The sequence below is a fragment of the Tauraco erythrolophus genome, chromosome 2 (assembly GCF_009769465.1).
Source record: "Tauraco erythrolophus isolate bTauEry1 chromosome 2, bTauEry1.pri, whole genome shotgun sequence".
Classification (NCBI taxonomy): domain Eukaryota; kingdom Metazoa; phylum Chordata; class Aves; order Musophagiformes; family Musophagidae; genus Tauraco; species Tauraco erythrolophus.
Window position 1 is genome coordinate 113,405,571 of NC_141466.1, and position 60,948 is coordinate 113,466,518.

Genomic DNA, 60,948 nt, shown 5'->3' on the forward strand with positions numbered 1-60,948 from the left:
CTCCTGAGCAATACAATAAACATGGGATGTTTTGACAGCATCTACTCTGAACTCTTTGGAAACAGTGTGCTGGAAACACCTTAAATAGCAAGTCAGAAATCTGAGTTTATAGAAGGGATTCTTACTCAGTTTATCTATTCTACGTGTTCTTGTAAATCTTATCTTTACTAACGAAACAGCAAGCACGGAGGAATGAGCTGAATTCTGTCCTGTCTCTGGCACTACCAGTAGAACTGTCAGCTCAGCGCTATTTGTAGATTTTCTCTTGCTTGGGTGATGCGAGAGACAGAACATATTTCTCAGGAAGGGGATGAGTCTATGGGTCAGATTCTCTGCTGTAATACAGACTTAGTGATTTCAAAGTAAGCATTATGGCACAGTCATACTCCAAAAAGTCATGATGAGCTTCCGTACTCCTTCCACTCAACGTTTTTCAGATTAAGCCCTCAATTTTTCAAGCTTAAAAGACAAATGTCAGGACTACGGAGCCAAATTTTTCACTAATGTAGTTTGAAGTGGCATCAATTTATTATAAATGACAGGACATCAATTTCTTTTTAAGAGATCTGCTGATTTTTCTGTCTTATTTTCTTTTAGGCTTTTTACGGAGTTATTTTTAGTTAGCATTTCAAACAATTTTCCTGCTTCCTGGAGGAAAAGCCAGCCTGGTGTAGGGCCCTCAGGATCACACCTAGCGCGTTTCAGTATGGGGATCAAACTAGCTGCTTTTTAAACGTAGTTACTGATTTAAATAAGAGAGCATATACGGTCCTAGTAGGTCTGCCAATTGACTACGTGCTTCTGGAATTTTTTGACAAATACAGTTTGATTTTTACTTCCTTCACCTTTACCAGCTTTTTCCAGTACTTTCATGTATGTATATCCTTTCTCTCCTTTTCAGTACATTCATTTTCCTTAATGTCTTCTTTTTCTGCCCGATGGGCTAGTGGCACCAGCTCTGTGTTTGCTACCTCTCACTGTCTGATTCACAGCATAGGCAGACATGTCAGCAACTGAACACAGGACAATCTAAATCCAACATCGGAACAGATATTACAGTGGCTTACACTGTAAGAACCATAGAAGACTTATCACCTGCAGCTATTATGCAGGCCAATATATGTAGGTACACACCATGAAGTTAACAGTTCGTTTGCTAGGGATAGTCTAAATTAGAGGTGCCAATAATCAATCATCTTCACAATTCAGCCCCATTTACCCCCAGTTCCATCTAGAATCAGTGGTAGTTGTAGATATACTGTACCTATGTAATACTCTCTCCCAAGAGAAATCAGATATGGGAGACAGTCCATCAGATCATCTGCTGCCACCCTTGCTGCAAGCAATGAAGAATTTTCCCTTATAGTATAATACCAGTCATCTTAAAAGTATCTATTTCAGACATATTTTGGAAGGGGAGTGGAGGCAGATACACCTTCTGCAGTTCTAAGTAAAAGTCAACACGTTGAACAGGAAATTTGTAGTGGTGAGCTATGTCAAAGTGTTCAGAGGTAGATCTGGATTCATTTTGGAAGAGAATTCAGGGCCTGTGTTTGTAGAGAAGCTGAGGTCCAACTATACCAGCCAGTGCTGAGACAGCCAGTCTAGAACTACAGCTCTGACTTCATGATCTAGTTTTGACATATGGAATACTTTGCATGTCATCATTCCCAATGGCATTACCAGCTGCAAAGACAAGGTTTAAAATAAAAACGAGAATATTTTTTTTTCTTTGTCTGGTTTATGTGCTAATGTGGCATTAGAAGAAAAGGAAAGTTATGAAGGTAAGGAAGAAATAATACTTCCATTTTGAAGGCACTTCAATTCAGTATTGACCTGGCAGCTACAAAAAAGAGGCTCCTTGGAAGCTACAGTTATGCTGCTTCCATGCCATCACCACATAGAATGTTTCATAATGGCTCTAACACAATGCCTCTTCAGGTATAAAGAAGCAAATGGCACAGTACCAGAGAAAAGAATGCACTGGTGTTTTTTCAGTAGGAGGAAGAAAGTTAAGCAGAACATTTTAACTTGTGTCCCATCCTCCTTTCTTCACCTTTCCTTTCCCATTATGATTGAGACTTACATATTTTATCTACAAAAAAGCTATTTACCTGAAGGAAAAAACACAGCCTACCTGCTAGATAGCAAACATAAGCCGTATTTCAGAAAAGTAATACTGTGGGAAATGACTTAACGTGTGTGATACAGTATATGTTCTAATATACCTGTGTTCTGACATAACCTTGGCATTACTAAGGTCACTGCTACAGTTGACATGGTTAGCATAGAGGATCACGTACTTGGCTGCAACACGCAGCTTCTAGGTGCCTTGTTGTGTACTAAACTCTCCAGGCCCAAGAAATGTATGGGGAGAGACCCTCAGAAACCAACTGAGCAAGAGGTTGTAATGCAGAGGAAAGACTTATGGCTCAGGCACCTGAGTGGCTGATGTACTGAAGTTCAGCATCTGCCTCTGGTCTTGCAGGAACAGTCTTCCACTCCACTGTGATATAGCAACAGGATAGCGTGAAGAGGAGATCTTAGTCAGGGCTTACACTTACTGTTCTGCAGACAAGGCACAGGTGAGCCAGGCAATGTTTCTGGGGTCAGGTAAGGACAGCAGGTGAGCTGCCTGGCTCAGATACTAATTAACCATATCTACTCATGTCAAAAGCCCTGGTTGGGATCGTTAACGGGAAGGGATACAAATGATGCCCAAGGTTGCATCATAGAACATTCTAGAATCATAGAATGGTTATGGTTGGAAGGGACCTTAAAGATCATCTAGACCCAATCCCCCTGCCATGGGCAGGGACACCGTCCACTACACCAGGTTGCCCAAAGCCTCATCCAACCTGGTCTTGAACACTTCCAGGGATGGGGCAGCCACATCTTCTCCCGGCAACCTGTTCCAGTGCCTCACCACCCTCATTGTAAAAAATTTCTTCCCCGTATCTTACCGAAATCCTCCCTCTTTCAGTTTAAAGCCATTGCCCCTTGTCCTATCACTACATGCCCTTGTAAAAGTCCCTCTCCAGCTTTCCTGTAGACCCCCTTTAGGTACTGGAAGACTGCTATAAGATCACCCCAGAGCCTTCTCTTCTCCAGGCTGAACAACCTCAACTCTCTCAGCCTGTCTTCACAGAAGAGGTGCTCCAGCCCTCGGATCATTTTTCTGACATACCTTTTTCCCACTGGCATCCCACTGCTACTCAAAGAATAACCTGTTTGTTGATGGTTGTGTATCAAGTGAGTCATCTTTGTAATTTCCCTCTCAGTGTGATATGGTTCATGCTCCTACTGACTCTTCCTCCCCTCTTTTCCCATTTGGTCTGTGCTAAATCTTTTCTGCTCTTCTTCATCTGACAAAGGGGGCTGCACATGCCCAACAACCAGTGCCATACCCATTGGGCCTGCTGTTGCTAAGAGACTGTGTGAAGAGAGGAGGGAGAGACCCTACCCACACAGTTTCCCCTACAGATCCCAATATTCCTCCTATTGCTACTCTCCCATTCCTACTGAGATACAGTTGATGCAACCTTGGTATCAACAGATCCATTGGGTTGCTATAGGATGTCTTCTCCTCAGCACTACTGAGAAAGTTCTGAAATACAAAAAGTGCTACAGTAGACGGCATGTCGTTAGGGAATTAGTATTGATAGCGGATGCAAACTACTCTTTGTGAGACACCACTAAGGCCAGGATAGGTAGGAGATCTTGCCACAGACTAGAAGGCACATGTAGACCAAGAGTGAGGTTCACACAAACACCCTTGGAAAGTGAAGCTAAAAGCGGCCGAATAGAGGTCACAGCAACTGGCAGAGTGCTGGACTGGATGGATTCCTGCTCTACTGCAGGAAGCCCCTCCAAATCTTAATAATTATGATTTTACTTCGGCGTTCAGATTGCTTGCCCTTTCTGTTCAGAAAGCAGAAGAGTTCACTCTGACAAGATTACTGGCAGAAGTCTTTCTCATGCCTATAGAAAGGATAGCAAGCTCCGAATGATAACAAATCTATTGACATGGGTAAAATATGGGGGAACTTTTTAAAACTCTCCTGAAGTATTGTCATGTTGCTAGGCTGACAGTTATCAAATCACTTCTGTCCCTGACAGTAGTGACAGACTTCTGCAGAATCGTAATAGCTCACAATTGTGAAGTCTGTTTGCTGCCTGTATCTTTCAGGCACACAGCCTGCAACTTGCTAGATTTTCAGTTCTCCATTAAATTGGGGTCAGTGATGAATATGTGTGGAGAGAATTCAGTGGTCATACCAGAACCATGCAATATGTGAGTGGGTAATATCATGGTATGTTTCTATGTGCACAGAAATAGCTAGGTTGGAAAGCTTTCGTGCTGAACAAAAGGTATATGGACAATAGATTACAGAGACAGAGAGAAGACTATCTCCATATCTCAAAAAAGATTAAAGGTTAGAAACTGGCCAGTGAAGAGCTCCAGGACTATGAATTCATTTCATAGAGTGAGTGGAGCATGGAGCACCACAGCAAACAACTTCAGAAGTACCCTTGAGAATTCTATTAATTAACAAAAGAGAGCAAAGAGATTTGGGACCTGCCAGTCAGAACATGGAATTTCTGTTCTGCCTTGACAAGTCTAATATTCTGCTCATGAGCAAGACAGACAGACACCAAACAGGTCATCCTGAGAAAGGCACAACTAGATAGCACACTAGCCATCTAGTTGTGCCTTTGTTGGCGAGGCTGAAAAGCCTTACCCACACTCGGATCACATCTCTTTGCATAAATATCTATATGAAGTAATCACGTCTTCTGTTGATGTTTCCATGAAGGCCTGTTTTCTAATCTTAGATCATTTGAAAGTGATTTTAAGGATTTTTAGGATTAGATCTATCTGTCTTGGAAAAATAAAGGACTAATTTCATTGTGTTTCAGCTGGAATATTACGTGGCATCTGCAACCTACTGCAAAATTTATAATCGCAATGTTCTAGAAAGCAATTTGGGATTAAAATCCCAGGCAGACTACGTGAGGCGAGTAGAAACACAGTAATGAGACACAAAGAAATCAGAAGTGCATGGGAAACTGATGAGCAAAGCGTCAAGTGGAGACTGATGAAACTATTGCACAAATGCTTCCTTTGACAAAGAAGAATTATAGATAGCTGGAGAACATGGCATGTTTGAAGGGACAGCTCTTCAGAAGGGTGGAAGGGTAAATTATATACAGAAACAGACACAGATAAAACAAATTTTCTGTGCAACGTTTATAAGGAATTGAGAATGTGGAGAAGATGCCAAGAACAGCCATACATTTTCTAGGGAAGAAAGCAGAAATACTGTCAGAAGTTGAGATCGTGCCAAAAATAGTTAAAAAATTTTTTAGAATGTCACAAGGCTGACAAAACATCAGGGCCAGATGGGATTTGTCTCAGAAAAACCAAGCAATTAACTAAAAAAAAATAATACAGCAGCATATAAATCAAAGGAGTGAGGTCCATCATGCTTCACCCTGCCAGTATCATATGGGCAACTAGAGTGAAATAAGCTCTGTCCCACTTCAGTAAAAGGCCATGCTGAATGTGCCACAGGAAGGTAAAACTCAGAAGGATCCAGCTTCTCACAAGGAAGAACTTCACACAGTTGCAGCCATTTCAATCCTTCATGTGCAAGTTGGCCACCTCAAAAGGCAGCACCTTCTATTGGTAATTGAGCAAGAGGGATGGAGACCCTATCTCTGGGACAAGAGACCACAGGAGAAAAGGACCTGGTGGGCTGGAGAGGTGCTAGTGCATATTGAGATTTATGAAGGATCCAAGAACCAGGAAGAAACCCACAGCTTGACTTCCACATTGAGGGGGTGGATACAGAACAGAGGCGCTAATTAAGGACACACAAGAACAACTCAGGAAGTTACGACTTCTTTAATGATGATGACTAGATGGAGAATCACACTTAACAAATCTGTTGAGAATGGATTTTCCTGTTTAATTGGACATTAGAAATGCTCTTTTAAATGCAGTAAAATCTAATATAGAAGTCTGTTCAACAAGTAAGCACACAAGGGCAAAGGTTCTCAAGTAACTGGAGCACGGGTTTCATAACAGGGAATAGAAACTTTGGATGTGTGCTGCTCTTGCAGATAAAGTACTGGGATGCTTAGTGGTGAGATCATGCGATTCAATCTCCCAGTCTCTGGTGGCATGACTGGGCAGTTCCCTACAACCATGTCACTGATAAGTATTCCAGCTGGCTCAGCCAGCATTCCTATAGAGCCCTGGAGAATCGTGTGCTGGAGTGAGATTTTTGCCAGCTATTTGTGACACAGAGCCCAATGCATGCGTCCTCAGTGTAGACCCCTAGGCCTCCTTTAGCACAGAAAATCGCTTTGGGATGGAAAGAGCCAACAACAACTACAATTTCTCCGGAAAAAAAAAAAAATCAGATTAAATTAGGCAGTTTTATTCAAGGGTGGAAAACTGCAGGCTGCCCTCTCTCCCTCAGCCTTTGAAAACCAAATGCAGCTATGCTGTTTTCTTTCCCTGAGCTCACCGCAGTCCTCTGTTCAGAATCTACCTGCTACTACTCTTTGCCTGGGAAATTCAGCAATGTAACAATCTCCACTGTAAACACTCCTTTCAGAGCTTAGAGAATACTTCCTACCTAGTCCCCACTGCACTTGACTCATCTCTCTAAATTAATGCACCAGGTATACCCTTCCTGTGGGCGAGAATAACTCACAAGGAGATCAGCAAATGCAACATTAATTTCACTCTAGATTAAAAGGAATTTAAGCAGGTGTTTTTCCATGCCAAGAAATAATTTAAAGTACTAGAAAGATAGGAAAGAAATGGACAGATCTCAGGAAGAAAACAAATACATCTCAGCAACCAGTGGTTGAGACTGATAGTGCGTTGACAGTACAAGAACTCTTTTACAGTCAGATAAATTGCTAAAATAAATGAGGAACCAGCTTCCTTCCCCACACGTCCTTCCTTGAGTCCACTTACAACAGGACATTCAGTTCCTCTGCATGCTACTAGTATCAGCTTCCACTGCCTGAGAAGCAGTTTCTGTCATTATGGCCTTCTTGGTGATGATAATCTTCACTTTTACATTCCCAACTCTTGCCAACATTAGTTGGGTGCATTATGCTTCGAGCGAAGCTTTGCAATTTCTTCTTTTGCTGAACAAGTTTAAACATACCATTTTTCTCCTATTTTAATTTCTAATAGCCATGCAACATTGCTACAATTTGTAGCAGTCTGTTGCATGTCAATGTAGTATTTACAAAATGAGCGGGTACAGTCTCAGAAAATTAAGTCCCCTACTTGCTCATAAGAGAAAGATTTAGCAGCATCAGAGAATGTTCATGCTGCTGTAAGTGCTTGACAGAGTATAGATAAAAATTCTCCCTCCTCAACATAACAAAAGACTTGCTGAAGCACTTTTGAACAGGCCAGTCTCTAGTGAGAGGCAGCAAAGGACATGATTTTTACACATCAAAGAGAGGTTCCCCTGCAGCTCACAGGATGACCACTCACCGTGTCCCATCCCTGATGGAAAGCTTGAAGTCCACTGGGTTATATAATAAAAAACTCCCAAGATCCTTACATTTCGCAGCCCACCAGTGATCTTGAGAAGACGTTCCTCAGGCAAAACCCTTCATCTCTTCTCAGCAGGTTTGGTGGAAACTGCTAAACTCCAGGGGAGGATGTCTATGCCTTGGAACAGACCAGAGACCTACCTCTGTCCCACAAAGTGCTGGACAAAAGCTTTCAACATGGACCAGAGCCTAGGCAGCCACGCTCAAGAGAATATAAAACTTCTTATACCATGCGTCAGACTCCCCATCCCACTCAAAATCCCTGAGCTAACCAGCAGTGCTTCTGGATTACACCTGTTCAGATGTGACCTATGTCACAGAAGCTGCCGATTTCCACCCACCTGAGATTACAAAGCTATGGGCAACTGCAGCAGAGAAATGAGGACTGAACAGCTCATACTTTTTGGACTTCTAACTCATTTTTAAAATTGGTCCCTCCAGATAAGGGGTAGAACAGCATTTCCACTGTTCTTGTGTTGGTAAATAGAGGATTTCATTCCTCACAGCTGTCAAATAGATGTGTACCTTTCTCCAGGATCAAAATTTATGTATGCTGGCAAATCAGCCTCTGTCGGCATCACGATTCAAGAAAGTCTCAAGAAAGGGGAGGAGCATATGTTTTTCTATTTCACAGCTTTCTGAAAAGACTGTCTTACAATACATAACATTTAAACTTGTCTGAACCAGCTTTTATTAAGAAATAAAAAGTATTATATTACTGGAAAGAAATTTGATCTGAGCAGTAATTTCATTTAAGGCAGAGCGTAACGGCTTTGCAGTTTACCTGATAGACTGATGTTGTTCTCAAGTCACAGATCATAATTTGACTCCTTCAGACATAATCTGAGAGAAACAGTCTGTACGCAAAAGGCTCCTGTCTCACCTCACACTCATACTAGAAAAACATGTCCAAGAATAATGACCTTGAGGGAGTCAATCCAAGCATACAAAGAAGGGAATCAGATCTGTCCAAAAGCAGCTTCAAGTTGTAACCCAGATACCCTAAACTCGCTAAGATCTGCACAGTAATCCATTCCCGCTTACCTTTTATGATTGCTTAGTATTTCAGACACCTACATTTAGAGGTGCTTCACTACAGACAGGATATTTCCTTATTACATATTTTCAGTTGCCTGTTGCTGCTCATCAGTGCTCCTCTATGGAGACTGGTATATCTCTCCAACCTGCAGTTCTGCTGTAGTCTATTTTAGGTGTCTAAACTCTGTCCAGGTCCCTCAGAGAAGCCATGATCAAAGCATAGCAAATTTCATCTTACACAGTGGTAACAGTAGTCAGCTTTTAAATAATAGTCTCTGGCAAAATATACTCACCCAGGAAACTGAACACACTGATATCTGGTTCTACTTTGCCTGAAAGGCACTAAACTGTTGATGTTTGTCCTCCAAAAGGGAGAAGCAGAAAGGATGACAAATGGATGAAAATCCCTATATATCCCAAATAGGAGGAACCTATTTGTTCCTCCCAGTCTCAACCAAAGAAATAGGTGCTCAACTTGATAATTCCTGGAAAATCTGAGGATCTGCCTCTCCATCGACTGCAACAGGGAACTTACATGGCTATGTTAGGTAAAACGGATTGTCTTGGGTGAAGTGTCTTAAATGCAATGGGCTGGACTTGTGGCAGTTCTGGACTACTATATATGGATCAAAATACGGCAAAAGAGATGACAAAATTGTGCCTGTCTGTTGTGTGTCCTCCTTCTGCAAACTCTCACACTGCGAGGAGGATAAAAGTTTTTTGAAGGGGAAAAGGAACAGGATCTTGTCTTGGCAGACAGCAAGAACCTGGCAGTGTTTGAGTAAGGCTGGGACTGAAAGCTGTGAGGTAAGGTAGAAGAGACAAATGGATCATCAGCTGGAGACATTGGGACTGGCTGGACAAGATTGTGACAAGTGGGAAGGAGGGAAAAAAGGAGACTGTATTTGTGAGGTGTAAGAATGGGCCTGGAAAATGCAGTTTAAAACAGCAAGTCCTGAGCATTTCCAAGCACAGTAACCAATCTACTGAACCATGGATTAAGAGGACTGAGTGATCCAGGATACTAAGTGTCACAAGAATTAACTCCTAGAAACTTCATTCTGCCCACACTCACAAAAAGCGAACCCTTAGGAGCACCATATAATGCCTGTGATTAATAATTAGTTCATGCTGGAAAGGAGAAGACTGTTTAAATCAAAGAACAAAATGGAAGTGCACAGGAATGCTAGATGAATAATAAAGTGGTCTATGCTATGTTGCAAGGCAAAGAGTTTCACAGAAGAAAGGGGCCATAAAGGGCAGAAATGAGGTTACATTAAAAGAAAGAAGAAAAAGGAACTTTTCAACAGTTAAAGAGAATCTCCATAAGCTCAAATGGAGATAGAGATGTTCGAGACTGTTAAAAAACAATCTGTGGCAAAGCAAATGGCCAGTGCCACAAGATCATCGCATGTGACATTGTCAGCTGCTAGTGTAATAGTAGAAATCTATAGCATTCCTGATGTTTTCCATAACTATGTTTGTTTCAATGACAGAAAAGAAATGAGAAAAAAAATACAGATATTATGAAACGAACAGAGCAGGGACCAAACCAAGTCACTCCTTTTCTTTCCTACGGATTTTGGGACGTGTTTGGAGATGAATTGATATCTGCCTTTAAATTTTGTCATTCAGGTCCATTCCCACCTAAAGACTTCATGACAGGAAAAAAGGAAAGAGGAAAAAATAAAAAACCAAACATTATTTCAGTGGCAGAGAATTTTCCACAGGATATGGTTCAGAGTAAAGGGCTCCCATTTGACAAGAAATTGGTGTTAGTGGACAACCAGGGTAGAAATTGATTCTAGCCAGGTTGCTTTCTGTATCTTACATGATGCAGCTGCCTGACATTATTGCAGGTTTCACTGTGGGTTAATATCTTTGTTAACCTGTAACAGTCACAGGTGAATTCTAGAATGAATCTCTGAACTTCTAGAGATTGTGCTAGAGGTGCTGCCAAATCATTTAGACAGGTGCAGACTGACAATAAGCTTAAACCACACCAGTCTAAGACAGCAACAAGCAACTGAACTGGAGACTGACTGCATCCCAACTTTAGGTTTGAGTCTTCGAGGGATTGAGCTCCAGATTTCCATTCATCTCTCGTGTTTCTTGGAAAACCTGTAACGTGGGGAGACCGAGACTAGAGAATTTTAAGTACAAACACTAAGCTAGCTGCTCTAGCTGAAGGCCATCTCTCTTCTCAAACCCCAAGACCACTGACATTTAACTTGCTGCTAGAAGGCATTTTCTGTAACGAGACGATGCTAGACAAGTCTGACGTGTTTATGTGGGAGAAGTCCTTGTGGCTGGCGCTGGACTTCAAAAGCGAAACAGCAGGGAAGAACCTCATGTCTTTCAATATCATTATGTATTTAATGAATGCTGTTTTGTCTGGGCTCCTTACACAGGGAGTTACAGCCATTGTGACTAGGGTATCTGCTCTATTTTCAGGGCAAGTATGCACAATAGAAGAGGAAAAAATCATACAATCATAGAATGGTTAGGGTTGGAAGGGACCTCAAAGTTCCAACCCCAGTGCCATGGGCAGGGAAACCCTCCACTACACCAGGTTGCTCAAAGCCTCATCCAACCTGGCCTTGAACACTTCCAGGGATGGGGCATCTACAACTTCTCTGGGCAACCTGTTCCAGTGCCTCACCACTCTCAGAGTGAAAAATTTCTTCCATCTATCTAATCTAAATCTCCCCTCTTTCAGTTTAAATCCATTGCCCCTTGTCCTTTGTGCTTGCAGAATTGCTCTGAGCCACCTCAGCATGTCTGCTATGTTTATCTAGTGCCTGCCCTCTTTCCTCACCTATTCTGTCATTTCTATGATAGGGACAGATTTTTCCCACTATTTTTTCCCAGTTTCTGTACTGGGAGGATTTACTTACTGTGGATTTTCTGTCTCTGAGCTCTACAGTTCACATGGGGTGAGGTTAGGGGAGGTTACAGGCACAGGTTAGGGGAGCCTGGCACAGGCAAGCGGGCCGATAAATAACAATTCAAAGCTGTTTGGAGGAAGAATGACTGCATGGGCACTATGAGCTATGAAGAAAGGCAAACAGTTACACGCGTTGAGACACGAAGCTTGTCAGTGACGAGATCCTCATGCTTCCTGGAAACAACAGCAACTGGTTGCGCACAGTGTCTAAAGATGAAGGGATGCTTTAACCGAAGCCCAGAAAGGCAGGCAGGAGCCAGAGGTACAGATTTGTGCTGGAGTGCAAAGCATTTCTTGGTGATCTTGTTAGCATCACATAGTCTCAAGACATAGCAGGACACAGCTGCAAACACCACCATTAAAAGCCCTGGGCTAACAGAAATTGATAGAAAGAATAAGACTTCCTGTTATTTTAGTAAACTCATGTAACAGAAGATGAATTAATAAATATGAGGCTACTATTGCTCCCACTGGAATCAGTGCAGGATTTCCACCAGATGAAGAATCCCTTTAATTTTTTAATTTTTTTTTTTTAATATCCCTCTGAAGTCTGTAACAAAACTAGTTTGAAGTCTTGTGTGTGCAGGATATACCCACGTACTACGCCAGCAGTAAGCGTAGCTCTCATTTGCACCAGGAAAAGACAACTGAGTTGAATGCAACCTCATGTCACTGACATCTGTCAGATGGAAACAATTTATGAGGTCTCAGTGCCATAACAGTCCCATCGGAACAGAGTCTACATGGGCCACAAGTGGGACTTAATGAATAAACCACTCCTCTGCACAGAGGTATGTTTGCCTCTGAAGAAACAGTGTTCCCCAGCCCCAATTTCAGCTGATACAATGGATTTGTTAATAATAATCACATCTACGATTCAATACACACTAACATCTTACACATGAATGGAATTAATTGATCTTTTCTGTTAGGAGGAAGCTGCACTCCTAGAGTCAAACCCTACTTTCAGTCACAGCACGTGGAGCAATGCTGGATTTACAGTGGAGTACCGGACTGCAGACTGCAGGGCTCCTCCTGCCCCCAGGGGACTGTTAATGAGCAGTCGCTCTGCTTGGCTCCTTATTGTCTTTGTTAATAACACTTCTAATTTGATTTGTGTTCGGGTCTATTTTTGTATCTCTCTTAACATACTTGTACGATGGTTTAGAAGACTGTTTTGGAAAGGATCCAGTCTCAGGAATGGGATGTATTTCAAAGAGATGGACCCTTGGTTGCTGTGGGTATGTCACTGCTATTCAGTTTGCAGGTTTTCTCTCCTTCCAAAGCCAGAGGCAAGCTGTGGTGTGCCCAGTCCTCACAACACTGTAACAGAAAAGCACCATCCTTTCATTTTGCAGGATCTCTAATTCTCCATTGACTGCATAAGAACAACTTAAATACTAGTACGAGCAGAGAAAGAAGAAAAAGTTATTCTACTATAGCAGGGCAAAGTCTGGAGAAGGCTTGGACAGGATGCGTCCCGTCCCCAGTCCTGTCTGCCAATGCACTGATGCTACAGGGGGGTGCCAGGGGAGTTCTGCAGTCTGAAACACCACTTTGAATTCAGGTTTGTTTTGGTTTGAGTTTTTTTGGGGTTTTTTTTAACAGTTTTTTGTCTCAACTGCAGACAAATAATGTTCTGCATATTGGTTCTGTGAGCTGTTTTCATGCTGAGCAGCAACTAAGCATCAGGCAGCAGCTGGCTCCCACTCCCACCTTCCCATCAGGTGGGGAGGAGAAAAATGTAACAAAAGGTCTGAAGGTCAAGATAAGAACAGGGAGGGATCACCCACTGACCATGGCCCCGGGCAAAACAGACTCAGTTTGGGGACAAATCAATTTAATTCATTACCAAGCACAGAGAGGAATGAGAAACAAAAGTCAAGTCTTAAAAAACACCTTCCCCCACCCCTCTCTTCTTCCTGGCTCTTACCTCCTCCTCTCACTAGGGTAGGGGGACCAGGTACAAGGGTTGCAGTCAGTTGGTCACACCTTGTTTCTGCCGCTCCTTCCTCCTTGGGGAGGACTCCTTACACTCTTCCCCTGCTCCAATGTGAGTCCTTCCCACAGAATCCAGTCCTTACCCATCAGACTGTTCCAGCACAGTTTTTTACCATGGAGTCACGGCTTCTTAGAGTGCAGCCACCTGCCCCAGCATGGAGTCCTCCACAGACTGCAGATGCCTTCACTGTTAATCCCCAGAAGCGTGGGGTTCTTTGCGACAGGAGACAGTCCTCTACAAACTCCTTTGGGTGCAGGCATCTCTGCTCCAGCATGAGGTCCTCTCCCATGGACCACAGGTGGATCTCTGCTCCGCCGTACATCTCCATGGGGGCAGAGGGGCCGCCTGCCATCTCACCATGAGCTGCAGCAGAATCTCAGCTCCAGCACACCTCCTCCTGCTCCATCTTCACTGACCTTGGTGTCTGTGTAGCCGTTTCAGGTCTCAGTCCTCTCTGCTGCAGCCATGCTGGGCCTGATTAACCTCGGCAGTCCTGGCAGGAGCTAACTTCACCCAGCGGGCGCCCCAGGAGCGCAGCACTTTGGGGCTCTCCAAGCTGTGCCACCGCAGATAGCTCCAGTCGAGAGGCAGCGGCCCGGTGTGGGTAGACGCCCTCACAGCCAGGGAAGCTTCTCGCATCTCCTTGCGGAGACTATCCCTACAGCCCCTTCCCTGCTACAAAAACTGCAGCACATAAACTCAACACAGAAGTGAAATGAATATTGAAAAGATCGAATCTGAAGAAATTTTAGTATTCTTAATACTCATAAACATTACTGCTTTTTATAAATGATAACCTTATTTTCCTCAAAAGAAATTCAGCCCTGGGTCACTTTTTTTTACCTAGGTCCCAGCATACTTTTTCGTTAACTACTGTCTTTCCTCACTTAAGCTCTCCAGCACACAGAATCTTGTCTCTTGAGAAATGGTAAAGCACGCAGCACACGGGTGCTCTATACAAGATAGTTTGCATGGTTATCATACACCACTTGAGGAGAGTGGAACAATCACAGCAGAGTAACGTTGCCACCAATTCGCTTGTTTAGAGAAGCTTGGAAATGTCACAACTTGTTACACGATGGTATCTTTAGTACACTCTGAGTCAGTCATAACTTCTGCCTTAGGCGCCTGAGAACTTCCACGAGCACTGGCAGCGCAGATTTAACGATGCAGTTCAGTCTAGAAGCAGCTGCATTTTAATAGCGGGTAGAGTAAGCCTTACATATTGCCAGCTAATCTTGAAAGAAGTAAACGAATTAACTCACATTTGTCAAATGCTTTGAGTTCTTCCAAGGAAATGTTCCATAAAAGCACAACCTGTTATTAAGTATTTCTGAAAAAAATGGCATTTTAATTAATTTTAGTCTTTGATTTTCTATTTGTGCTATTCTCAGAATGGCCTTTTGCTTGCTTTTAGTGTAGGTAACATGGGCTCACCCACATGTGATTTCTAGAACCTTTATCACTTCATTATCTGGCTGATATAAAGAATTATATCACTGCAAGTGATAGCGTTCCAACTGTGGATTGTGCTTTATACAGGCTCTAATTAGCCAATATTAATATCATAAAGATTTCTCATCTGACTGTAGATCGATCAACCAGCAGAGAAAGACAGAATTCGTGTCAGTTACATCAGGTCTTCCAAAAGAAAGATGCAGCCCTCCAACAGCTTTGTGTCTAGGGGATATAATAGGCTGTCATTAACTATTTTGATAGAAATAAATGTCACCATGAAAAAAAAAAAATAGCCAAGCCAGGTTGGCTAACATGCTCCAGAATTTATCTAAACTCTGTGTTTAATCATGAACAAGTCAGAAGATTTTATTTTTGGATGAAAGGCACTCAGAAAACAATCAAAGAAAACCTACCATTAAAAATGAGAGGGATGTCTATGTATTTATGTTTCACAACCTAGTTATCAGAAAAATTTAAAAATACAATCTGGAAACTGCATTTTGCACCTGTGTCACTTTGTTTACCTAAGTTTTTCATTGCTAACTTCATTATATTAATTGTTACTGAACTCAATTAACTGTTGAATCCTGTATTTGTCAGGTGGCATTCCACTGGCATGTATAAAGTACTTTAAGATTTTCTGTTGGGGTCTAAATTCCTAGCACGAATTCCTCAGAAAAAATACAGCTTCGAAACACACAGCAAGACACAGGCTACTCTCTTATGCAAAAATCCTGTATGTGTGTCAAACCTACATTTTATATCAGGATTAATGCCTTTAATATTTTTCCTGTTTTCTCTGCTGAACCCTATGCGCAATAACCAGACTCGTCACAATTTTCAAATATAGAAACGTTCAAGTTCTATTACCATTTCATCCATTAAAAACCGTGTACTGAACGTTAATTACCAGCCCTACAAAAGCATTATTTCATCTTAGTGGTACTGATATGAATTAAGATACATTTTCACACTGTCCCAAATGGCGATTAGCTTTTCAGAGGTACGTTTTTTCTTTTCTCTTCCTTCTAATTCTCGCGGCTTTCCTCTCTTTTCTTCCTCTTCCCCCTTACAGCAGCGTTTTTCAAACAATAAATGAGTGTGGGTTTAATTTACACCTTTTCTTACACCTTCGGAGCACAGATATTTTTTAAAACCGCACAGGGCATTATTTTTCACTGCTTTTACGCTCTCTCCCATTGAAATGGCTTCTCCCCTTCCCAAAGATTAAACCGAACAGCTCCTTTTCCTCTCCTCACGGAATTCCAAGGTGGCTCTGGGTGCGGGGTGCGCACCTCAGCGCGCCCGCGATGGAGCCGCACCGGGGAAGCGGCTGGCCCGGCAGCCCGGCGGCTACAGCCGTCCGCTTTCCCCGCCGCGGACCACCGTCACCCCACCGATTTCGGACGAGTTGGCTAAATTCGGCGCCGCCACACGGCCCGGCGCGGAGCGGGGGCTGTGCGAGGGGCCGGGCACCCCCGACTGAAGGGGTGCGAGGCGGCGGCGGGGGCCGGTGGGCAGCGCGGCCGTTCGTTCAAGCCGCCTCAGGCGCGCGGGGGGGCATGTCTGACCGACGCCGCTGGTGACGGTCCCGCCGGTCGCCCGAGGACCGACTGAAGCGCGGCCGACGGGGCGGGAACGGCGGCGGGAGCCGGCGAGGGGCGGGAGGAGGGGAGGGGTCGGCGCGGGGGGCACCCAGGCGCGCGCGCGAGCAGGCGGGCCCGCGCGGCGGCGGCGGCGGGAGCGCGCGCGGCGGCGGCAGCCGGGAGCCCGCCGGGGCGCCGCTATCCTCGGCCGTGCCGGCCATGGATCCCTTCCCCAAAGACGGCGAGAGCGCGGCGGCCGGGGAGCCCAGCCGGGGCGCTGCCCCCTCCAGCGGAGTGGTGGTGCAGGTCCGGGAGAAGAAGGGTCCCCTGCGCGCCGCCATCCCCTACATGCCGTTCCCCGTGGCCGTCATCTGCCTCTTCCTCAACACCTTCGTGCCGGGGCTGGGTAAGGAGCTCCGCAGCCCCGGGCGCGGCGGGAGGGCGGCCGCCGCCGTGCAGCCGGGACGGGCGTTCCGAGCGCGGGGCGAGCGTCTGCCGGCGGCGGGACGCGTTCTCCCCACCTGCCGCTGCGTTACCCGGGCCGGCGCGCCTCTGCGCGGGGCTGCCCCGGGAGCCGGACGCCGCCGCGGCGGCAACTTTCCCCGACGGCGCGGCAAGAAGGGAGGCGGGGAAGGAGGGAGCCTGCCTCTCCGCCCCGGCGGAAAGTTTTGCGGCGAGAGCGGGGAGCGGTCACCGCCGGCGGGGGCCAGGGCGGTGTCTGCGCCGCGGGGCGCCCCGGGGGAGCGGGCTGGCGGAGAGGCGTTGGGCCCACGGCCGCCCGTCCCTCCGGGCAGCGCCCGTGTTCCGCGGAGGAGGCGCGGGCGGTGCGGGCTCCGCCGCGGCCGTCGTGCTTTTTTGGGGAAGCAGCGAGGGGCGCGCCGCGGCCGGACGGCGTGTTTTCCTCGGACAGCAGGCAGGGACCGGTGACCGGGGCGAGGGGCGCCCTCCCGTCCCCCCTGCGCGCCCGGCGGGGCTTCGCTGTGTGACTCAGCGAGGCAGAGGCCGGTGTCCGGCCTCGGGGGCTAGGCATCCCTGCGCTTCCTGAGCCTTCGTTCTCTTCAGGCGGGGGCATGGCCTGATGGCGGGAATCCCGTGGTTTAGGGGGAGGGCTTGAGCTGTTAGAGCTCTTGGGAAACGTTATTTTAGTCAGAGGACCAAGGCATGGAGTGAGCGACCACATCACTCACCAGCAAAGGCGAGCTTACAGAGCCCATCTTCCCGAGTTTCCTAAGGAGTCCCCTGAAAAATGTTGGTCCTGTACTGCTACTCTAGGGAACTAATGTCCAAAGAAACTGTGGGGATTTGCTGTTTCTGGATATGCAGTCTCTAGTGAATGACTCAGGTAACACATCCCTAACATGTAGCTGTAATCCCTTATCTCCCTTTCCTTCTTTTTAGTTAGGAAATACTTGCTTAGGGCAACCGGAGCCTGGAGTTTGAACACTACAAAGGCACCTGGAACACAAGGAAGGCTAAATACAAACTTTCTAGATGCAAGCAAAACAATCACATTTAAAAAACCCCAAACAAACAAAAACCATTAGTCCATACCTTAAGTATCTCACAGTTCATTCCTGGCTACCATTTCTGCCACTACAGCCACTGCAGAAGCCTTCCTTGTGGTATGGGAGTATCTCCTAGCTTGCCCTGCTTTTAAAGAGCTACTGCCCTGCCCTCAACTGCTTTATGTGTTTCAGGTGACTTAATTCTTTAATGAATCTGAAATTCTTAAAAGTTCTTCTAATTAAAGTATTACTTAAGTCTGAGTGGTATACTGTGTGCAACACGTACAAGCCATTGCTGTTCCAGTGTGTTTGCTCTGAACCTGCGGATGTATTCCAGAGGAAGACTTTCACCTTTTGAAATACCTCAGAATTTTCCTGTGGAAAGAATGGCATTGGTATATGTGCTTCCAGATGTAATGCTGCCTGCTCAGGTGTGGTGTTTTCACATCCCTTGTGTGCAGCCACCTGAAGAACCTGGAGTGATGAATTAAACAGAAACTCTCCAGTTGAGTGCTTTCATGCGCTTTTAGGTTATTGTTATTTAGCACTTAATTTCCCACCATCTTCAGAGAGAGGTGTTCAAAGCCAGAGCTTTCAAAGTGAATGTAGTTTTCCATTGATGTTGAAGACACTACATCTTCACTGTAGACATACGAGAAAAAACTGACTTACCATACCCTTTTCCTCATTTGAATGATCATACTTCATTGTGATACTTCATCCTCATTGATGATTATACTTCATAGTGTGCTGTTTTTCAGAGCACACTAGAAAATCCTTGGTGTTCTTCCATCATCCTGGGAGGGTAGATTCCCCATAAGCTGTCCTTATGCCAGAATTGGCTTGAGGTGTGATTATCTGCTTGGAGCTCTCTTCTGGCTGTGACTGCAGGACTGCTGGAGGTAGCCAGCGTTGTGCCTTCCCTCGCACGGACGGTGTCAGTAAAGAATGACAGCAGATAGCGCCTCCGTTCTAAAGGCAGGTGTATAGGGCTCCCAGTCCGTGCTAGCTTGAAAGCTTGAGAGTTAAATCTGGACTTTGCAGCCATGTTGGTTGCATTATCACTGACTGGCTGAACCAGCTCAAAAAGGTTTTAATTCTACTTTTGTTATTTAACAGGTGGAGATTTTTTTTTTTAAAAACTTGTTTTCCATTTGATGCGCTGATTTCAGCGGTACTTTCTGTCTGTCTGTACCACTGCTACTCTTGATCTTCTGTTGCAAAAGTAGCAAAACAAACACACTACAAATTAAAATAAATCCTTCCATGTGGCATTCTTACAGACTGGCATGAAGAATTGTTTTGGAGATGTATTGCCCAAACTCTGTATGCAAACCATAGCACTTAGTCTGTACATAAATGAACCTTTCTCTTAATGAAGCTGCTAATATCCTGTGCGTTTTGATAAAAAATTTGCTCTGAGATAATACGCCCGACTGGAATATAGCTACTTACAATCTCAGCCATATCCTGTCGTATATCACATAGCCCACACAGAAGGGGAAACAGGAGGAACACAAATCTACTGGCAGGAATAGTCAGGGTAAAAAGAGATCTCATGTCATTGTCGCACTTCAGCCATCTCAATGAACTGAGCAACGCTTGTAAAATAGTAATATTTGCAGTGGTGTGAAGTATTCACATCTAGGATGTGAGCCTGTTCCCAGTGAAGTGGCAGAATTCCCATCAATCCTGTAGTCCAGATTTATAACATGTTAAAATGATGTTTCACAGGCTTGCTGTATATTTTGCCTGCTTAGGTGGAGAGTGTGACTGTGTTTAGGCGATAAGGGAAGTTCTCTATTTTTCAGTCCCTGAATTCAGTCCTCATCTGTTTTGCACATAATTGTCATTCATGTGCAGACTCTGCAGTACAATTGCAATAAAGGGGCAGAAGCCAACGGAATAAACAAGAAAATGGGCAACACGAAATAAACCAAACGTTCCACTTCTTGGGCACCAGTACATTTGACATGTTCATTAATGCCTGGTACCTCAAACCAGTGATATCCAAATAGAACTGATGCAGGCTACCAAATATTCAGTCTCTCAGCATCTGAAAGCTACTTTTTTTTAGCAAAACTGTCTTTCCTATGTTATGGAAGTCATCTAAGAGGGTGAAATCTGAGCATTTTAAACATCCAGTTTATTTTTCCTTTATGCTATTTATGTTTTGCAGTCGTATGCTATTTGGACAGGAGAAGTAACACTTTCTCTTTGTTTATAGTCAGTTTATTTTTTTCAGTTCATTAATTTTAAGGTTTTATGTAGTAACCCAGAACTGCAGATTTTAAGATGCATTGTAAACTCAGTTTTAATTACTCTTTGCATATATGCTATGAAAGACTCATAGGAAATTTTTCATACCCGGGGGATATGTTAACTTTTGCTTTGCCAAAACTTAAAATTCCGACCAAATACAACCTAAAAAAGCTTGATTAGCCCATCTACTTGTAATCTGTTTTGCATTGAAATTAAACACTCCTTCCATCCACTGTGATAGGCACAACCACTTGGAGACATCCCGGATCAGAATTTTCCATGGTCTGATGCAGTCTCCTTCATCTGCAGGGCTGAGCTGTAATGAATGTAATGAATGTGTCCCTAACTCAGGTTCATGAAAGGAGCAGATAGTATGAAAGGGAGAAGAGGGAGCTGGTGTTCTCAGTGAGTGCTGTAGCAAAAGCCATCATGCTGTTGGCTACCAGCATTCCAGCTCTGCCACAGACACTGTAACCTCTAGTTTGGCATGGGACTTCTGGAGCAGGCTCTGAGACCTTGGGGCCAAATTATGCCGTGACGAGCTCTGGGGAACGAAAGATGATGACACCAGCAGCGATAAATGGTGGTGTGTCCTCTCTTTTTCAATTCCCACAGGATTGAGCAGTGTGCACCTCCAGCCGGTATGTACTGCAGATGGCAATTGAGAGAAGGGGCTGGCCATGCCCTTTAGCTGGCAGACTGTGTTCTCTTGGAGGTGCCGTGTGCCAGTCAGCGTGGGAGAAGATCTGGCTCCCTATCATTCCCTGAGCTGATACATGGGAATCTTGCCCTCCTTCCTACTCGTTTTTCCTTCCCTCGACATCACGTGTGTGGGAGGGGGAAATGAAGGGGGAGAACTTGAGGGAAATGTGAGAAGTGAGTGGAATTATCTGAAAGTATGAGGTATTCTCCAAGATTAATCCCTCCTGTCAGGAAGAGGGTGGATTTTTGGATCACAGCCTGAATTATACATGTATACTATTTTTATACAGGGAGTAATTGAAATATGTAGCATAAAATTATGTTAGTGCAAGATAGGAGAGCAGCCACCCATAAGCCATGAAGATATCGTGAGTGACAGCCTCTCACAGACAGCTAGAGAAAGAAGGGATGATTCCCAACCTCCTGAACTTTTTTCTTCCGCAGTGTACTGCTCTCCTGTTCCTGGGTGTGTCAGCTCTGTATCATGAGTCTTCTGCCATCTGTTTATTCCACTTCAGTCTTGATAGAGTTCAAGGGCTAGACCTTCAGCTATGTAAATACGGCTTTAATGCTTAATTTATAGAAGCCAAGCATCTGCAGAAGGCGCTTATTAGAAGCCACAGCTCTCTTCAGCAGAACGAGCTCTCCAAAGAGCTGAATAGAAGTGCAGAACACAACACTCGGGACAGTTGCAGGGATGAGCTCTGCATAAAATTATCAATACCCATTTTATTTTTGTTGTTGGAATGGTAAATAGATGCCTCAAGCAAACATCCGTAGCCTTCATTATTGAAACAAAGAATTTAAAGGAAAAAACACATTTTCTTATCTACAGTTGGACAAATATTGCAGAAAATAAATTGGGGCTTTCAAACATCTGTGCATTAAAATCTCAAACTTGCCTTGGCATTTATGAGCCTTTTTAATTTTTTTTTTTCCCTGTGGACATGCAAATCAATGAATCTGGGTGATTTACAAGCCCATTTGTGGAAAACAAAGGTTTTTCAAGTGTTTGTGTGAATTTGTGTTTGTGCTAATGTTGCCTTTCAGCCTGTGATGCATAGACCACTAGTAGTCTGCAGAAACAAGCTGTTTGTTCATGAGAGCATAATTAGACAAAGCAAACCTATTGTCAGTACACTTCAATCTATTGGGTTTTGTATTTTCCACTGAGAAGACTCAGAAGTTCTTTACGGCAATTTCTTCATCTGCTTGTGCAAAGTGAGAAGGGAGACATGAGATAAAATGTGTGCAACCAGGTTACTACTCCATTGCTGGTAGCAGTGGTATCAGCTCTGCTGTATACGTTCCTCATGATGAAGTAAAGTTGGGCGCAAGAACAACTGAATCTGCAGGTTTCTACTGCTGAAGGTCCTGTTCTTGTCAGTATGGAGAAGGCCATCGATTTCCTCCTTTTTTTTTTTTTATTTTAAACAGAGATTTAAGTGAGAAATAGAAGTGTCTTATGTAACTTACTTGGCTGATCATATTGAACAGTCACTCAACAATCTTGCCAGCACAGGGTAGTCTGGAATATTTTTGTGCCATGAAATGTCTGGACCATCTAGAATGACAAACAAGCTTGGAAAACTCAAAACAGGCTCACAGATAATTTGTGATCAGAATAAATGCCAAATTATTTCAAGTTTGTAGCTCCTCTGTCAAGACAACTCTTGCACATGCATCCGATCAGAAAGAAAACAATAGGGCTTGATGTTTGCTGAGGGGTCTGGCGTGGCCCCTCAGTTTTAATCCAGTGTCCGATAGCACGCCCTGCTGTATTTTAGGAACAAAGCTGCTTTCCGGTTTGCATCTGTATTTTATTAGCCCATACTTGCCTGAATATTTAATATATTATTCTTCTTTCTCCCTTTCCCATGTTTTATACTGGATCCCTTCCTTGAGTTTACCCGCTTAGCTATAACAGTCACATATGTACATGCCTTCTTACTCATCATCCTCCTGTGGCACTTACTTTACACACACAGTTGTGGGCATACACTGCAAAAGCACAGCACCACCTTGTTCTTGACTACAGTCTCTGTCATGGTCCAAATATTTAGTGCTGTTTATGTCCTTTGGTCAGTTTTTGGCCTCTACTCCCTGTAGTTGGTAAAAGTCAGCTGTTGAGCTCTACTTGTGTTTGTAGTGACTTTTTGGTTCATTTCACTGTCGAGCTGTGCACCAACCTAGCGCTGCTGCTTTTGAATTGCTGTCAGCTTCAGACCAACTTAAACGCAAACAAGTTTCTCTCCCCTCCCTCATGCCTTCTGTTTTTATCAAAATAGAAGACAAAAGAAATGGCCAGTGACGTTTTTGTTCACTGCTGTCATTGAAGCAGTTCTGTGGAGGTATTCATTACTTAACAAACACATAAGGAGACAGGGTTTGCTCAGCATCTTGCAGCCTTGTTTGTCATTTAATGCAATTTGCACAGATGTACTTGAAGATTAAGAGTGAAGGTGGGAGCAGACAGCAGAGAAGAGCTGTTAAATGGCCAAGTAAACCAACTGAATTTTAAGGAGTCTGTAAAGCTGTTCCAGACGAAGACTGTGATGTGGAGAAAAATAGAGAATTGAGCCCAGAAGCAGAAAAGTACACTCAGAGAAATCTGGTGAGAAGGTCAAAGAACTGGAACTTCTTGCAGCAAGAGAGGCAAGAAGTGAAAGGATTTGAAGACAGAAGTAACTTGGATGAGGAGAGTGCTTTTGACGAGTGAATTTTGGCTACTCTGGATTGCAGGATGGAGATGAATTGTTCTCCTGCTCTGAGTCAGTGGGTATCAGAGATTTACAAACTCTTAGAAAGCACCATTGCCTGCAGCAGTTCACTGCCATTTTATCTCTGTTCCACCATGAAAAGAGCATTGAGAGTTTGTGGAGCTGTTGGGGATAGTCAAGGGAGGAGCAGGAAGCAGTTCCTTGGACTCTTCCTTACCCATGAAATCGCATGCAGCACCCTGAAGACAAGCACACCCGTAGGTGGCAGCAACTGGCATAAAGCACGAAGGTGAATTTTAGGATCTGTATATGATTTTGAATTTTGTGGAAAAACGGGTGGTTGGATGGTAAATGGATTCTAAAATAGTCCCTAAGTTTGTAAAAGGGACTGGAGTTTGCAATGGATATATGAAAGCTTTAATTCGAAAGTAACCTGGAAAGGAAAAAGGGAAGAGAGCTTTCTCCTTGTCTTGTTTTCTCTGAGATACAAAGTCAATCATACATATAACATTCTTTCTTCTACCTTTGGGCTTGTCTTAATTTTAGAGTCTCACAACTTTAAATTTAGTTACACAGTTGCAGAACTATAGTGGATGTGTATGGACTTGGTTGTGGTGGCACTGTGCGAAGATGCTTGTCAATAAATGTAGAACAGAACATTTAAGTTGGAGGGGACCTACAACAATCACCTAGTCCAACTGCCTGACTGCTTCAGGGCTGACCAAAAGTTAAAGCACGTTGTTAAGGGCATTGTCCCAATGACTCTTAAACACTGACAGGCTTGGGGCATCAACCACCTCTCTAGGAAGCCTATTCCAGCGTTTGACCACCATCTTGGTAAAGAAATGCTTCCTAATGTCCAGTCTGAACCTCCCCTGATGCAGCTTTGAACCATTCCCATGTGTCCTATCACTAGATACAGGGAGAAGAGACCAGCACCTCCCTCTCTGCTTCCCCTCCTGAGGAATCTGCAGAGAGCAATGAGGTCACCCCTCAGCCTCTTTTTCTCCGAACTAGACAAACGCAGAGTCCTCAGCTGCTCCTCATAGGACATTCCTTCCCACGCATATCTGGAAAAAGGTAAACCAGTGTGGAGTGTTGTACCTATGTCTACTACTTGGGATTTTGCTAGTATAAAGTTTCTGACATCTGGCAAACCTTACTGGCAATTAAAAACATTATCTGTGCCTTGCACAACTTCTGCTGGAAGTTACTGCTCCAGCAGCAAGGGAAGCAGAAGAGAATGCCAACCTCTGCTGCATCTACTCTGGTTCACAGTCCAACATCTTGTTTGAAACTGCACTTAGAGCTCATTTGCCTTTCAGATTCTGGTCTGTGAACTGGAGCAGTTGTGGTGTAATGCACACGTAAGGAAGCCAGTGTGGCAGCAGCATTCCTTAGCAGAGAGCTGGAGCCAGCATTGCACAGCAACCTTAGACATCATTGAATATAAGCCAGACCCAGGACATGACATCAGCACATGCCCAGCCTCACATGAGAAAGAAAAGTTTTTGCATTAGAGATCCCGGGAGCATGAAAGCTGGGCTTCTCTGGCTCTGCTGAAGATTTGGAGCTTTTTCATTAAGTGAAGGAGTTAATCGCTCTTTCTCTTCCCACTCTTCCCAGTGTTTTTAAGTGTTTATGTTAACTAGGAGCCCCAAAATTAAAATATTGTAAGAGCTTGAGAAAAATCACATCCCATTCTACCTAGTTATATTTCACTTGTTGATTTCTGATGCTGTAAGTTTCTTAGGTTTCATTATGTGTAGAGTCAAGGAAAAAATGAACAAATGAAACTTGAATATTTGATTTAAAATACTCATTTCCACAGATTGTTTTCTCTCCGTTTTACTGCTGAGAAGCTGCTCTCGCCCTCCTTCCTCCAGCAATGTAGTCCTTATTATAAAGGCAGTTTAAAGCTCAGATTTTCCATTCCAAGGGAGTTACAGGCCAAACAATTTCTAACTACTTGACAGCCCCTCAAAAGGCCTAGTAATGCAATCCTGACTCTCACAATATTTGGTGTTTCCTTAGAACCCTGTCCCCTGAGGCTCTTGATTAGATGAGAATATCTGCTTTCAAGAAAAAGAAAAAAAAAAAGTAACTCTCATGGCTTTGGAGCAGGATTTAAAGATATGATCCTGTCTCAAAAAATAAAAAAAAAAAAAAAGGAGGATGGGGAGGGGAAGGGGAATTACATTTTTTAAAAATCTCAGTTTTGGAGAACTCAGTTCATGATTTTTCAGCACTGAAGGATGGCAATGTTACACTTAGCTTTTAAATTGGAAAAGTAGATACGCTGCTAACTAATTCACAACTCTGCCAGACTAGACAAAACCATGGACACTCCTGTCTTTGAGCATATCATCATGAAATATCCAGACTAGTAAATATAAGCAAGATGGTTGATGAAAGTTGATTGGTAATACACTAAATTAAATTAAAAGCTCCAGTATAAGCATACGCAAAGGATGTGCCCAGAGTGCATCATGGTCAAGTCTTGCTAGAATGTCGTGGGTTAGGCCGATCTGGCAACTAAATTCCACGCAGCTGATGGGCAGCTTCTGCCACCCAGACCGCCCCCTCCACATCAAACCATGACATAGAGGAAAGAGGAACTGCTAGAGGATCAATAGAGGAACTCTTGGAAACATAATTGTGTTCACTGCAGGGATTCGACCTGTACTGCATTTCTAACTTCAGTAATACTGCTTATACGAGGAAGAGTGCAGGGAACTAAGGCTGCTGTCTTTGGGAATATGAATTTAAACATATCACAGATAATTATGCAGCATCTCACCAGCTTGTCAGTTACCTAGGCTGAGCTCTTGGTGTGCCACAAGCATTGATGAATATCCACACAAAACTTACAAATGCTCCAAGATTGTGGATAATAATTTTCTTTCAGTTATAACTCAGGCAAGTTTGTAAAGAGCACAAAGGCTAAATGGTCAGTTTGATCTTGAGATTGTATTGGAAAAAATTTCAATTGAACCAAATAAGAATGTTGTTTTTAAAAAGTGTTTGTATGTTTTTGGGTAAGTGTTATAAGCCCTTGAAGAACTGAGATTTTAATGAAGATTAATAAACTAGATTATAATGAGCCATTCTTACAAGTTTATCGTGTTAAAAAGTTGACTCATATTACAAAGTATGAATCATAATATTTATATGGAAATATTTCACATGAAATAAAATAGCCCATGATCACATTAGTGTAACACTGTCCATCTGGGAGTTTTACAGTTTTAAATTTAATATATATATTTATTTGTATGCATATATCTATTACATATGATAATATGGTGATGTGAGATCTTGGGCTTAAGTGGTTTCTTCCTTATGTAGGTAGAAAACCAGTGTTGTATCTGTTTAAGTGCATTCATAAAAGAATGGATTTTAGATTTCATAAATGGGTTTTGTTAATTTGCTATTTTTAAAATACTTGCAAGACCTCTTTTGTTGCCATGACAATTTGATTTCCATAAACATGATTTTTTTTTGAATATCCAACATTATATTTGCTCTGCTGTTTTGGGGAAAGGAGATGGAAACTTGACACCATAGAAATCACTATGCGGAGAGGTCCATATAGTCAGACGTCTGTCACTGACAGTGGTCAGGAGTAGGTTCTTTATAGTAAGATGAAATAAGCTCTTGGATCAAGGTTTATGTGTTTATATTCCCTGTAAATGATTTCCCCCCCCCCCCCCCCTCTGTGACTTCTTGTAAACACTGTTTTGGAGTCAGGAAGCTTTAAGTTTCTTTCCACTGAAAATTGGTTCCAAGAATCTGAGAACTAAATTCTAGCTAAAAGCATGGCTGGATCTCCTTGGGTCTACATACACTAACCAGCTGTAAGGACATACAACTCTCATGACCCTGAGATAGAAACTCTGGGGTTTCTATCCTAGTGGGAAGGGTTCACAAAGGATTTAGGACTGTGGGAAAGGACTGGTCATGAATTGAGACATTTGTGAGACGTAACCAGGTCAAAATCCCTTTCTAACTGTAGGATCAGCATGGTTCCCCATACCTCCCTTCTGTCTTTGTGAAATCATTGCAACAAATCTGTTTCCGAACTCATTTGCACCAGACTGGTTATGGAGTGATCAGTTGAAAGAGTAGGTACATTGGTTTTGATGTAGGTAGACAATTCAGTTAGTGCAGATTCTCTGGATTGGGCCATTAAATTATTTCTCTTGATCTATTTAATTGTGAAAGCATTGCCAAATCTTCCAGTCTGTATTGCAAGGAAGATAATGGTTTTTGCTGCATGTCTTTGTTCTTTAGCTCTGCACCCAACAAACTGATCAGTACCAGAGAAGGCTTAGCAGGAGTTTTAGAAAACAAATACTGATTTTTTTATTTTTTTTAAAACAGTATTTTAGACTCAGCATCACGAGATTTTTTTCCTCCTACTGAAATTTCATTGTAGCTACAGAGAGCTGGTGGGATGGTTCCTTGTCTCATGTAAAAAGAGAAAAGAGCATAGGAGCTACAATCATGGCAATTGTGAGTATAAAAATGCTCTCCTGTTTTCTCTTTTAGAAACCAGAAGGTAAATTTATACATTGACTTGCACCTGAGTGCTTATTTCACTCAGTCCTCTGCTCCTCCCACACATCCCACAAAAACAACGTTGAAATGGATTCTCCTGGCACTCCTTTGAAGCTAACTCCCTGCAGTGATCTAACTTTCATTGTGTTTGCATCGGTCAGCTGTACTGGCAACCTGAGTTTTTGTGCCTTGAGAGCTAGCCCCTTACATCGTATGCTGCCACAGGCGGCTAGTGTTCTTTGACACCTGTGCTGCAAAGGCGTAGATAGCTGCACAAGTGCAAGGCAGAGCTTGAACCAAGCTGTAAGTGTGGACAGAAGAATGAGGAGGACTGTGTCCAGCCATCAGCCATTCCGTGTCACCAAGCTATCTTGATCCAATAACTCCTTATGCACAGGGGTGCCAACATGCAAATTCTCATTTCCGTCGGAGTTAAGCCTCAGTGTTCCCATTTTGGATGATAGATAGATTCAAGGCAGTGTAGTTAAAAGTAGGATCTGTCTCCTTGTGCTGTGAGTAGCTGATACTTAGAAGAAAAAAACCTGCGGTGGAGCCAGGAATGGGGTTTAGACCAAGCATTAGTTCCCAGGAATCACTCTTGCTCAGCAACTGCACAGTGAATCCTTCTTTTACTGTTGCTGTGATGAGTAAATGGTAACAGTCCACCCTTAGTATTATCAGCACAAGGAATAAGAGATTTTTCTTCTGTGCATCAGCTAAAATATGATATACACAGTGCAATTGAAAGTCTGGACCATGTGTGTATATGTTCTGCTCTCACATCAGTGCTTTTAATCCACTAGATGTTCTTTCAGTGCTCATTTACTCTGCGTGCCAAGGCAGAACAGGACAGAGAGGATGTCCCTTTTCTAGTTGCTCTGCAGACTCCAGGTCACATTGCTTGGAGCAACAAACAGGCATTTGAACCAGTGCAAAACAGGTACAAAATGTTCCCATTTCAAGCTAAACCTACTTGTCGGAACTGAGAATCCACAACATGCAGAGCAATGTGGCGTTGAGCCTCTACAACTGTTTTGCCTCACCTCTGCTCACCATTTTTGCTTCTTCTTGTAACATTGAGCTGGCCCCTTGAGGTTGCTCCTGTGAATAAGTATTACTTACTACAAAGAACAGTTGCAGAACCGAGGTCTTACACAGCACTTAAAACCACAAAAGACTCTTCCTAAGTTGCAGTACTAAGTAGAACACCCATTGAGAGCTGTATTTCCCAAATCAGTCAGCAACCAAAGCTAAAAATCTGAGGCTGTTGCATCACAAAACTTGTTCTGCTTTCTTCCTTACAAACATGGTTTTGTTTTAAATATTTATGACACTTCTTCATATCTCAGTAAATGTTCTTTAGCATATTTTGTAAAAGGAACAATACCTAAATGACATGAGACCTTATTCCAGTGACTGTGATTTAAGTCTTTTCTGAGAAGTCCACTATTTACTGGTGTGAGAAGTGCCGAGTAGGTAGTCGAGCAGGGTTTTACTGCATTATTATTTCAGTAGTGCTGTGAGGTGCAGAACACACTTAAGTCCTGTTATGATACAGAAAGATAAAGGAAGAGTTATGTCACACACTTAAGACTTGTTTGCAGTCTGAGTGGAGAAGTCAGCGGAAATAACCCACTGAAGATCATCCAGGAATTTGGTGGCAGAACTGGCAAGAGAATCTACATGGACTTCTCGCGATTCAGCTCCTCAAATCACACAGCCATACTTTGGTTTCCATCAGTCTCTTCCTCTGTTTTTAATCACTATTGGACTTTGTGTTAGTCAGGAAGCAAGGTGTTGTCTGTGCCATGCATTAGTGAAAACGCCGTAAATAGGATGGACAAGGCAGTTTGTGGTTCAGATGTGCTGGTTACTCCCTCACGTGATCCTATGATCTGCTTTATGTCTGTGAAAGCTAGACACTATCTTGTACACACGAGAGGGACTTCAGCATGTTTTAGTAGTACATGGAAAAAAAAAACAAAACCCAAAGCCAAGCCAGATGCATTCAGTTGCCATTTGGAAGAACACGGATTTGTAGTGCTTTGTGGTTCAGAATTAACAGATATTTGCAGTAAGTAAGCTCCACTATTCCTTCTTCTTTACACCACAATTGTGTGCAAAATGGGATCTTACTGTGACCTTAAAATGTATTATTTTAAAAAATACTATTTATACAACTGTGGAGGTGACCATGGCACTGTACAGACAACAGAAAAAGAATGAGTCCTATCGCAAAAGTTTGTGATAGAAATGTAACCCCAAGAGTCAGATCAGAGTTAAAAGAAATCTTAATAAAAACACACAATACAGTATAATGAAAAGAAAAATATTTCCTTGAGTTGTATGTTTAAAGGCAGAGTTTTAAAGGCACAGTTGGGACTTGTTTCTTAGCAACAGGGCTCATCTGAGCCATGCAAACACTGTCATGTTGGAAAAAGATACCCTCAAGAAGAAAGGCAATACGAAAGGAGCTAGAAACATCAAATTTAGATGTCTTCCTGCTGTTGCGGGAGCATTTCATGAGCATTCAAAGCGTTCAGGCAGTGCCCAACATCAGTTTGATAAACTCTAATGATCAGCACAAAGAACTTGTCTTTGCTTCTCTTCTTCAAAAGGGAAGAATGGCAAAAATAACATTTAAAAATATGTGCATTGGTATTACTGAGATACCACAAACCACAGTTTGGATCCTGTCTTCCCTCTATATCCGTAACAACATAGCTGTATTCTACACTGAGGGGATAGGAGTCTTGCAGAATAAAGTCCTTGCTCTGTTGTACCTCATACTGTATCCAGTACTAGATGTTTCAGAGGAAGATCTGTAATGAGTAGAGCTGAATGCAATAACTTGCATGTAGCAAAAGCTTCTCCTAAAAGAGTTGATTACCTAGCTGATACAACAAAGCAGGAGGTTTTTATTAGTATTATTTAGCCAAAATAGCTTAATAGAAAATGTTCTTTTTATTGGACTTACTAGATGGGATTCATCTACCTGTACATCTGAGTTGGTTGCTGTTGTCATCTGTGGGGAGGAATTAGGCACTACCAGCATGTGACTCATCTCTTCTCTAAATTAGGTTAAGTGACTTACACCCTCTGGGGACCTCCGTCTTTTTTTTTTTTTTTTTTTTTTGGGACTGCAAAGAGTAACTGGCTCATATCAAGACACCTCCCTTGCAGATATCTGAAGTTAGGTCAGATAAAAGCTACCTATTAACTGGTTTGCAAAATAAGGGATTTTCTTTAATAGTTTCAAATTACAACATTCATTGCCTACATACTTTTCCGAATCTCGTCTTGTCCTTACAAGAGCTCATAAGTAGGTCTGACCTCTGTGGTGTTTCCTAATGCATATACATCTACCATTTCTCATGTAATTTGTATATTTTTGAAGCTTAGACCTCCTGTCTTTCTCATGAGTCTTCAACATAAAACCCTTTAATTTCTGTAATTACTATCATTGTCCTTCCCCGTAGCTCTTTGCAAGCTCTTTTCCAAAGTGTATGTGTAATGGCTGTTGGTAGCAAGGTTTTGACAGCAGAGCACTACAGGAAAGGGGGGACACTTCTGTGAGAACAGCTAAGAGACACATGCATGGAGAGCCCATGCTGGAACAGGTACTCCTGACAGGAACTGCAACTTGTGGAGAGCCCATGCCAGAGCAGATTTGTCCCAAGGGACTGCAGCCTGTGGAACAATCAACACCAGACCAGGGGAAAAGCATCAGCAGGAAGGAGTGGCAGAGAGGAACTGCTGTGAACTGACCACGACTCTCCCCCCATTCCTCATCCATCCTGCACTGCTCGGACTGGGACAGAGATAGAGGAATCAGGAACGAAAGAGTGAAATAGAACCTGGGGGTGGGGGGAAAATAAGGGGGGGGAGGTGGTGTTTTAATTTGTCTGTCTCTCGCTGTCCAAACCTATTTTATTTGGCAATAAATTGTTTTTCTCCAAGTGCAGTCTGTTTTGCCTTTGACTATAATTGATAAGTGAGCTTGCTGTCTTTATCTCGACCCACAAACTTTTTCATCTTATTTTCATCTTCTAACCTGTGGAGGGGGGGAACTGAGAGAGCAGCTGGGTGGGTATCTGGCAGCCAGCCAAGGCCAACTCACCACAGCACGTCACTGATTTCTGTAGTGCCATTATAACCTCTTCCATAGCATCCCTGCTCCAGTACGGTCTAAAAATCTAATTAGCTGTGCTGACTGTGGAACACCTTGAGTACGTGTTCTTGCTACACTGCTCAGCTCATGGTGATATTTAGATCCCTTCCTTGAAGGATGTGCTAGATGTTCACAATGTTTTTTCCTTTTTGCAGTATCTACAGTAATAGAAAGTATGAGAGAGGTCCTTGTATGCTCCATATCAATAGTAGTGAGAGCTGTTATATTTACTAATGGGGCTGGCAGGTGAGCTCAGATGAATCATAGAACGGTTTGGGTTGGAAGGGACCTCAAAGATCATCTAGTTCCAACCCCCTTGCCATGGGCAGGGACATCCTCCACTACACCAGGTTGCTCAAAGCCTCATCCAACCTTGCCTTGAACACTTCCAGGGATGGGGCATCCACAACTTCTCTGGGCAACCTGTTCCAGTGCCTCACCACCCTCAATGTAAAAAATTTCTTCCTTATATCTTAGCAAAATCTATCCTCTTCCAGTTTAAAGCCATTGCCCTTTGTCTTATCACTATATACCCTTGTAAAAAGTCCCTCTCCAGCATTCTTGTAGGCCTCTTTTAGGTACTGGAAGACTGCTATAAAATCACCCCAGAACATTCTCAGAATCTTGGGAACTGGCTGCTGCCTCTCCTCATTTCACCCCAACCAACCAGGATGACACCTGGCAGTAATCTTTGGGTGTGATGACTAACATAGAAAGATTTACCTTATCACTCTTCTTCTGACTTCTGGGGCATTGACCACTCCATCAGAAACTTGGTTGTGACTGTAAGCAGTTACAGCTGAAGTAACTGTCTGTTCCATGCTCCAGCTGGAGATTACACCACCTCACATCAAGACATGGCAGAGGAAAACATCTACTAGTACCTCAGTGCAAAGCCATGGTTAAAGTAAGCTAAGTTTAAGTTTAGGAAGGCTTTGGTTTGACTTTGCACTGAATCTGCTGTGGTGCAGTTACATGTTCCCTTCATGTTGACTCTGATGTGGGCTTATAACCTCTACTAAAAAGATATTAATTGCCTGGCAGCTAGTCCTCTTCAGCCTGTAAATCTTCGTATGGTCGCACAGCATAAGCACTTGATAATACACTAGTGGACCAGTTTCTGCCCTCCTCAAGTCATAAAAAACCCAGCACACATCGTTAGCACTGCTTAAACAGGAAGAAATACAAACTATGGCAGCACGGAAAAGACTTTTCAGACAAACATTCTTTAATATTCTGTAGTATCCTCATATTCTGGTATATACTAATAACCCTAATCTGTATGTTTCACTTTCATTAGAGCCAAAAGCCTGGGGGGACAGTGAGGCTAAACTAGGAAAGGCAGAATTTGATTGAGTAGCCTGACAGTTCTTTCACTATGGCCTCAGGCATGATTTAGCCTGGAACTCCTTGATTTCAGTGAGAATGAGGTGCCAAAGTGTTTTCAAGAGTCCATGCTTTAGCTTCTCTGCCTTCCTTCTTTTGTTCTTCAAGGGAAGGAAGAGAACACATACATAATTACACAGACATGCACTGGGGTATCATGAGCACTTATAAAACGCTGAGATAAAGAGAACTAGATGAAGTGCTGCTGTTGGTCAGTATGGACATTAGGAGAGAAGTGACAGTATGTTCAAGACAGAATAAGTAGAAAAACATATGCAGAGTTACTTGCATATGTTAAAAAAATATTGAAGGATTATAAATAGTTTAGGGCCAGACGTTTGAGAAGGATAAGAACGATGTTCGTGTTCTCTCCCTGCTGAGCGGTTTGGCTCAGCTGTTAATCTTCACTAACTGGAAAAGAAAAAGCACTTTTCCAATAGACTTGTATTGCCTTAATCCTAGATCTAGAAACGTGATGTTTCACATGGATCCCGTGCACAGAGCAAACAATGCCTGTCTTGTATGATTTGCCACTGGGCTGGCAATGATCAGACTGAACTTTCCCACAGCACCAGACAGGTTCTGCTTTGTACAGCCAGCCAATGTGTCAGCAAATGCACCAGCACCTTCTCCTGGTACTCCTTTCTTCCTTAAGGTATTCTGTGATTTGGGGACTTCCTACCCCACGAGTTGTAATTGCATCCCTGTATGGTAGTAGCCTTTGGCTGACCTTTCTTCTATGTGTATTTTGATCAGTAGTAGTTCAATTAGTAGTAAGGGGAGTTGATCAACACTATCTTTACTCCATCCAATCCTCTTCCCACTCTCATCCCACCCCAAATCTGGTCTTGCTTTCTGTCAGATGGGCAAAAAGAAGAGCAAGTTCCATGTGCATAGCTACTAGCACATGCATTGGCTTCAAGCATCCTTCTGCCAGCCGTACATCTCTCAGGTAAGGCGTGGTGGGCTTTGTGCAAAGCACCAGTCCTGTTTCCAAACGTTCAGCCAAAAGACCAAACACAGTCCTGACAGCAGCTCATGTTTGCCTACGTCTCTGTTCTTGGAGGGAACAAGTTACTGGGGAGGTTAAGCAGCAGTATTTATCCTACTTCTGCAGGAACAGGTTGGTTTTGAGGCTCTCTCTGGAAAGGGCAGGGTGATCCGAGTGCTGGGTGCAAAGCACTAGGGCCTTCTGGAACAGCTGAGAAGAGTACAGAGCAGGTTGCAAAGGTAAATGCAAAGATTTCTAAAGGGTCCTGGGCTGCCTCTAGTTTCTTGCAGGGGAGTACAGTAGGAACTGCCAGGGAGCACCTCGAGCTCACTCTGAGCTTAGTGATCCTTCACGAATCATGCATTTCGGCTAGTTTACTCCACCTACAACCCAGGCCCACCCATAATTCTGAGTTTACTCAGCCCAGACACAAGCACCCAGTGCTTTTACTGTGTGCAGAAACTCCTTTTCTACATGAGGAGTTATTTTCTGGATGAGAACTAAGGCAGTCTGCACAACCCTTAGGAACTTCTCATTAAAGGAGTTTGGTCTGTGGATCTTGAACCTAAACTTCCTTTCTCCCCTGCTGTCCTGTCTGCCTTTCCCTGCAAGGAGCTGCCATGGGACTGTGGTTCTATTTGTAGAGCATGGTGTAATCGTTATGGACTTCAGATCCTGAAGTAGGCCCTTCTGCTAAGATTATTGCACTGTCCTAGTCACTCTAATGTCTGAGCTAAGAGTCACACTGTTTGCTGTGGATGGCTCTGATATCTCAGAGTGTTGGTGGTCCTGTTCCAATGTGTCTCCAAGGAAAGTAATAAGATGCAACTGCTTCGTGATGTGGTCCTAACGCATTGACATCTTCGGATTTTGCACGGAACAGACATTTTTCTCTAGAAAATACTAATTGTAAAATTTAAGGTAATGTTTTCATGACTGCATCTAGTTAAACAAATGCTCCTTTGAATGACAATAACAAGCTTCTGCTATTAGATTGTTCTGTGTAGCACAGTCAGCTAAAAATACATGCTTTTTTTTTTTCATTGCAGGCACAATAAAAGATGGCAGAATAGCTCTAATGTGTCAGATTGTTGCTTTTGTACAATAGTGCACTAGGAATCTTATTTTGTAGAATGTGAGGGAAGAAGAAATGCTCTGTTTTTATCACTAAATTGAAAGAAAAATGAATTATTTTAGCTAGAAATGTGGGATTATTTAATGCTTTAGTGTAGGAAGCTATAATGACTGTAGAAATACATTTCAGGCACCTGTAGTGATTAGCATAGAAAAGTACGAAGTTCCTAAGTAAAAAGAGAACCTTGTGGTATATAGCAGTAGGTCAATGGTCCACTCTTTCAGAGAGCACATAGTAGCTCATGCTTTAAGCAGGGAAGAGGGGAAAGCATAGACTCATCACAGTTTGTGTTAGTGAACAGCTGTTTCTCTGCCACTACTTACTGACTTTGGGCAGAAGAAAGTATAGCCTCCTGTCATTTTGGTGGTTAGAACTGCAGATATCTACGTGTGTAAGAAAAGTATGTAACCTATTAATTAGTCTTTAAAAAAATAAATAGAAAAAAATATTCCACAACAGTGATTTAACTGATTTAGCCTTTGTAAATTCCTAATATGGATGGGGACATTTATTAACTACAGAAATAAATTGCTGCAACATGTTATCTTGTATCACACAGGAACTACAACAGATCTCTGATTGAAGGTAGGGGTTTGTGTTGCAGGGTGTATATAATGATAACAGTAATAGATGTTTATCAGCTCCGAAAGTAAAGTCTTAGAGTGGAAAGCATTTGATATAGTATGTGAAGGAGAACTCTGGCTGGAGAGTAGGCTATAGCGATTGAAGTGAGTGTAAGGAAAGAAAAACATTGAACTTGTTGATGCGAGAGAGAAAAAGGAATAGTATCTGGGGTGGCCTGAATGCATGGGAAAAGGAGAGGGAGGAATTAAATATGCAATTCTCCTCCTTTTCTCTTCACTTGTGAGCCTGATTGATGGGAAGGTGGTTGGTGGTGTCATCAGTGAGAAACATTCACTATGCAAGGAAACGAAGTTTGACTTTGCCATCTTCATTAAGAGAAGACGCTGTTCAAGCAGAGATACCAGAAAGACTAGGCAGGACGTGGGAGAAGTGTCCTAGAGAGATGCAGGAGTTTGAGTCACTGGTGTAGAAATGGAGATGCCACACAAAGGCTCACGTGTGGATGAAGTTTAAAGAAGGCATGGTATGGAGGGAACAGAAAACAGGGGAAGGGGAATTGCAAAGGCTCAGTCTGTGCCTCTGTGAAATAGGAAGAGAAAGATGGTAATGTAGAGTGAGAGATATTTGAGGTCATGGTAGGAGAGAGAAGGCAGGCAGATGGCAAGATGTCAAAGAGCAGAGAGCCCCTAATGTACTCCAGAGCTGGGAACCAGAAATACTGCAGACAGAGCAGAGTTCCCTGACGCTTGCCCAGGCTCTTTGCAGACCTTAATGAGAACGGTTTCAACAGAGGGGACAGAAGCCTCTTTTGTAAAGAGGAGAAAAATCGAGGTAATGTTGTGACATTTCCAGGGCGGAGGGAGGAAGGCAGTTAGGACAGCTGGGGAAATGAGCGGAGCTGCACAACTGACACAACTCTGCCAAGGCAGGAGACTCACAGGAGGCCTTTTTCTGTAGCAGGGTAAAGTGTAAATCTCACCTTAGTTTCCACTGTGCAGTCCCCGAAACTAAACTCACATGGTAGTGTCAATGCTGATACAGTGAATTGTGGCCAGAAATGAGCTTAAACCGCAATCAGCTATTAGAAGGTGTGAGGTTACAGGAGCTGGATAACTAGCCTCCCAGCTGTGCAGCTCCCGGGCACAAAGTTAGCCTGGAGAGCCTGCCAGGATCACTGGGCACCACGGTCCTGCTCAGCTAGGGATCAAAGAGAGCAACACCAGCTGCTGTACAGAGCAGAACCTGTTCCTCATACAGCACAACAGACTTGCTAAAAAGTTAGGACTAAGTGTGTGTATGCGTATAGGATCGATTTTCTACAATTTCTAATTCTGCTCAAATTGCATGGATGCATATTTATGTTAGCCCTGTTCATGTTCCCGTTTGGATTTGATGCATCAGCCTCACACAGAGCAACAGGCATATAATGTTTGCCATAGCCTGTTACTATTATTTAAAAGAACTCTGTCTGCTGTTTGTAATTCTGAATGGCTGCCAAGATCAGGTTAGACCTAATGAGCCAAATTAATCCCCAGTGTAACTCTGTGGCAGTCAATGGATTTATGTCAGAGATGAATCTGGGCCCAATATAGATGTATTTTTTGGCAGTAGGAAAAGAATGCCAACATAGGAATGAATAAAGGTTAGATGGATGGTGCCTCAGCTGAGCCTGCCCTTTCAAGAAGTGTTTTCTCCTCTACGCTCACTCCTTTCCAAGCAGATGTGTTCTTCTGCTTTCCCTGCAGCTTGCTTCAGAGCCCTGAACCAGGGGAGCCACGTAAGGTACAAATGGCAGTCCTCAGTGGGCTGGAGGTTATGCAGCTTTTTGAGCTGCTCCAGAGATCCACAGACTCTTGAGAGAGACAGTACATAACACCAGTTCCTCAGAAGATATGGCAGGAGTAGCTTTGGGAATGTTCAAGAACTCCAGTATAAGCTCTTTGGTACAGGGAAAATCTTCTGGGCTTCATACATTGCCGACCACAAGTAGGTCCTGGCCCTGCCCGGCACACAAGTAGCAAACGAGAATTCCCTCTCCTCTGCAGGACTGGTACCCTCTAAAAAAAACAGCCCTGTGTAGAAAACACCCTGGAAAACTGAGTAAGAACTGACCACAGTGAATTCCAGTTTGTCAAACTGAAGGGTGTACAGAAGCAGAGAAACAACATCTTTGTTTAGGTTATGAAGTCTTGCGTTGCAACATCAGTGTTGGGTGTCACAGTTCATCCCCTGCCCCCAGTAAGTCCCAGTAAGGCAGGAAAGAACATTTAAAAGTCTGAATCAATTCTCAGCTGCACCTTTTAACGTTTAGATAAGTGTTTCCAGCAGTCTTGCATAGGAGACTTGAACCATGTTACCGTTGTTTCTAACCTTACTGTAACCTATTCAACATGAGAATTACAAAAAAGAACGACAGGCTAGATTAAACTATGATAATTTCCAGTTTCTCTTTGCATAACACTTTCCCTGTACATCTCACTCCATATAAATCTTCCCTAATCTCTGAAGAATGGTGTCCTTGAATCACTGTATAATAGAGGTATTACTTTTCATATTTTACTCAGAATAATTACGTGCTATATTGTAATGTTGGGAACTCAGTTCTTTGAGATGTCTACAAATAAATGCATATGCATTTTTACCTAATGCTGACCAGTAGCTTGGTGGCAGATACTGAAAATTATTTGGTAAGGGGAAAATCTGTGCTATAATAGAAATAATCATAAATCGGAAGCTCTTTCCTGCAAATTGGGAATGCAAGAACTCCTGGAGATGGAGGTGTGCAGGGGGCATTCAGATGAAAAGACCACATGTAAAGTTCCACAAGCCCTCTTACGTGGCTGTCTAGAGGCCCAGGCCTTGTTGGACAAGTCTTGGCTGGCCAAGAGGCATTTACTGTTCGTGGATAATCCAGCTCCTGAACAGGACCCAGTATTCATCTATGTCTCTGACCTGCTCAGCTAAGCTGTGGTGTTTCCCTTAGCTTTGCTTTCAGACAGAAAAGGTCTAGACTCTGCAGGAATGATGATTTTATCCAAGTTGATATTTCTTTTAAAGAAAGAAAAGTAAATTTCTTTTACTTTTAAAGCATTTCTACATGAAGTGCCATTTCCCCTTGGTACAAAGGCTTCTTCCCTCAGAAGCTGGCTGAGCTGTTTGATACGAGCATGCATGTGTGCAGGGGGGCAACATCTAGGAGGAGGGGGGGCTGTTGACTTGAAGTTCACCTGTTTTGGCATGATGAGCAACTCACAAACATGCTTTCTCCTTGAGTGTACTGAATGCTATAAGAGTAATTGCACCCGATGTTTAAGAACCTGAACAGCTCCTCAAAAATAAATTGAAAAATCATGAAGGTTCAAGAGCTATTAGTTGTGTAGTGGCAGAAGGACATGTTTCTGGGAAAAGAAATTGAGATAGATCAGCTAAGCCTTGCATAGAGTAGTTAAAGTTACTGAAATACCACAGAATAGCTGAGGCTGGAAGAGATTTCTGGAGATCGTCTAGTCCTTCTTCCAATTGGGTTAAAATAGAGCAGGTTTCTCAGGTCCTTGTCCACAATATCATGGGATACCTACTGATGCAGATACAGTGCAGTAGCCTCCGTAATCTCCACCTTAATAAGAAATCTTTCTTTTAGAAAACTATGCTAGCTGGGCTGAATTCATTTGTCTTGGCTAGTGCTCATATTCATGGAGTCCGTAAAGTCACGGTTCACTCCAGCCTGCTCTATTTATGGAGCCTGCACTGGGGTGATGTCAGGCATAACGTACCACAGCCCATTTCTCCACTGCCAGCAAAGACTTGCTTTTGTTGGTCTGCGTGGGGCATTTCCATAGGAAGCCAAAAAGGCCCTGGAAGACTCCAGATCTCCCTGTCTTCCCCATAGGAGAAAGACTGTAGACAGCAGGTCGTGCATAGAGGCTCGCTCTGGCTATGTGCTCCACCTCTACAGTTAAAGCACCCACCCTCCCCACTGAAAAAAGCGTGGGTTGATTGCAGCCCAGCTCTGTGTGGATCCTTGTCCTCCTCATCCCACACTGCTTTTCTATCAAATCGGTCGTGTTTGAATCCGCTGTTCAGGGATGTTAGTGTGGGAAATTTTGGTTAAGATGGATACAACTTAAGCTGCAGAAAATGTTCCCTGTGGTTCTCCTGAATAGGATAAGACAGCTTTATATTCTCCATTAGGTAAACTATCATGAAATGAGTTTTTTATTATCTGTCTGAATCACCTGAAGGTACCAAAGCCAAACTCAGTGCATAAGCATTATCTCCTAAATATTTAAGATGTTATGTACATGAATAAAACAGCAACTTTGCAGTGGCTTTGGTAGTTAAAGTGCTTTACCTTTCATCTAGGAAAGAGTAATGCTTTTGTGAAAACTGTCCTTTAAAAGCAAGACCTGGTCACTATTTGACTTATGGTAGCACTGAATGGAACAACAGAGGTATAGCCCTGTCATGTTGGGTGCATGAAAGATGGTAGATTTCCTTGGACAAAGATTGTCTAAATAGAAAAGACACTTGAAAATAGTGGTGTTAAAACCTTAATAATGTTACTCCAGCACTACAAGAATAAAGTTACAGCTTCAGAATTAATTAGCAAGCAGCTATAAAGCCTAGACTGAATTCTGGTCTGTCAAATCACATTCCAGACTCCTGGGTGCAGCACCGCACCTCTGGGCTATGGAGTGCAACTCTCATGTCCCCTTCTTGAAAGGTTTTGGCTTATAAAAATGCATGCACTGAGTTTCTGGATTAAAAAAAAAGGTCTTTTTGTTAGCCTCTTGCATGCTTACCACTGCAGATCTCTGGACATTTATGTCACGGTTTTGTTTTACATTCCTATACTACTTGAAAGATAGCTTGTTCTTTGGGGTGATTTTGGAGGCTGGCACACACGCACTTCCTTTTCAGCTGCCTTGATCTCTAGCAAAACCTCTAATTGCTCTGCATCCCCATCTACCTTTCTAATAAGATTAAGTCTGTCTTGTGTCTTGGTTGTCCCTAATTAACATGATTTGTCTTCACAGTTAAGGACTCCAGGGTATTGCAGCAAGCTCAGATTCACCGCTCAGTGAATCTTAGAAGTAGTTAATCTGTCCTTCCAGGAGCAGAGCAAATGCTGTTAGGTAGCTTCAAAGGGCTAAATTAGTTGCAAGGCAGTGATCAGAAAGACAGAGGAGGAGGCAGCGAAGCTGCAGACCTTGCCTTGAACTGTGGCTGCTTGGCCGAATGCAGATGGACAGACAGGGCAGGAGAGGGACCCTCACGCGGCCCTTAGCCCGCTATTTTCCTTCTGCTGAATTAGAGCTCTCTGACATGGGCACTAACTGCACTTAATTAACCTGTGGGAGGGCAGAGGCAGAACAACAGGTGATGTGGTTTCACTCACCCAGTGCCATTCTGAGCCTTCACACTAGTATGGGAGTTGAGACTGGAGGGTCCCGCGTGCCCGCCTCCCACTTTGTGCCCAACAAGAAAGAGCTTTCCCTGGTACAGACAATTAAGGATAAACTTCAGTTCATCACTATGTAATTGGCAAGAGCCTTTGTGAAAGCTCTTGAGAATTCATAGCCTTTTCCTCATTATTTTTCCACTGTTATGCAGCCCTTATTTCCAGGGGGCTTTAGGAACAGGAGGTACCAGAAAGCCAAAAAAGCTTTCCTTGCAGGTGGTTTCATGTCCACTCTGAAACAAGGAGAGGCTCTCTCCAGACATTCTGCTTTTGAAGCTTCCAGGTTCGTAAAGTTTGGATGAAAAGCCACATCCAAATTATTTCAATATCGACACCATGAAAAGTAATGGCTCAAAGTTTGTTTCTGACGTACATCAAGAAAACAGAAATCTGATTTCTGGAGGTGCTTGAGAATTGTGAATTAGGATCATAGTCTTAAAAATAAGAGATGTTTTAGTGGAAGGTTTTTTCTGTCTCTTTGGTTCCCCTGTTACTTGGATCCTGAGCTCCTGCTGCAGGGGGGTTCAGAGCAGCCTGCAACTAGCAGAGCCATGGCAAAGCACCCAAGCTGGTGTTCCTGGGTAGCCTGTGGGAGGAGAGGAGAGCACCAAGTGGAATAAGCACCTGGTTTAATAGTAGACAGCACAAATACAGGAAGCTCTGCATGGCAGGAGACAGCAGAATGAAACCAGCAAGTAAAGCTGGTTCCATGAAACAGAGCTTTTAAGTTGCTGATAAAATTACAGAGCAGCAGGAATGCATCCACTTAGGGCAGATGAGCTTACAGCAAAGTGCCCTGTGCTGTAAATGGTGGTCATGCCTTTTGTTCTCTCTTATGTTTGTTGTTATAATTGGAAGCCAATTACATTATTTCTCTCAATACTGGCATACTTAATAAGGATGCAAATTAATTAAAATTCTCTCCTCATTCCATTAGCAATGAAAAAAGCAAGCATCAAGCAGAAGCAAGACCGCCGTGTCTCAGTTCTTTTCATAGCGGCGCCCCTGGCTAGCAGCAGAACAAGGGACACGTCATTTAGCCTCCCTGGCTCTTTGTTCCCTGTCTGTAACATGCAGGCAGCCTGCGGTCTGCTCCATAACAAACATCTGCCTTACAAACTGCAGAGTGCTGCTGGGGAACCATATTAGCTTCAACCAAGCCAGCCTAGCTGTGGGCAAGAAGCAAGCCAGATTAGTTTTATGCGGACCTCAAGCTGCTAGACTGCTCGCTGTGCCCGAAGGATGACTTCTTTACATAGAATGGGTTGGGTTGGAAGGAACCTTAAAGATCATCTAAGCAGAGCATCTCTGTATGCCACCACAGTCAGCAGCACAGGTGTTGTGAAAGGCTACAGTGTGACTTGGACAGCCGGAGACTCTTGAGTGACCCAAACAGGAGCCAGAACAGGTTGGGAAGGAAGATGTCTGTTAGCAAGGCACTAGTGTTACACTGGGAAGAAGCCGGGAGTAAGCAAAAGCGATAGGTTGCTGTTATGTTCAGTTGACCTGAGTGCCAGCTAAGATACTGTGATAAATGCCAAGAAATTTCTTGTGGCATGTTATCTTGGAAGTGTGGTGAAAGATGATGATACTTCTAGTGTAGATGGGCTTATCTTCAGCAATTACTCTTCTGTGACTGTAGGTGGTAGGTATTGCTTGGTGCACCCTTCCCATATCCTCCATCTAGATTTCTGTGTAGCAACATTTTTTCCCCACTTCTAGAAAATTATAAGTTCTCTCCAGTGGTTCATACAATTATTTTGCATCATGCTTTATGTCAGTGGCAGTTCTGGGACCACATCTTTTATATACAAGAGGGGAAAAAATTAGATTGGGAGTCAGGTAGGTACAACTTGCAAAAATAATTCAGCAACACCAAGTCCTGGCAGAAGTCTGAGGTCTGGCTCCACCACCGTGAATTATGCAGTGGGTCCCTGCATCACCATTCAGCAGAAATTCTCCAATCTCAAATACTTAAGCGCATCCTTAATTTTAAGCATCAAGTCAACAGAATTCAACCATAGGACTGGATTGGAAAACTTCACCCAAGGATTATGGAATGTCTGGCAGTGGAACAAGCTGTACTGCAATCTCACTATTTATGGGTGGCTGCTTTTAAGCGTTCAAAACATTGCAGTGCTGCAGAGTAAAAATAATGCTGATGGCTCCGTGTATAATTAAAGCTTTGGTAAGTCACTTCACCTTCATGCAGCCCCCCTCATGTAATTTAAGATTTTGCTGTGTATTTTTAGCCTTGGAAGTCTGTGAAAGTTTGTTGCACTCAAGTTTTGAAGTTTGTGTTAAAAAACTCTGCATTTTCAGAAGAGTTAACTTCTTCTAAAGCGTTAAATATGAGAAAAAAATAGTCTCGTTTTTGATGCAAAGGCAGTGCTATCTTACTGGCACGTGGGCCGTCTTATGTAGATGCTACATAAACACTGTCAAGTCTGTTCTGACCACATGATACAAACCTACTAACAACAAACAGATGCAGAGCTCAGTGCTGGAGCTACAGCACTGAAGGAGTTGTGGTCAGTCATGGGCATATAATGCTTTGGGATGTACTGGACATTTTTCATGTATGTAGGGAAACTAGAAAGCTATATACAGCCTGCCTTCTGCAAACTTGGGAGTTGGAACAAATCCTGTGGAGACAAGAATTGCAAGTGCCAGCTCTCACTTGTCAAGTGACTGTATATTTTTGCCCGTAGAGAGACCAAAAGGATTGGACAGAGCCAGAAATCACTTTGAATGTCCTTCCGTTATGGAAGGGGAAAATAAAAACAACATGCTGGCACAAGCTAAACAAAACATTTTTAATAGCAGGCCACGGAGGAAAATTCATGAGCTACTCTCCATGGCAACATCTAGGTTCTGTCACGTTTGCTGCCTCCACTCTCTCCTCCTTCCCTTTCTCTTCTCCCTCTCCGACCCTTTGGCTCTCGCTGTTCTTGCCCAGGTCCTGCCCGCACCACTATCCGTGAGACCTGACATTTGCAGGCGATCGCTTTGCTGCCAGATGTCTGCACATCACTGATGTTCCTCCCTTGCAGCAGTTCTTGTTACACCTGGCCTGTGCACGTGGGATTCAGATTTTTCAATTCTAAGAGATGCTGCCTGGGACCAAGCAATCCTCCTGTTTTCTAAGATATCCACTGCTTCTTCCCTTCTTCTCCCTCAAATTGTTAAAGCCATTTATTTGCCCTAGACCCCTCTCACTGTAGTAGGCAGAGGTAGGCTTTAGTCTGGATACTTTCCAGTATCCAATGGCGATGTAATCACACTTTAGCCTAAAAACCAAGCTTTCTTTTAAGATTTAGGTCTAGCTCACCATTATTTCTAGGAGAAAACCTGTTAAACGCCACCAAGTCCTGGCTTACGTCCATGACTGACATGAACTACAAGGAGAAGAACGTAGGGGATGCCACTGTCACTCAGGTTGCATGTTCTCTTGGGTGAAACACCTAAACCTTGCTGATGCTGCAGCTTTGTGTTGCAATCTTACCATCTCTACTTTCTTTGTATTTCAAAAGAAACAAGTCCAGCATCCACCAATAGGTGAAAAATTGCTGTGTAAATGACAAACTCCCTATCATGGACTGAGCACTGGCCCCAAACCCATAGTGGCAACATGAGTTCTTCAGCACTCCCAAGCTGCTCGGTGCAAGAAGGCCACAGGCACTTCAGCTGGATACTCTGCTCCAGGAGTGCAGCTCTACTTGTGCGCACCTATTTTCAAAGGGGGCTGAATAGCAAGTGGGTTGGTGTCTTCCATTGCTTGCTTTGAGTACCTCTGAGGAAGCTGAGTGAGAATATAGCTCCTGGCAGGAACACATCCAGCCATGGAGCCAGGCCCAGGTACTTGAAAAGGGTTAGCTCACCAAGGAGCACACCCTCCAGCCTGCCACGCTCTGCTTTTGCTGCGGTGAATCGGTCTGATTTGCATGTCCCCTGCCCACAATCACAGCTCTGTGAGGAAGCCATGGGAAGACAAGGCATGGTGGAGACCCTGGCAAGAGCCCTGCACTTACAAACTGCAAGAGCCATGGTAGATCACACACAGGTACATCTAACATTATTCTGAACCAGCCTTTTCTGTTCAGCAAGCTGCAGCAAGCTTGGAAAGAAAGCACTCTTATCTCAGAGGGTTTAGGTGATACATCTGCACTGGAGAGGTCTCTCTGATGCAGCCCAAGCCTTAGTGACTTCCAGCCAGGTGGAAACTGGTGACACTCGTGGGGACTGGTGCTGGCCGGAGTGCTTCCAGGGGGCTTTAATTTGCATCTGTTTTTTCAAGCAAAGACACAAACAATTCTCAGCTCTAGGAAACTTCAGCAAATAGCCTAGGTGTTAATGCTTTGCCACTTCATTTTATTGTGTTGTTAATAGTGTCCTTTCCACAGCCCGGCTCTACCCACCTAAACAGCATCAGCAGATATTGCTCTAGCCCTTTCTTGGGCAAGTTTTAGTAGTTCCCTTTCCGTCATCATAACCCAAAGGACTATGGGTTAACATTTTGATTGATACCAAGGATGAAAGGCCTCTACAACTGAAACAACTCCTTACAGTTCAAACTAGAATATAAAAATGAGTTCAAGACACTTCGGACTCAAGGATGCCTTGACCAGTAAGCAACATGCTCACTGTAATACTGAGGAAACAAGTGCAATCCTTATCACCCTTCTCACAGTTTTTTCCTGACTCATGCAAGCAAGAACCAGCACATCTTATGAATTTTCAGCACATCCACAACATCCACCTCATATATCTGCCAACACTGTTTAATGACAGCTAATAATCATTTAACTTAAAAAATTCAAAGGCACCTCAGATGCGTCCCCACATAGAGCACTCCCCTGACACAATACAGCAGCACGGGTATATCTCATCCCCAGAAAATACGTGCTCATTAACTACATCTCCCACCATTAATTCAACAGCCTCCCTGCTCCTACAGACACCTCAAATTTCATGCCTCCCACCTTCCCATCTTCACCTATGCTTACCTGCACTGTGTTCCAGCTATGACATGGTCTCATTTTTCCCTCTGGGAGCAGGACAGGAGGCACCAGCCCACTACTGCCTTGTTTACTCCCAGTGCTATAAGGGAGCATCTTAAATGACCTCCAAGCATTGTGGGAAGAGGAAAAAGCATTTCTCAGCCCTTCCCTAGCTTCAGGCTTTTGTAGGGTAGGGATCATGACCATCAGCATGATCATCATCATAATCTTCACATGCTGCCCCTGAGTGCAGTAATTTGGGTTTCTGCTATTTGTCCACCTGTAACAGAGCAGCTCATCAGATGTGATTTCTTTGCAGCTGAGATGCTTTCTGTTGTGAAGTTTCAGATATCTGGTAGTCAGTGGGAAGCCCACTAACAAGTCGTCTGTGTGCTCAAATTACTGTGGCCATCAGTGTCTTGTCTTCCTCTGGTTTATACTCTGGCTCCAACCATTCTCTCACTTCTGATGTTTCTAGGAAAGTGCCGTCAGAAGTTTGCTCACAGCTGCGTTCTCCACGTGGAACATACCAAGATCCATGTCTGGCTGAAACTCCTGCAGAAGTGCCCAGGATAGGCTTTCTTGTAAATATAGGAGAGAAGAACTTCTCCTATTCAGCTTAAGATATTCCATAATCCAATCACTGCTGCTCAGATAGTACTGAGGAGACTGTGCTCAGGACAGGCCATGGGATTGACTTCATGTCTTCCTCCACCCCAGAAGAGTGACTCCAACAGTAATAAGCTAGGAGAGCTCTCTCCAGGATGTGAGTTTTCCTCTTAAGAGAAAAAAATCCAAAACTATTCCTCTTATACTATTTTCATGTAGTCTGTGAGGCCGGGAACCAGGAAATGATGCTCTTGGGAAGGCCATGGCTGCCAGGGTACCAGTGTAAACTGGAGAGGGGACTTTATCCTGTTGTGACAACAGACTAGAGAGGAGAGAAAGGGCAAAAACAACCCCTCATTTGTCTCTCCCTTTACAGCAATGTCTTACAGATAGCACACCTCCCTTCATGCTCAATGGGTTAAACTGTTGAAGACAGTTGTTGAAAACAAAAGGTCTCCCATATTTGCTGATGTAATCTAAAAATACCCTGATTCTGCTGACGGCAAAAGCAAACCCAGGCTCCCAGGGTCTCTCTTTCCTTGCCCAGTACTGTGCGGGGGCCCCAGCTGGCTGACGCTGCCCCAAGTGAGACGAGATGAGCTGGAAGAGCAAGTTCAGCTTCCCATCCCCTCCCAGCCTCACTGCATATGGCATTTTCACCCTCTGCTCCCTCCACCTGCTCCACAAAAGCAACCCTCTGCTCCCACCCATCCCTCTGCCCAGCCCCTGCTACTTTCCAACTCCGGGTGCCAGTGGGCAGCATGGCCTGGGCAAGTGTCTGCAATGGGCCCTGGTGTACCATGAGGCTGAGCTCACAGGCTCGTTAGGTAGTGTAGGGCATCTTCTCTCCACCGCCTCCTCTCTGTCTCCAAAAAGGCTATATTAATTCATGATTTAGAATAATCCTAGATTTTCCTGCGTTTTGGGAATTTTTTGTTGGGAAGATAGAAGAAAATCTTCATATAATTTACTTATGCTGTGCTGGCATAGCTGTAGGGGATTTTAGCTTACGTCTGCTTGCGAAGTTAGCAGTTTGTGCTTGCTGGTACACTCACAGCCCGAGCCCTTTTTGAACAGCTGATTTATTTGGCCAACACCATCGCAGCTGCAGTTTGCGTACCGAGTTTATGATTTCTAGGCTGTGGGTATGCAAGTGTCTGAATGCTTGGTCAGGGAGGGAAACGGTTCAGTGTCCCAGCTCTGACGCAGCCAGGTGGGATCAGCTGATACAGCTTGCTTGTCTTCCTCCTCCTTCTCCTCCTCCTCCTCTCCACCTCTCTGCTTCCAGATGCAAACGCTTCCATATTCGGCAATGTGTGACTATGACCGACGGCTTCTTAAGGGGAAAACATCTACCTCGGCAAATGCACTTAAGACTTTTTCTTCTGCTTCATATTTTAAAGCACATGTGGACTAGAGGAAAAATACTTCCATCTTCCATATCTGCTGGCATGTCTTAAGTCTTTTAAAAATGCCGACAACCTCCAAAGATTAGTTAATCGTAATTAATAAAGAAAATGCACTGGCATTGGAAAATGAATTGGCTCCCGTGAGTAGAAAAGTGGCCCGAAGAGGGAATTGGAAGCCAAGATTCATGAAATTTTAATCCTAGTTTCAGTATCAATTGTCTGTCCTGAGAGGGCCACTTAACTGCTTTGTCTGCTTTATTCCTTTCTGAATAGGACTAGACATTAGCTTAGTCACTGTGGTGTTCAGGGATTAATTAGCTAATTCAGCACCTCACTCTAATGATGTAAAAAATCTTAAAAGCTTCACTGGAAGAATTCAAGGCTGTAGCTTAAGAATTATTGCTCACTTACGACCTTTTTGTAACACATCTTGGAAGACATAAAGGTAAGGCAAGAGGGGAAAATTTTCATTTTCATTTTAAAGAGAGACACGCATTTCCATTTGGCAAGATTCTGCATCCTGATGGGAAAATGTAAACACCCAGTCTCTGATCTTGCCTCAATCCATATTTAATCTCAGAGAGTGCTGTGGTGTAACTTTGCAGACAACGGTTTCAGGAAGCATGGGAAAATATTCCAGGCTTCCTTCTGCTTTGGAGGAACTACAAAGGAAAAAAAAAAGGTCGATGAAGCAGGGCAGAGATCTCACGTAGTCCCACATGGAGGACACAAAAGCCATGGAAGACAGAGCCACAGAGCAAAAGTCAGCCTTTCTTTTTTAGAAGCAAAAAGGAGACTTATACAACATCCTTTGGGATTAAAATTATTTCCCCTTTTCCTCTGTGCGGACCCTTTTATTTTGGTGGATAAGGGAATGAAACGCTGCCCATGAAAGCCGAGTGATCAGAGGACGAAGACCAGAGGGGGATTTCTCACGTGGGAGAAGATGCTGCCCCTCTCCCTCCCCATGATCCTCTGCCGTCAGGCTCCCTCCCGCCGCCCCAGCGACGCTCACCTGCTCCCCTCTGCCATGGTGCCACTCCGTGCCCAGCTTTGGCGTGCGGCGAAGGGAGCGGGTGAGAGTACCAGATCAGATCGAGCCAGCGGCTGGAAGACAAGCGGGGTTTTAGGAGCTGGTGGCGTGTTAGGAAGATGCTGGAGTTGAAGCCTGCAGAGGATGGCGAGATTAAAAATAGGCTGTAGCCAGCCTTCCCTAGCATTTTGGCATCTTAACTCTCTGTTCTCCTTGTGACCCACTGAAGAAGAGGCAGCAATGGAAGAGATTATCTCTTCCACCACTCCAGCAACGTAGGACGAAATGATATTTAGCTCCTAACCAGATCCTTCTGCTCCCTCTGTCTGGTGAGGTCTACTGGAAGGGTCTAAACTGAGTGTTTCCTCCTCATCTTCAGTCAAACCGAGGGAGTCCCTCCTTCCCCCAAGTTCAACAAGGCGCTTGTGTGCATTGAAGATGATCTCATTCATTCGCATCTTACAGGGAGTTTGCAGGCTTCCGTCTTCTGATAGGGAAAAGGGCGATTTTTGTAGAAACCACTGGATATTGCACTGCAGGATTTTTAATTCACGACATTCATTAAAAGAAGCATTTCAGACAACTACATTACCCAGAAGAGTCCACGTGGCACCTTTGTACCAACATCAGCAATGCTGTATTTATATTAAAAAACCCCAAAGACAATTCATAATGATAAGAGACGCTGAAGGTGACCGAACCTCCTGGCCAACAACTCATACATTTTAGGGGTCAGAAACAGCTTTTTTTGCTCTTTGCCCGTGCTGTGTATTTCTGCAGGTTAGTTGTGGGACAGACAAGGCTTCTCTGTGCTGCGGGTTCCAACTAGCCGTGGGTCCAGGACATCAGCTGCAAATAAATGATCAGGCTTGTCCAATGTGGTAAATTCAGGAAGAATCTTTGTAAAGGCTGCTGTGGTATATGTTTCTTTTTCCCTCAGCTTGAACTTTCATATATCAACAAGATCCCTCATCTGAATTGTTTTAGGAAGTCTGAAGGGTGTTGGCAAGCTTTGTAAGTTGGTCTGGAGCAGAGCCAAGGGCTGCAACACCAGGTCGCCTGGCTCCAGCGCTGGTTTGGCTCCTTCTGCTTTGTTAAAACGTGCTCTCAGGTAACAACCCGCGACTGGGGAAAGCGTTGCGCAAAGATGCAGTGCCACATTAGCACCCTTTTATTTTCAGACTGCCAGATCCATACAGCTTTCTAGAGCCAGTCCTGCTCTAACTCTGGGTGCAATTTTCCCTTTTAGAGCTTCTGTGTAGTAAATGTTCTCCCCAAGAGAGAGCCACCAGGCAGAAAAAAGGTAGACTGGTATTTCCACAGTATAGCACTCCCTTGTATACTGCCTGCACTGTGTAAATGCTTACTGTTGGGTGGGGGGGAAGGAGCCAAAACACAAAGAGCATTTTTGCTGTCCTGGTTTTCAAGTATATGTATTGGTGTAATTCAATAGGAGACAATGGCATATTTGAGTGAGATATGGCTGTGCCTCCATTTGTCCTCCTGTAAAGTTTTTCTAGCTTTTCAGCATTGCAGTGGGAGCACAAGAAGTGTGATGCTATGAGAAGTGGGATGCTATGAGAAGTGGATCTAAGGGAAGGAATTTGGCATGAAGCTGTGGCTTTCACTGGGCGTTTTGTCCTCTCCCTAGGAACGTTTGTATCCGCGTTCACCGTGCTGTGCGGAGCCCGGACCGACCTCCCTGACAGGCACATGTGTTGTGTCTTCTGGCTGAACATTGCTGCTGCTCTGATTCAGATCCTGACGGCGATCGTGATGGTTGGCTGGATTATGAGTATATTTTGGGGGATGGACATGGTCATTCTTGCAAGTAAGTACGGTGCACTCACCCCTCTGACTTCTCCCTTCCGTGGCCGTATTGCTGGGTCCCAGCTAAAGCCCCTGCAAGCCGTAAGACTCCACTGTAGGGAAGAAGAGCTACAGGATGGGCTCTGCAAGTCCATGAGAAGAAGAGTAGGCAGAGGAATTGCTGGGAGGCAGTTGGGATGGGCCCTCTGACGTATCTGGAAGAGCCTCCCATCCCACCATGTGGGTTAGGATCTTCCTTTCCCCTTTATAAAATGAAAAGCGCAGGAAGGAGTGAGGCCCTCTAGCACTATGAACACTGCTGCCTGAAGCCCCTTCTGCCCTGATTGCATCCATGTGCGTGGTTGAATGAGAAAGCGTTTTCTCCCTCATGACTCTGTCATGCTGATGACATCTGTGGCTGCATGACAGAGGAGGAGAGAGGATCTCAGGAAATTGCCAGGCACCCACCTGAAAATGAAATGGATGAAATTGAAAAAAGCAGCAGGAAACCAGTGCATGTCTTCAGCTGCTAGACCCAGGGGTTATACTCTCTCACCAAACCACACAATTTCTGAGCCAGCTTGAATGTGCAGACTGAGTTATGGGCAAGCCCTGTGCAGAGCAAACGATGGATATTAAAACCTGAACATAAGTGAGGCAAAAGGCTTTCCTCAGGATGAAGGCAGCACTGCTCTTTGTTTTCCCCTGCAAACTACCTGCCAAGGATCCTTGTAGATGTACCCACAGGGTAGGGGGTAGCCTGATTTATTTCTGAGGATAAATTCTAAATCAGTGTACATCTGTGACGTGTCTTTAAGAACCTGCCCCATTTGTGTGTAATCCCATAATTACGTGTTCATAACCATATACTGTTCTGCTGGACAGCCTCTGTGTGCAGTTCACTGTCTGGCAGGACCCAGTTCTGCAGTTGTGGGCAGAGGCAGGAAAACGTCTGTCCAGATAAAGAGCTACAGCTGACAGTGTGACTTGCCTTTCACCATAGTCCCGTTCCTGTATGTCCTCTGGGTAGAGGGGCTGGGCCTCAGGAGGGTCTTACTGTTTTTCCAGTTTGGTTGCTGGGGAAAACTGTACATCTTGGAAGTATCGCCCCAAAGCTGTTCCCCACGTCTGGCTTGACCCCACCAGTTTGGGAGGCAGAGTGAGCAGCGCGTGGTGGGGATGCTCAGGCCAGGAGGTCCCCGACCACAGTATCACAATGTTTCATCCCGGCCCCTCTGGTTGCAGTAGGGAAGGGTAAGAGGAGTCAACATGTTTTACGTTAACCAGCCATGTATCATCTGACAAGTCACAGCCCTTGGCAGTTTCTTGCTGTCGCACTAAATAGCTGAGTTTTAAGTTTACTTGCCATGCAGCGAAAATAATGACTAAATAAAGCAGCTCTTGGCTGATGGAGAATAAAAGAAAAATCTCATTTTTCAATCAAAACAAAGAACAGAAGTGATGGATTGCTCCCAGCTGGATCAGACCTGAAATGGTTCGTTTTTCATGTTTTGTTTTCATGTTTCAAAAAAAAAAGTAATCGCTTCAAAAGGAAACAATATTTCAAATGCAAGAAATAAGGCATTTCATTTACAAACACTGCCAGGAAATGGTTTGCTTTTCGTGTGTACAAACAAACTATTTGATGCACTCGCCAGAAATTGTACACCGCTGCAACTTGAGTCTGCACGCAGATGGGAAATAAATAGTTAAAAAAAAAGTGAAACTACTTCCCACCTCTAATCTTCCTCGCCTTGAAACAGCCGATTCCATGCATCCCTGTGAGGGTGCCAATGATTTCGTTGGGCTAGAGGCAGGGCACAGTGGGTGCTGTCTAAGTTGATGGGTGCTAGCAGGGAGGAGAAGGGTGGGAAGCAGCCGGGCGGTTCAGGGACTCGTCTCCGGCTTTCCCCGAGGGAGGAGTGCCTCTCTGGATCAGGGGGATCTTGCTCCGAGGGGAGAGCTTTGACGATGATGTCATATTGCCTTTAATGAGGGAAAAGGAGAAGAATTATAGGCCAATCAGGTAAACTTCAGTTCCTGGAGGAAGTAATGAAACAACTGACTTGTATGCATTTAGAAAATAAAAAGAAACAAATTCAGCCTGGAGTTGTCCAGTGCAAGCCGTGTCAGACTGGCTTGATTCCCTTCTGTGGCAGAGGGATTCATTTTTTGAGTGGTGGCAGTGGTTGGCCGACCCTCCTGACTTTGAGGCTCTGATGCCATCTCACACAGCATTCCTACCAGCGAGCCGGGGAGACATGGCCTGGGGGGAAATGTGCTTGAGAACCGTCGTTCAAATGCATTTTCCTGAACTAGAAAGATGTAAGGAGAGGTGAGTTGAAAGGTCCCTCCTGAATCCAGGTCTGTTCAGTATTTTCATTCTTGGCTTGATGATGGACTGGAGAAGGGGTTTAGTAGTCCTACACCCCCAGCAGCTGCGAGGGTGGCAGGGGCAGGGAGGGCCCTGTCCAAATTCAAGAAAATGGATGAAATGATCTGAAAAAACTAAATGCTACATAGTAGAGACAAGTCCAAGATGCTAAGGAAGGATTAATCAGCTGCATAAATATACACTAGGGAACAACTTGTTTTTTGGAGAAGGATGTAGTGGCTGCGTGAGTCACCAGCTGCACAGGAGTACGTTGCTGCAGAGGGAACAACCTGCACCCAGGCAGGTAGGAGCAGAGCCTGTAGGACATGAACTGGCCCCGGCACCTTTCTCGCCACATGTAAAGCTGCAACGAGGCTCATGGCCAGCTTTGGAGGCTGTACTTCATGTGGACAACCTGGAGAGAGTCCAGAGAACCGTGAGACAGCAGGCAGTGAGGAGGTTCAGCAGGCTAGTAAATGTGAGAGGGCAGCAGTTTAGCCTAAGACAGACTTAAATAACAGCAGGAAAGATCTATGTGGAAATTAGGAGACGTTTTCACTCCAGTAAGGTCAAAACGCTGAAGAGGTGGCATGGCAGGATCTGCCCTCTTTCACTGGAAGACCTCAAGAGTGGGTAGACCCATGTTTGTCAGAGCAAGATGGGACATGGAAGAGACTGACTGGCCTTGGGGAGTCCCATCCAGCCCTTTAGTGGGATATATCCCAGAAAGACGATTAATTGACTGCAATTTTGCTGTCACACTTAATGACTTTTGGCAGCACAATGGCACGGGGCATTTTCTCTGCTAATTTAAATGAATTGCCAGCTGGCCCCGTTAAACGCCACAGATATCTTCTTTAAGCAGCCATATGGCTTTGGGAACCGTCCTTCGCTTTACCTGCTGTTTGAAGGCAAAGGTAGATTAAAAGGAAGCACTTAATTATTTTGCAAAAAAACCCCACCCTAGACCCTCCCCTTATTGCTGCAAATACCCAATGCCCGTGGCGGTGGCTGGGCAGCGCAGCTGCACCATGCTCTCCTCGAACCCCTGGTCACGGCTGCGGGGACAAGGCACGGAGCTGAGATAAAACAGAGCTAATTAGCTGGCCAAGGCCAACTGGAAAATGAGCCTCCCAAGGCTTTCTGGGCAAGTTTCCCTCTGCTGAAGGCACACCTTGTCCGCAGGCCATGCAGTGCACATCTTCATCAGCTGCATCATGCAGAACGAACACAGAGGAACAGCCTTTCTAGGAGCTCCCCAGCTGCTCAGAGCGTGTTATGAAAGGTTTTGTGCCATTTCTGGGCAGAAATATGGCAGAAATCAGTATAGTAACATCACACTGAGGTGGTGTAGGGGACAGAAGTCCAGGCGTTGTTTTGCCCCTGATGAATGTGGCCAAGAAGTCAAGGCTGGTTTCTGAAGGAAGCCCTCGCTCAGCTTCTGGCCTCTGAATTAATGACTCTCCTGGCCAAACCTGTGAAGAAGCAAAGGCTCCATCGCTTGGGGTTCCACAGGATGGGGACTCCTGCTACAGCCCCTGTTTCTGCAGTGGGCAGCTGGCTCTTAAGGACCGATTGCCAGCCAGCAGTAAGAAATTACCTGTAATCATGCTGTCTGCTTGTTGCTCCTTTGCTAATTACAGCGCTCGGGCCCTGCCAGAAGCAGCAGCAGCTCAGGCTCTGAGGGACTTTGGAATGTGTCACCGAGCCTCTCTTCTTTGCAGGGCCTCTGCTAGGGCAGGTAACGCAGCTGCCCTGGGAAGGGGAGGGAGCAGAAAGCGCTTGAGAGACTTAGAAGAGAATAACATCCTAAAAAAGCTGGGAACTCTTCAAGAGATGAAGGAAATTCTGAGGACAAATTGCCCACTTAGACCTGTTATGGTTCATTTTAAATCTAAATAGAGACATCCCCCAAACTATGCCTGAGGAATTCAGTAAAATACCATTTTTTGCAGTTTCTTACCAAATGTTGTAGTGGGGTAAGTTCTTAAAATATTGTAGAAATGTTAAGTACTGCCTGAGTTTGCAGGACCCAGCCAGGCCAGGGAACACCGTAGTTGTGATTTACCTGTGGGCACAAGCAAACTCAGCAGCAAAACTACCAAAAAGCTGCCAGGTGTAGTTTTCCCAGCTCTCGGATGGTGAACGGCGTGCCTTGTGCTGTCCGGTACGCTGTGACATATTGTTTGCCACCTTCCTTCAGCATTCCCCTTCGGTCAAACCCATGGAATAGCAACGTCATGGAGGAAAGCGTTCATGGGAGCATCACTCAGAGGCGTTACTCCATCCAGCTTGTCCGGCTCGGGGCCGGTGAGCTGGGTAGCAGATGAGGATTCCTCTATCCTCTTCAAACAAGAGCCCCAAACGAAATGATCCACTTCAAGTACAAGGATTTTAAATAATGTTTAGCCCTGGTGTGAATGTCTGACGGTAGAGCAGCTGTTCTCTGTTTACTCTGCGGCCTCGATTTATTCGTTCTTTTCTGGTTCTCCATGTGTTTCGGATATATCGTCTACAGTTACATTTCTCCCTCTCTCTTTCTTTCATGTTCCTTTGCCTCCTTTTGTTCACCATCAAAGTTTCACAAGGTAAGTTTGTTTCTGTTCCTCCTCCTCCTCTTCCTCCCACCCCATGGCAGCTCCCCACGGAGAATAATGAGCGCTCAGCTGGGGTAAGCACTTTGGGATTGGATTTGACCGGTGCTGCCCGCTCCCAGCCCGAGTCCAGCTGTGTGCCTGTACGTGCATTCACCTGTCTCTGTGTCTGTCCTGTGGCCACATAGCCCCGGGGACGTGTTCTCCACCCAGCATTGAAATGCCCCTCGGGCTGCCCCTCAGAGCAGAGCAGAGACCCTTTTCAGCCTGGAGAGCATCTGGAGGCCACCCTCTGCATGAACCCAGTCCTGGCAGAGTCTGTGCACGAACTGGTTTCTTTTTGCCTGAATCTTACTTGCAATGCTTTACAGAAGAAATGCCATTTAAAGCAAACTTGATTAAATCAGTGATTTTCTGTGCAGATACTCAAATCAACTTAATCTTGATCCCAGAGCCATTCGTTTTACAGAACTGCACCTTAACTGTATTGCAGGCGTATTAATGTAAAGCTGCTTCATACAGAACAGCTATTCCTATGCAAGAAATGCAATAACTATTTTTCATATATAAACTATTTAATAAGTTAAGTCTGAAGTATTTTAATGAATAAGTTTAGCATAGGACAGGTCATCTTTTGGCTTACTTTGGTCATGTAAAGAGAGATACAGGCTTGGCCACTGTAACTGGCTTCCAGCCAGCTTCAAAGCTGATCGCAGGAGTGAAAGGATTTCTACTATATCTTAGTAAAAGGCATGGCTATGCAAGCTGGTCGCTGTAAGCATATGTTGCTTACTTTAGCTAAGGGTTTATGGCATGCCCCAACTCTCTAGTCCATGTGGTTGGTTGGGTTTTTTTTTACTGTGCTCCCCGAACAAATTAAACCAATGCTGTAGACAAGCCCATCTTACAGGTTTCCAACCAGTTCATCTTGCCCTCAGAGCTGACTCACACTTCGAACATAAATGTATAAGAAATCATCATTTTTTCCCCCAGAAAAAGCTGTTTGAAAGAGGTGAGAGTCTTTCTATTCAGCTGCACACAATGCGAAGCAATGTGGTGCAGGGTAATATGTGCTGATAAGTGTCATTAATCTCCTCCTCTATTTCTTGTGCTCGTTTAGCAGCAGGTGATCCAGACTGCCAAGCCTGGGTGAATGCGTGGATTTTTCCAAAGTACAGCAAAGTTCATTTGCTGGGGCCAATTCTTAGTTCAGCAAAAAGTCCCTTAAAGATAGGGGTTGTGGCACCTGCTGGTGTTTTCTGTTACAAAACTTGCAAAAGCCTGACCTAAGGGTTGGAAAGAAATATTAAAAAGCATCAATGGAGAAGTGTTTGAAGAGTTAAGCACTCTTCTGAGATGTGAAATTTCAGGCTCATTTGAAATTCAAATCATAAAAATGACAGGCTACTTCTGTTATTTAAACAAAGAAAGAAAAAACCCTCCAGATTTTTAAAAAGTTTCCAGTTGAAAGGTCTTAAGTGTTGCAGGATGCGCAGGTAAGGACAGTTTGTTTGCTTCTTTAAAAAGGAGATCTTTTGCATTGATGCTATCGTAATAACAATCCAGCTTCTCTTAAAAAGAAAGCAGGTAAAGCTTCTGATGCAGTCATTGCAACTACCTAGGAAAGCATTAAAAAACCCCAGTATTTTTCTCATTATCCTGTGTCAGCACAGGAGCTGTGGGTGCCCTCCTATTGCCCTTTCCTGCCCCAGCACCCTGGGAGAAGCAGCCCCCCCACCATGGGATGTACAGCCTCCCCTCAACCACTGCTTACAGGACAGTAAATAAAAGTGGGGCCCCAGTGCCCTGAGAAGCTGTGATGAGCAGCGGGACAGGCTGCTTTATCTCTTGCATGGGACCTCGGTGTCCCCCAACATAGAGCTCCCCCTCCGAGGGCTTCGCTGCCTTCGTCAGGAGGTGCATCAGACCCCATGGCTGGGGGAAGAGGAGGAGGAGTGGTTGAGGAAGAGGGATCAGGGCAGTTTCCCCGTGCAATTGATTTTGCTGCTGGAAAGCTCAGTTTTCTTTGGTCCCGCTGGAGGGCTGCTGTGCCCCAGCAAAAGCACCCATAATTCTGCTGGGCTGGAGCAAAGCGAGTGCAGAACAAGGCAGTGAGAATATCATTAGGGAAAGGGCCCACAGAGGCATCCCGAGGTCTGTGTTTGAACTCTGAGACGTCAGCATGGGATTAAAGGCGTCCCCGTTCTCCTCCAAGAGATGTTGGTTCACCTCTGCAAACCACAGCCCAAATCAATTACTGCTGGAGAGCTCTGTTAGCAAAAGCCAGCATGGGAACTGAAAGGTGGATAGAGGAAATCAGCCTCCTCCTACCCGGCAACCCTCTGGGAGGATGAGGTTCGGACGCAGAATGCAAGTAGAGATGTGAGTGTGTGGGATGCACAACCAGCAAGCTGGCAGGTCAGCGCATGGGAACAGCGGTGTCTCTGGAGCAGTATATAAGGCCATACATTTCCCCCGCACTGCAGAAAACCACGCTCTGATACAGAACGATTTAGGCAGAAAATACAGCATTTCCGTAAAGGTTTTAGGTTATTGGGCTGTACTGGAATTGGTGGCCACTGATACCTACTGTGCCTTTATAACCTCTTCAAGCAGACGTGCCTGTGCCCATGCCGGGGCCGGTGGCAGGCAGGCACCGCAGTGGCAAGGGTGGCTGCCGGCAGCCACGTCGCCGTGCCTGGGAAGGTGGTTGCACCCCGTGGTTGCACGGGGCAGATGTTGGCTAAAGCAAGGCAGGGCAGCTCACCTGGCTGAGCCTGCCCTGGGGCAGCCTGGTGACAAGGAGGGACATGGCAGCCCCCCCTTATTCTTCCACGTGGTTTTCCAGTCCTGGTAAACCAGGCTCATGGCTCGCTTGAGCCTCGCCAAGGGTTCTCGTTAGGGATTAACACTAATCATGTTCCCTTCCCCTCCCTCCTCACAGGCTACAAGGAACAGGGGATCCCACAGCAGCTGTAGTGGCTGGGACAAGTATGGGCAGAGAAACACGGCGAGAGATTTCCTTTGGCAGCTGTGGGCCACGGACCTTTTCATTACCCTTTGTCTTTCTTCTTCTTCCTTTTCTTTTCTTTGCTTCTGTTTGAACCCGGTTCACCTGCCTGTCCAGCGGAGCGGAGGTGCAGAGCAGCCGACGGAGACTTGCACTGATCCCATTGAGCAGCGGAGATGGGGCAAGCACAGCGCGGGTTAGGACTGGCCCCGGCCAGCACGCGGTGGGCGGCCAATGAGGAGGAGGAGGGTGCCGGGAGAAGGAGACACCCCCGGCGAAGGTGGCACCTGGGCAGGTGGCTGAGCCAGGGGAGCAGGAGATGCCACTTTCTCTCTTCTCTCAGGCGGAAGTAACTGAAGATGCTTTTTGCCTCCTTTTTACGCTCACCGTTAAAGGAAACTGGCTGTGAACATCAAATGCCAAGGAGCTATTAGTAGATATATGTACAGTATGGAAAAGCAAACCAGTGGTACTTTTTCCCCCCCAAGAGTCCATCCTTGACTGCTTTGTGGTGGCAGAGGGCTCAGCCCAGCCTCCTCTGCTGTCTGTGTATATATGACGCTCAGTGAAGCTCTGTCCTTGCAGATGTCTTGAGAAACGTGCTTGCTGTAAATCGTGTTGTACTGCTCAACTGACTGGGATCGTTCCCTGCTTCCATCCGCTGGCACAATGCAAAGACAAGACCTCCCACCAGCCCCTGGGGAGACTTTATCTGGCAAGGGACTGGCAAGGGTGGTGGGATCAGCTACGTGCTGTCAAAATCTTCTAATATAAAACAATACTGGGGGAGTCAACAAAAAAAAAAAAAAAGAAAAAAAGAGGCTTTTCCACCCCTTTCCCTGAAAGATCCGTGCTGGAAGCGTCTCCGTGCTTTGGAAATGGATCCCCTTACAGCGCGGCGTGCGCTCCTGGCTGAAGCAGCATTCCCGCTCCGCTTCCCTGGGGTAAGTGCCCGAAGCCTGAGCGTCATGACCTGGTGCTAATGGGGTGCTTGGTAGTGGCCATGGTTGG

General features: G+C 44.6%; 1 protein-coding gene across 3 annotated transcripts; it reads left to right on the forward strand.

The window, feature by feature from the left end:
• The first annotated feature begins 16,840 nt into the window (after window positions 1–16,840).
• Window positions 16,841–60,095, forward strand: STUM (stum, mechanosensory transduction mediator homolog). Of its 3 annotated transcripts, none has more exons than XM_086629837.1 (3): window positions 16,841–17,027; window positions 51,802–51,981; window positions 60,055–60,095. In XM_086629837.1, exons 1-3 carry the CDS (start codon window positions 16,841–16,843, stop codon window positions 60,093–60,095), a joined length of 408 nt encoding a protein of 135 aa, XP_086485963.1. The 3 variants fall into 3 exon arrangements, with proteins under 3 accessions (XP_086485963.1, XP_086485957.1, XP_086485968.1); XM_086629831.1 differs by lacking the exon at window positions 60,055–60,095 and adding an exon at window positions 59,872–59,906 and having other exon boundaries at window positions 51,802–51,990; XM_086629842.1 differs by lacking the exon at window positions 60,055–60,095 and adding an exon at window positions 59,872–59,906.
• The last annotated feature ends 853 nt before the right edge of the window (window positions 60,096–60,948 follow it).

Excerpts from the sequence above, each read along its gene's own strand:
- STUM (XM_086629831.1), top strand. The coding sequence starts at position 16,841 with ATGGATCCCTTCCCCAAAGACGGCGAGAGCGCGGCGGCCGGGGAGCCC. Across the intron at positions 17,028-51,801 it reads CACCTTCGTGCCGGGGCTGG|GAACGTTTGTATCCGCGTTC; the intron begins GTAAGGAGCTCC and ends TCCTCTCCCTAG. Across the intron at positions 51,991-59,871 it reads CATTCTTGCAAGTAAGTACG|GCTACAAGGAACAGGGGATC; the intron begins GTGCACTCACCC and ends CCCTCCTCACAG.